Below are 72,089 nucleotides of genomic sequence, written 5' to 3' on the forward strand. Positions count from 1 at the left end.
ATAATCAGGTGCAAGGCAGAATATATACATAAAACTGGAACTGAAACAAGGAACAAGGATGTTTTCAAAGACTGGTAGGATCTCTAAAACATTTTTAAAGGAAATGTCATTGATAAAGCTAAATACTCAAAGGTTGTGTAATACAACAGATTAAGCATTGAGAAGAGTGAAATTATGCTGTTTTGAAAACTATGGCAGGTGAGATTTTCTGCCTAATTATATAAGAAGATTTCTCTAAAAATACACATTATTTCAATGACTTATTGGCTGTGAAATAAGTTAAGGGTATTTCAAATGGCTTGTCTGCAAAGAAAGGTGAAATGTAGGGAATCACAGAAAGTCGAGGGGAAAATAGGTCAATATATACATTGCTATATGGTGAACTAAACCTTAGGCCAGCAACAATGGAGAGGACCTGACCCTTAGAAACTTACAAGTAAGCTGGAATCTTCAAAAGTTCAAATCTTTATAAGTAAAATATTTATTAAAATGAATAACCAAGTGTTTTAATTGACATCAGAAGATCAAAACAATAAACCCTGAGAACATAGAAAAAAGATAAATAAAGATATGAGCAGAACTTAATACAACAGAAAACGTATAAAATTCAGGTGATTTAGTAAGTCCAAAGAATCTTCTTTGAAAAGATTGAAAAGACACACTTTGATTAAGGAAAACAAAAACATAAGTATAGAATATACAGAAAGAATCAGGACAATGTTATAGCAGAGAATATAAGAAATGCCAGTAAATTTGAACATTTCTGTAAAGTGGACCATTTCCTAGCTCCTAAAGTTTACCAAATCTGACACAAGAGGAAATCATTTAAGGTCATCATGTCTGCCCTTGGCATTGTCGGAACGCCCTGGCCTCAGGATGCAGCCTCTGTAGTCCATGGTAACCTGTGGAGAGGGGGCAGGGCTGAGGGTGGTTGGAACTCTGCCCTCAGTGAAGGAGTGGGTGTGGCCATCTCTGCTGTGACTGAACAAAGGGCAGGGGAGCAGGGTTCCCAGGGCAGGGCCCTCAGAGCACGGCAGGTCCAGTGGGGTGTCACATGCATTTAGGCCCAGGCCAAAGTGTGCCTTCTTTGTCTGCACAGCTGCCCAAACTCTCACCTTTCCACTCAGGCCGACCTCTTACTTGAAGTGTGTGTGGAACCTGTCCTCACAGTACACCTCGCTGAACAGCTAACCATAGGTCTGGGCATCGTAGCTTCCTGCCAGGTGACCGAAGTTCGCAGGAAGATGTGTCCCAGGGACACATGCAAAGAGGCTCCAGACCGGGCCACAGGCTGCCCACTGCCCCTGCCCCAGATCGGGGGCCGCCAATCAGCCCTGTCGGAATCCCCTTCCTTTAGAGGGAGTATTGGACCAACACTTGTAGAAAACGGTGTCCTCGTGGGCAACTCATTGGAGGGACACAAATAAATTTTGCCGAAATTCTCATGAAGCTTACGAGCGTTCACACCTAAGCGTCTTACAAGGTCAGCTGTTTAGCTAAACATGAGCTCATGATCTAAATTTACACAATAATGAAAAAATCAACTACGAGGGGAGACAATCAGTAAAGACTATCAATACCAGAATTAGATTCCCAAGGCCATCCATCAATTGTTGGAATAATCAGGTGCAAGGCAGAATATATACATAAAACTGGAACTGAAACAAGGAACAAGGATGTTTTCAAAGACTGGTAGGATCTCTAAAACATTTTTAAAGGACATGTCATTGATAAAGCTAAATACTCAAAGGTTGTGTAATACAACAGATTAAGCATTGAGAAGAGTGAAATTATGCTGTTTTGAAAACTATGGCAGGTGAGATTTTCTGCCTAATTATATAAGAAGATTTCTCTAAAATACACATTATTTCAATGACTTATTGGCTGTGAAATAAATTAAGGGTATTTCAAATGGCTTGTCTGCAAAGAAAGGTGAGATGTAGGGAATCACAGAAAGTCGAGGGGAAAATAGGTCAATATATACATTGCTATATGGTGAACTAAACCTTAGGCCAGCAACAATGGAGAGGACCTGACCCTTAGAAACTTACAAGTAAGCTGGAATCTTCAAAACTTCAAATCTTTATAAGTAAAATATTTATTAAAATGAATAACCAAGTGTTTTAATTGACATCAGAAGATCAAAACAATAAACCCTGAGAACATAGAAAAAAGATAAATAAAGATATGAGCAGAACTTAATACAACAGAAAACGTATAAAATTCAGGTGATTTAGTAAGTCCAAAGAATCTTCTTTGAAAAGATTGAAAAGACACACTTTGATTAAGGAAAACAAAAACATAAGTATAGAATATACAGAAAGAATCAGGACAATGTTATAGCAGAGATTATAAGAAATGCCAGTAAATTTGAACATTTCTGTAAAGTGGACCATTTCCTAGCTCCTAAAGTTTACCAAACCTGACACAAGAGGAAATCATTTAAGGTCATCATGTCTGCCCTTGGCATTGTCGGAACGCCCTGGCCTCAGGATGCAGCCTCTGTAGTCCATGGTAACCTGCGGAGAGGTGCCGGGGCTGAGGGTGGTTGGAACTCTGCCTTCACTGAAGGAGTGGGTGTGGCCATCTCTGCTGTGACTGAACAATGGGCAGGGGAGCAGGGGTCCCAGGGCAGGGCCCTCAGAGCACGGCAGGTCCAGTGGGGTGTCACAAGCATTTAGGCCCAGGCCAAAGGGCGCCTTCTTTGTCTGCACACCTGCCCAAACTCTCACCTTTCCACTCAGGCCGACCTCTTACTTGAAGTATGTGTGGAACCTGTCCTCACAGTACACCTCGCTGCACAGCTAACCATAGTTCTGGGCATCGTAGTTTCCTGCCAGGTGACCGAAGTTCGCAGTCAGATGTGTCCCAGGGACACATGCAAAGAGGCTCCAGCCCGGGCCACAGGCTGCCCACTGCCCCTGCCCCAGATCGGGGGCCGCCAATCAGCCCTGTCGGAGTCCCCTGCCTCTAGAGGGAGTGTTGGACCAACACTTGTAGAAAACGGTGTCCTCGTGGCAACTCATTGGAGGGACACAAATAAATTTTGCCGACTTTCTCCTGAAGCTTGCGAGCGTACACAACTAAGCGTCTTACAAGGTCAGCTGTTTAGCTAAACATGAGCTCATGATCTAAATTTACACAATAATGAAGAAATCAGCTATGAGGGGAGACAATCAGTAAAGACTATCAATACCAGAATTAGATTCCCAAGGCCATCCATCAATTGTTGGAATAATCAGGTGCAAGGCAGAATATATACATAAAACTGGAACTGAAACAAGGAACAAGGATGTTTTCAAAGACTGGTAGGATCTCTAAAACATTTTTAAAGGACATGTCATTGCTAAAGCTAAATACTCAAAGGTTGTGTAATACAACAGTTTAAGCATTGAGAAGAGTGAAATTATGCTGTTTTGAAAACTATGGCAGGTGAGATTTTCTGCCTAATTATATAAGAAGATTTCTCTAAAAATACACATTATTTCAATGACTTATTGGCTGTGAAATAAGTTAAGGGTATTTCAAATGGCTTGTCTGCAAAGAAAGGTGAGATGTAGGGAATCACAGAAAGTCGAGGGGAAAATAGGTCAATATATACATTTCTATATGGTGAACTAAACCTTAGGCCAGCAACAATGGAGAGGACCTGACCCTTAGAAACTTACAAGTAAGCTGGAATCTTCAAAAGTTCAAATCTTTATAAGTAAAATATTTATTAAAATGAATAACCAAGTGTTTTAATTGACATCAGAAGATCAAAACAATAAACCCTGAGAACATAGAAAAAAGATAAATAAAGATATGAGCAGAACTTAATACAACAGAAAACGTGTAAAATTAAGGTGATTTAGTAAGTCCAAAGAATCTTCTTTGAAAAGATTGAAAAGACACACTTTGATTAAGGAAAACAAAAACATAAGTAAAAATATACAGAAAGAATCAGGACAATGTTATAGCAGAGAATATAAGAAATGCCAGTAAATTTGAACATTTCTGTAAAGTGGACCATTTCCTAGCTCCTAAAGTTTACCAAACCTGACACAAGAGGAAATCATTTAAGGTCATCATGTCTGCCCTTGGCATTGTCGGAACGCCCTGGCCTCAGGATGCAGCCTCTGTAGTCCATGGTAACCTGCGGAGAGGGGGCGGGGCTGAGGGTGGTTGGAACTCTGCCCTCACTGAAGGAGTGGGTGTGGCCATCTCTGCTGTGACTGAACAAAGGGCAGGGGAGCAGGGGGCCCAGGGCAGGGCCCTCAGAGCACGGCAGGCCCAGTGGGGTGTCACAAGCATTTAGGCCCAGGCCAAAGGGCGCCTTCTTTGTCTGCTCAGCTGCCCAAACTCTCACCTACCCACTCAGGCCGACCTCTTACTTGAAGTGTGTGTGGAACCTGTCCTCACAGTACACCTCGCTGCACAGCTAACCATAGGTCTGGGCATCGTAGCTTCCTGCCAGGTGACCGAAGTTCGCAGGCAGATGTGTCCCAGGGACACATGCAAAGAGGCTCCAGCCCGGGCCACAGGCTGCCCACTGCCCCTGCCCCAGATCGGGGCCCGCCAATCAGCCCTGTCGGAGTCCCCTTCCTCTAGAGGGAGTATTGGACCAACACTTGTAGAAAACGGTGTCCTCGTGGGCAACTCATTGGAGGGACACAAATAAATCTTTGCCGACTTTCTGCTGAAGCTTACAAGCGTTCACACCTAAGCGTCTTACAAGGTCAGCTGTTTAGCTAAACATGAGCTCATGATCTAAATTTACACAATAATGAAGAAATCAGCTACGATGGGAGACAATCAGTAAAGACTATCAATACCAGAATTAGATTCCCAAGGCCATCCATCAATTGTTGGAATAATCAGGTGCAAGGCAGAATATATACATAAAACTGGACCTGAAACAAGGAACAAGGATGTTTTCAAAGACTGGTATGATCTATACATGTCATTGATAAAGCTAAATACTCAAAGGTTGTGTAATACAACAGATTAAGCATTGAGAAGAGTGAAATTATGCTCTTTTGAAAACTATGGCAGGTGAGATTTTCTGCCTAATTATATAAGAAGATTTCTCTAAAAATACACATTATTTCAATGACTTATTGGCTGTGAAATAAGTTAAGGGTATTTCAAATGGCTTGTCTGCAAAGAAAGGTGAGATGTAGGGAATCACAGAAAGTCGAGGGGAAAATAGGTCAATATATACATTGCTATATGTTGAACTAAACATTAGGCCAGCAACAATGGAGAGGACCTGACCCTTAGAAATTTACAAGTAAGCTGGAATCTTCAAAAGTTCAAATCTTTATAAGTAAAATATTTATTAAAATGAATAACCAAGTGTTTTAATTGACATCAGAAGATCAAAACAATAAACCCTGAGAACATAGAAAAAAGATAAATAAAGATATGAGTTGAACTTAATACAACAGAAAACGTATAAAATTCAGGTGATTTAGTAAGTCCAAAGAATCTTCTTTGAAAAGATTGAAAAGACACACTTTGACTAAGGAAAACAAAAACATAAGGAAAGAATATACAGAAAGAATCAGGACAATGTTATAGCAGAGAATATATGAAATGCCAGTAAATTTGAACATTTCTGTAAGTGGACCATTTCCTAGCTCCTAAAGATTACCAAACCTGACACAAGAGGAAATCATTTAAGGTCATCATGTCTGCCCTTGGCATTCTCGGAACGCCCTGGCCTCAGGATGCAGCCTCTGTAGTCCATGGTAACCTGCGGAGAGGGGACGGGGCTCAGGTTGCTTGAAACTCTGCCCTCACTGAAGGAGTGGGTGTGGCCATCTCTGCTGTGACTGAACAAAGGGCAGGGGAGCAGGGGGCCCAGGGCAGGGCCCTCAGAACACGGCAGGTCCAGTGGGCTGTCACAACCATTTAGGCCCAGGCCAAAGGGCGCCTTCTTTGTCTGCACAGATGCCCAAACTCTCACCTTTACACTCAGGCCGACCTCTTACTTGAAGTGTGTGTGGAACCTGTCCTCACAGTACACCTCGCTGCACAGCTAACCATAGGTCTGGGCATCGTAGCTTCCTGCCAGGTGACCGAAGTTCGCAGGCAGATGTATCCCAGGGACACATGCAAAGAGGCTCCAGCCCGGGCCACAGGCTGCTCACAGCCCCTGCCCCAGATCAGGGGCCGCCAATCAGCCCTGTCGGAGTCCCCTTCCTCTAGAGGGAGTATTGGACCAACACTTGTAGAAAACGGTGTCCTCGTGGGCAACTCATTGGAGGGACACAAATAAATTTTGTGGACTTTCTCCTGAAGCTTACTAGCGTACACACCTAATCGTCTTACAAGGTCAGCTGTTTAGCTAAACATGAGATCATGATCTAAATTTACACAATAATGAAAAAATCAGCTACGAGGGGAGACAATCATTAAAGACTATCAATACCAGAATTAGGTTCCCAAGGCCATCCATCAATTGTTGGAATAATCAGGTGCAAGGCAGAATATATACATAAAACTGGAACTAAAACAAGGAACAAGGATGTTTTCAAAGACTGGTAGGATCTCTAAAACATTTTTAAAGTACATGTCATTGATAAAGCTAAATACTCAAAGGTTGTGTAATACAACAGATTAAGCATTGAGAAGAGTGAAATTATGCTGTTTTGAAAACTATGGCAGGTGAGATTTTCTGCCTAATTATATAAGAAGATTTCTCTAAAAACTACACATTATTTCAATGACTTATTGGCTGTGAAATAAGTTAAGGGTATTTCAAATGGCTTGTCTGCAAAGAAAGGTGAGATGTAGGGAATCACAGAAAGTCGAGGGGAAAATAGGTCAATATATACATTGCTATATGGTGAACTAAACCTTAGGCCAGCAACAATGGAGAGGACCTGACCCTTAGAAACTTACAAGTAAGCTGGAATCTTCAAAAGTTCAAATCTTTATAAGTAAAATATTTATTAAAATGAATAACCAAGTGTTTTAATTGACATCAGAAGATCAAAACAATAAACCCTGAGAACATAGAAAAAAGATAAATAAAGATATGAGCAGAACTTAATACAACAGAAAACGTATAAAATTCAGGTGATTTAGTAAGTCCAAAGAATCTTCTTTGAAAAGATTGAAAAGACACACTTTGATTAAGGAAAACAAAAACATAAGGAAAGAATATACAGAAAGAATCAGGACAATGTTATAGCAGAGAATATATGAAATGCCAGTAAATTTGAACATTTCTGTAAGTGGACCATTTCCTAGCTCCTAAAGTTTACCAAACCTGACACAAGAGGAAATCATTTAAAGTCATCATGTCTGCCCTTGGCATTCTCGGAACACCCTGGCCTCAGGATGCAGCCTCTGTAGTCCATGGTAACCTTCGGAGAGGGGGCGGGGCTGAGGGTGGTTGGAACTCTGCCCTCACTGAAGGAGTGGGTGTGGCCATCTCTGCTGTGACTGAACAAAGGGCAGGGGAGCAGGGGGCCCAGGGCAGGGCCCTCAGAGCCCGGCAGGTCCAGTGGGGTGTCACAAGCATTTAGGCGCACGCCAAGGTGTGCCTTCTTTGTCTGCACAGCTGCCCAAACTCTCACCTTTCCACTCAGGCCGACCTCTTACTTGAAGTGTGTGTGGAACCTGTCCTCACAGTACACCTCACTGCACAGCTAACCATAGGTCTGGGCATCGTAGCTTCCTGCCAGGTGACCGAAGTTCGCAGGCAGATGTGTCCCAGGGACACATGCAAAGAGGCTCCAGCCCGGGCCACAGGCTGCCCACTGCCCCTGCCCCAGATCGGGGGCCGCCAATCAGCCCTGTCGGAGTCCCCTGCCTCTAGAGGGAGTATTGGACCAACACTTGTAGAAAACGGTTTCCTCGTGGGCAACTCATTGGAGGGACACAAATAAATTTTGCCGACTTTCTCCTGAAGCTTACGAGCGTACACACCTAAGCGTCTTACAAGGTCAGCTGTTTAGCTAAACATGAGCTCATGATCTAAATTTACACAATAATGAAAAAATCAGCTACGAGGGGAGACAATCAGTAAAGACTATCAATACCAGAATTAGATTCCCAAGGCCATCCATCAATTGTTGGAATAATCAGGTGCAAGGCAGAATATATACATAAAACTGGAACTGAACCAAGGAACAAGGATGTTTTCAAAGACTGGTAGGATCTCTAAAACATTTTTAAAGTACATGTCATTGATAAAGCTAAATACTCAAATGTTGTGTAATACAACAGATTAAGCATTGAGAAGAGTGAAATTATGCTGTCTTGAAAACTATGGCAGGTGAGATTTTCTGCCTATTTATATAAGAAGATTTCTCTAAAAATACACATTATTTCAATGACTTATTGGCTGTGAAATAAGTTAAGGGTATTTCAAATGGATTGTCTGCAAAGAAAGGTGAGATGTAGGGAATCACAGAAAGTCGAGGGGAAAATAGGTCAATATATACTTTGCTATATGGTGAACTAAACCTTAGGCCAGCAACAATGGAGAGGACCTGACCCTTAGAAACTTACAAGTAAGCTGGAATCTTCAAAAGTTCCAATCTTTATAAGTAAAATATTTATTAAAATGAATAACCAAGTGTTTTAATTGACATCAGAAGATCAAAACAATAAACCCTGAGAACATAGAAAAAAGATAAATAAAGATATGAGCAGAACTTAATACAACAGAAAACGTATAAAATTGAGGTGATTTAGTAAGTCCAAAGAATCTTCTTTGAAAAGATTGAAAAGACACACGTTGATTAAGGAAAACAAAAACATAAGTAAAGAATATACAGAAAGAATCAGGACAATGTTATAGCAGAGAATATATGAAATGCCAGTAAATTTGAACATTTCTGTAAAGTGGACCATTTCCTAGCTCCTAAAGTTTACCAAACCTGACAGAAGAGGAAATCATTTAAGGTCATCATGTCTGCCCTTGGCATTCTCGGAACGCCCTGGCCTAAGGATGCAGCCTCTGTAGTCCATGGTAACCTGCGGAGAGGGGGCGGAGCTGAGGGTGGTTGGAACACTGCCCTCACAGAAGGAGTGGGTGTGGCCATCTCTGCTGTGACTGAACAAAGGGCAGGGGAGCAGGGGGCCCAGGGCAGGGCCCTCAGAGCACGGCAGGTCCAGTGGGCTGTCACAAGCATTTAGGCCCAGGCCAAAGGGCGCCTTCTTTGTCTGCACAGCTGCCCAAACTCTCACCTTCCCACTCAGGCCGACATCTTACTTGAAGTGTGTGTGGAACCTGTCCTCACAGTACACTTCGCTGCACAGCTAACCATAGGTCTGGGCATCGTAGCTTCCTGCAAGGTGACCGAAGTTCGCAGGCAGATGTGTCCCAGGGACACATGCAAAGAGGCTCCTGCCCGGGCCACAGGCTGCCCACTGCCCCTGCCCCAGATCGGGGGCCGCCAAACAGCCGTGTCGGAGTCCCCTGCCTCTAGAGGGAGTATTGGACCAACACTTGTAGAAAACGGTGTCCTCGTGGGCAACTCATTGGAGGGACACAAATAAATCTTTGCCGTCTTTCTGCGGAAGCTTACGAGCGTTGACACCTAAGCATCTTACAAGGTCAGCTGTTTAGCTAAACATGAGCTCATGATATAAATTTACACAATAATGAAGAAATCAGCTATGAGGGGAGACAATCAGTAAAGACTATCAATACCAGAATTAGATTCCCAAGGCCATCCATCAATTGTTGGAATAATCAGGTGCAAGGCAGAATATATACATAAAACTGGAACTGAAACAAGGAACAAGGATGTTTTCAAAGACTGGTAGGATCTCTAAAACATTTTTAAAGTACATGTCATTGATAAAGCTAAATACTCAAAGGTTGTGTAATACAACAGATTAAGCATTGAGAAGAGTGAAATTATGCTGTTTTGAAAACTATGGCAGGTGAGATTTTCTGCCTAATTATATAAGAAGATTTCTCTAAAAATACACATTATTTCAATGACTTATTGGCTGTGAAATAAGTTAAGGGTATTTCAAATGGCTTGTCTGCAAAGAAAGGTGAGATGTAGGGAATCACAGAAAGTCGAGGGGAAAATAGGTCAATATATACATTGCTATATGGTGAACTAAACCTTAGGCCAGCAACAATGGAGAGGACCTGACCCTTAGAAACTTACAAGTAAGCTGGAATCTTCAAAAGTTCCAATCTTTATAAGTAAAATATTTATTAAAATGAATAACCAAGTGTTTTAATTGACATCAGAAGATCAAAACAATAAACCCTGAGAACATAGAAAAAAGATAAATAAAGATATGAGCAGAACTTAATACAACAGAAAACGTATAAAATTGAGGTGATTTAGTAAGTCCAAAGAATCTTCTTTGAAAAGATTGAAAAGACACACTTTGATTAAGGAAAACAAAAACATAAGTAAAGAATATACAGAAAGAATCAGGACAATGTTATAACAGAGAATATATGAAATGCCAGTAAATTTGAACATTTCTGTAAAGTGGACCATTTCCTAGCTCCTAAAGTTTACCAAACCTGACACAAGAGGAAATCATTTAAGGTCATCATGTCTGCCCTTGGTATTCTCGAAATGCCCTGGCCTCAGGATGCAGCCTCTGTAGTCCATGGTAACCTGTGGAGAGGGGGCGGGGCTGAGGGTGGTTGGAACTCTGCCCTCACTGAAGGAGTGGGTGTGGCCATCTCTGCTGTGACTGAACAAAGGGCAGGGGAGCATGGGGCCCAGGGCAGGGCCCTCAGAGCACGGCAGGTCCAGTGGGGTGTCACAAGCATTTAGGCCCAGGCCAAAGGGCGCCTTCTTTGTCTGCACAGCTGCCCAAACTCTCACCTTTCAACTCAGGCCGACCTCTTACTTGAAGTGTGTGTGGAACCTGTCCTCACAGTACACCTCGCTGCACAGCTAACCATAGGTCTGGGCATCGTAGCTTCCTGCCAGGAGACCGAAGTTCGCAGGCAGATGTGTCCCAGGGACACATGCAAAGAGGCTCCTGCCCGGGCCACAGGCTGCCCACTGCCCCTGCCCCAGATCGGGGGCCGCCAATCAGCCCTGTCGGAGTCCCCTGCCTCTAGAGGGAGTATTGGAACAACACTTGTAGAAAACGGTGTCCTCGCGGGCAACTCATTGGAGGGACACAAATAAATCTTTGCCGTCTTTCTGCAGAAGCTTACGAGCGTTCACACCTAAGCGTCTTACAAGGTCAGCTGTTTAGCTAAACATGAGCTCATGATCTAAATTTACACAATAATGAAGAAATCAGCTACGAGGGGAGACAATCAGTAAAGACTATCAATACCAGAATTAGATTCCCAAGGCCATCCAGCAATTGTTGGAATAATCAGGTGCAAGGCAGAATATATACATAAAACTGGAACTGAAACAAGGAACAAGGATGTTTTCAAAGACTGGTAGGATCTCTAAAACATTTTTAAAGTACATGTCATTGATAAAGCTAAATACTCAAAGGTTGTGTAATACAACAGATTAAGCATTGAGAAGAGTGAAATTATGCTGTTTTGAAAACTATGGCAGGTGAGATTTTCTGCCTAATTATATAAGAAGATTTCTCTAAAAATACACATTATTTCAATGACTTATTGGCTGTGAACTAAGTTAAGGGTATTTCAAATGGCTTGTCTGCAAAGAAAGGTGAGATGTAGGGAATCACAGAAAGTCGAGGGGAAAATAGGTCAATATATACATTGCTATATGGTGAACTAAACCTTAGGCCAGCAACCATGGAGAGGACCTGACCCTTAGAAACTTACAAGTAAGCTGGAATCTTCAAAAGTTCCAATCTTTATAAGTAAAATATTTATTAAAATGAATAACCAAGTGTTTTAATTGACATCAGAAGATCAAAACAATAAACCCTGAGAACATAGAAAAAAGATAAATAAAGATATGAGCAGAACTTAATACAACAGAAAACGTATAAAATTCAGGTGATTTAGTAAGTCCAAAGAATCTTCTTTGAAAAGATTGAAAAGACACACTTTGATTAAGGAAAACAAAAACATAAGTATAGAATATACAGAAAGAATCAGGACAATGTTATAGCAGAGAATATATGAAATGCCAGTAAATTTGAACATTTCTGTAAAGTGGACCGTTTCCTAGCTCCTAAAGTTTACCAAACCTGACACAAGAGGAAATCATTTAAGGTCATCATGTCTGCCCTTGGCATTCTCGGAACGCCCTGGCCTCAGGATGCAGCCTCTGTAGTCCATGGTAACCTGCGGAGAGGGGGCGGGGCTGAGGGTGGGTGGAACCCTGGCCTCACTGGAGGAGTGGGTGTGGCCATCTCTGCTCTGACTGAACAAAGGGCAGGGGAGCAGGGGGCCCAGGGCAGGGACCTCAGAGCACGGCAGGTCCAGTGGGGTGTCACAAGCATTTAGGCCCAGGCCAAAGGGCGCCTTCTTTGTCTGCACAGCTGCCCAAACTCTCACCTTTCCACTCAGGCCGACCTCTTACTTGAAGTGTGTGTGGAACCTGTCCTCACAGTACACCTCGCTGCACAGATAACCATAGGTCAGGGCATCGTAGCTTCCTGCCAGTTGACCGAAGTTCGCAGGCAGATGTGTCCCAGGGACACATGCAAAGAGGCTCCTGCCCGGGCCAAAGGCTGCCCACTGCCCTTGCCCCAGATCGGGGGCCGCCAATCAGCCCCGTCGGAGTCCCCTTCCTCTAGAGGGAGTACTGGACCAACACTTGTAGAAAACGGTGTCCTCGTGGGCAACTCATTGGAGGGACACAAATAAATCTTTGCCGTCTTTCTGTGGAAGCTTACGAGCGTTCACACCTAAGCGTCTTACAAGGTCAGCTGTTTAGCTAAACATGAGCTCATGATCTAAATTTACACAATAATGAAGAAATCAGCTACGAGGGGAGACAATCAGTAAAGACTATCAATACCAGAATTAGATTCCCAAGGCCATCCATCAATTGTTGGAATAATCAGGTGCAAGGCAGAATATATACATAAAACTGGAACTGAAACAAGGAACAAGGATGTTTTCAAAGACTGATAGGATGTCTAAAACATTTTTAAAGTACATGTCATTGATAAAGCTAAATACTCAAAGGTTTTGTAATACAACAGATTAAGCACTGAGAAGAGTGAAATTATGCTGTTTTGAAAACTATGGCAGGTGAGATTTTCTGCCTAATTATATAAGACGATTTCTCTAAAAATACACATTATTTCAATGACTTATTGGCTGTGAAATAATTTAAGGGTATTTCAAATGGCTTGTCTGCAAAGAAAGGTGAGATGTAGGGAATCACAGAAAGTCGAGGGGAAAATAGGTCAATATATACATTGCTATATGGTGAACTAAACTTTAGGCCAGCAACAATGGAGAGGACCTGACCCTTAGAAACTTACAAGTAAGCTGGAATCTTCAAAAGTTCAAATCTTTATAAGTAAAATATTTATTAAAATGAATAACCAAGTGTTTTAATTGACATCAGAAGATCAAAACAATATACCCTGAGAACATAGAAAAAAGATAAAGATATGAGCAGAACTTAATACAACAGAAAACGTATAAAATTGAGGTGATTTAGTAAGTCCAAAGAATCTTCTTTGAAAAGATTGAAAAGATACACTTTCATTAAGGAAAACAAAAACATAAGTATAGAATATACAGAAAGAATCAGGACAATGTTATAGCAGAGAATATATGAAATGCCAGTAAATTTGAACATTTCTGTAAAGTGGACCATTTCCTAGCTCCTAAAGTTTACCAAACCTGACACAAGAGGAAATCATTTAAGGTCATCATGTCTGCCCTTGGCATTCTCGGAACGCCCTGGCCTCAGGATGCAGCCTCTGTAGTCCATGGTAACCTGCGGAGAGGGGGTGGGGCTGAGGGTGGTTGGAACTCTGGCCTCACTGAAGGAGTGGGTGTGGCCATCTCTGCTGTGACTGAACAAAGGGCAGGGGAGCATGGGGCCCAGGGCAGGGCCCTCAGAGCACGGCAGGTCCAGTGGGCTGTCACAAGCATTTAGGCCCAGGCCAAAGGGCGCCTTCTTTGTCTGCACAGCTGCCCAAACTCTCACCTTTCCACTCAGGCCGACCTCTTACTTGAAGTGTGTGTGGAACCTGTCCTCATAGTACACCTCGCTGCACAGCTAACCATAGGTCTGGGCATCGTAGCTTCCTGCCAGGTGACCGAAGTTCACAGGCAGATGTGTCCCAGGGACACATGCAAAGAGGCTCCTGCCCGGGCCACAGGCTGCCCACTGCCCCTGCCCCAGATCGGGGGCCGCCAATCAGCCCTGTCGGAGTCCCCTTCCTGTAGAGGGATTATTGGACCAACACTTGTAGAAAACGGTGTCCTCGTGGGCAACTCATTGGAGGGACACAAATAAATCTTTGCCGTCTTTCTGCGGAAGCTTACGAGCGTACACACCTAAGCGTCTTACAAGGTCAGCTGTTTAGCTAAACATGAGCTCATGATCTAAATTTACACAATAATGAAAAAATCAGCTACGAGGGGAGACAATCAGTAAAGACTATCAATACCAGAATTAGATTCCCAAGGCCATCCATCAATTGTTGGAATAATCAGGTGCAAGGCAGAATATATACATAAAACTGGAACTGAAACAAGGAACAAGGATGTTTTCAAAGACTGGTAGGATCTCTAAAACATTTTTAAAGTACATGTCATTGATAAAGCTAAATACTCAAAGGTTGTGTAATACAACAGATTAAGCATTGAGAAGAGTGAAATTATGCTGTTTTGAAAACTATGGCAGGTGAGATTTTCTGCCTAATTATATAAGAAGATTTCTCTAAAAATACACATTATTTCAATGACTTATTGGCTGTGAAATAATTTAAGGGTATTTCAAATGGCTTGTCTGCAAAGAAAGGTGAGATGTAGGGAATCACAGAAAGTCGAGGGGAAAATAGGTCAATATATACATTGCTATATGGTGAACTAAACCTTAGGCCAGCAACAATGGAGAGGACCTGACCCTTAGAAACTTACAAGTAAGCTGGAATCTTCAAAAGTTCAAATCTTTATAAGTAAAATATTTATTAAAATGAATAACCAAGTGTTTTAATTGACATCAGAAGATCAAAACAATAAACCCTGAGAACATAGAAAAAAGATAAATAAAGATATGAGCAGAACTTAATACAACAGAAAACGTATAAAATTGAGGTGATTTAGTAAGTCCAAAGAATCTTCTTTGAAAAGATTGAAAAGACACACTTTGATTAAGGAAAACAAAAATATAAGTATAGAATATACAGAAAGAATCAGGACAATGTTATAGCAGAGAATATATGAAATGCCAGTAAATTTGAACATTTCTGTAAAGTGGACCATTTCCTAGCTCCTAAAGTTTACCAAACCTGACACAAGAGGAAATCATTTAAGGTCATCATGTCTGCCCTTGGCATTCTCGGAACGCCCTGGCCTCAGGATGCAGCCTCTGTAGTCCATGGTAACCTGTGGAGAGGGGGCGGGGCTGAGGGTGGGTGGAACTCTGGCCTCACTGGAGGAGTGGGTGTGGCCATCTCTGCTGTGACTGAACAAAGGGCAGGGGAGCAGGGCGCCCAGGGCAGGGCCCTCAGAGCACGGCAGGTCCAGTGGGCTGTCACAAGCATTTAGGCCCAGGCCAAAGGGCGCCTTCTTTGTCTGCACAGCTGCCCAAACTCTCACCTTCCCACTCAGGCCGACCTCTTACTTGAAGTGTGTGTGGAACCTGTCCTCACAGTACACCTCGCTGCACAGCTAACCATAGATCTGGGCATCGTAGCTTCCTGCCAGGTGACCAAAGTTCGCAGGCAGATGTGTCCCAGGGACACATGCAAAGAGGCTCCTGCCCGGGCCACAGGCTGCCCACTGCCCCTGCCCCAGATCGGGGGCCGCCAATCAGCCCTGTCGGAGTCCCCTTCCTCTAGAGGGAGTATTGGACCAACACTTGTAGAAAACGGTGTCCTCGTGGGCAACTCATTGGAGGGACACAAATAAATCTTTGCCGTCTTTCTGCGGAAGCTTACGAGCGTTCACACCTAAGCGTCTTACAAGGTCAGCTGTTTAGCTAAACATGAGCTCATGATGTAAATTTACACAATAATGAAGAAATCATCTACGAGGGGAGACAATCAGTAAAGACTATCAATACCAGAATTAGATTCCCAAGGCCATCCATCAATTGTTGGAATAATCAGGTGCAAGGCAGAATATATACATAAAACTGGAACTGAAACAAGGAACAAGGATGTTTTCAAAGACTGGTAGGATCTCTAAAACATTTTTAAAGTACATGTCATTGATAAAGCTAAATACTCAAAGGTTGTGTAATACAACAGATTAAGCATTGAGAAGAGTGAAATTATGCTGTTTTGAAAACTATGGCAGGGGAGATTTTCTGCCTAATTATATAAGAAGATTTCTCTAAAAATACACATTATTTCAATGACTTATTGGCTGTGAACTAAGTACGGGTATTTCAAATGGCTTGTCTGCAAAGAAAGGTGAGATGTAGGGAATCACAGAAAGTCGAGGGGAAAATAGGTCAATATATACATTGCTATATGGTGAACTAAACCTTAGGCCAGCAACAATGGAGAGGACCTGACCCTTAGAAACTTACAAGTAAGCTGGAATCTTCAAAAGTTCCAATCTTTATAAGTAAAATATTTATTAAAATGAATAACCAAGTGTTTTAATTGACATCAGAAGATCAAAACAATAAACCCTGAGAACATAGAAAAAAGATAAATAAAGATATGAGCAGAACTTAATACAACAGAAAACGTATAAAATTGAGGTGATTTAGTAAGTCCAAAGAATCTTCTTTGAAAAGATTGAAAAGACACACTTTGATTAAGGAAAACAAAAACATAAGTATAGAATATACAGAAAGAATCAGGACAATGTTATAGCAGAGAATATATGAAATGCCAGTAAATTTGAACATTTCTGTAAAGTGGACCGTTTCCTAGCTCCTAAAGTTTACCAAACCTGACACAAGAGGAAATCATTTAAGGTCATCATGTCTGCCCTTGGCATTCTCGGAACGCCCTGGCCTCAGGATTCAGCCTCTGTAGTCCATGGTAACCTGCGGAGAGGGGGCGGGGCTGAGGGTGGGTGGAACCCTGGCCTCACTGGAGGAGTGGGTGTGGCCATCTCTGCTCTGACTGAACAAAGGGCAGGGGAGCAGGGGGCCCAGGGCAGGAACCTCAGAGCACGGCAGGTCCAGTGGGGTGTCACAAGCATTTAGGCCCAGGCCAAAGGGCGCCTTCTTTGTCTGCACAGCTGCCCAAACTCTCACCTTTCCACTCAGGCCGACCTCTTACTTGAAGTGTGTGTGGAACCTGTCCTCACAGTACACCTCGCTGCACAGATAACCATAGGTCTGGGCATCGTAGCTTCCTGCCAGTTGACCGAAGTTCGCAGGCAGATGTGTCCCAGGGACACATGCAAAGAGGCTCCTGCCCGGGCCAAAGGCTGCCCACTGCCCTTGCCCCAGATCGGGGGCCGCCAATCAGCCCTGTCGGAGTCCCCTTCCTGTAGAGGGATTATTGGACCAACAATTGTAGAAAACGGTGTCCTCGTGGGCAACTCATTGGAGGGACACAAATAAATCTTTGCCGTCTTTCTGCGGAAGCTTACGAGCGTACACACCTAAGCGTCTTACAAGGTCAGCTGTTTAGCTAAACATGAGCTCATGATCTAAATTTACACAATAATGAAAAAATCAGCTACGAGGGGAGACAATCAGTAAAGACTATCAATACCAGAATTAGATTCCCAAGGCCATCCATCAATTGTTGGAATAATCAGGTGCAAGGCAGAATATATACATAAAACTGGAACTGAAACAAGGAACAAGGATGTTTTCAAAGACTGGTAGGATCTCTAAAACATTTTTAAAGTACATGTCATTGATAAAGCTAAATACTCAAAGGTTGTGTAATACAACAGATTAAGCATTGAGAAGAGTGAAATTATGCTGTTTTGAAAACTATGGCAGGTGAGATTTTCTGCCTATTTATATAAGAAGATTTCTCTAAAAATACACATTATTTCAATGACTTATTGGTTGTGAAATAAGTTAAGGGTATTTCAAATGGCTTGTCTGCAAAGAAAGGTGAGATGTAGGGAATCACAGAAGGTCGAGGGGAAAATAGGTCAATATATACATTGCTATATGGTGAACTAAACCTTAGGCCAGCAACAATGGAGAGGACCTGACCCTTCGAAACTTACAAGTAAGCTGGAATCTTCAAAAGTTCAAATCTTTATAAGTAAAATATTTATTAAAATGAATAACCAAGTGTTTTAATTGACATCAGAAGATCCAAACAATAAACCCTGAGAACATAGAAAAAAGATAAATAAAGATATGAGCAGAACTTAATACAACAGAAAACGTATAAAATTGAGGTGATTTAGTAACTCCAAAGAATCTTCTTTGAAAAGATTGAAAAGACACACTTTGATTAAGGAAAACAAAAATATAAGTATAGAATATACAGAAAGAATCAGGACAATGTTATAGCAGAGAATATATGAAATGCCAGTAAATTTGAACATTTCTGTAAAGTGGACCATTTCCTAGCTCCTAAAGTTTACCAAACCTGACACAAGAGGAAATCATTTAAGGTCATCATGTCTGCCCTTGGCATTCTCGGAACGCCCTGGCCTCAGGATGCACCCTCTGTAGTCCATGGTAACCTGCGGAGAGGGGGCGGGGCTGAGGGTGGGTGGAACTCTGGCCTCACTGGAGGAGTGGGTGTGGCCATCTCTGCTGTGACTGAACAAAGGGCAGGGGAGCAGGGCGCCCAGGGCAGGGCCCTCAGAGCACGGCAGGTCCAGTGGGCTGTCACAAGCATTTAGGCCCAGGCCAAAGGGCGCCTTCTTTGTCTGCACAGCTGCCCAAACTCTCACCTTCCCACTCAGGCCGACCTCTTACTTGAAGTGTGTGTGGAACCTGTCCTCACAGTACACCTCGCTGCACAGCTAACCATAGGTCTGGGCATCGTAGCTTCCTGCCAGGTGACCAAAGTTCGCAGGCAGATGTGTCCCAGGGACACATGCAAAGAGGCTCCTGCCCGGGCCACAGGCTGCCCACTGCCCCTGCCCCAGATCGGGGGCCGCCAATCAGCCCTGTCGGAGTCCCCTTCCTCTAGAGGGAGTATTGGACCAACACTTGTAGAAAACGGTGTCCTCGTGGGCAACTCATTGGAGGGACACAAATAAATCTTTGCCGTCTTTCTGCGGAAGCTTACGAGCGTTCACACCTAAGCGTCTTAGAAGGTCAGCTGTTTAGCTAAACATGAGCTCATGATGTAAATTTACACAATAATGAAGAAATCATCTACGAGGGGAGACAATCAGTAAAGACTATCAATACCAGAATTAGATTCCCAAGGCCATCCATCAATTGTTGGAATAATCAGGTGCAAGGCAGAATATATACATAAAACTGGAACTGAAACAAGGAACAAGGATGTTTTCAAAGACTGGTAGGATCTCTCAAACATTTTTAAAGTACATGTCATTGATAAAGCTAAATACTCAAAGGTTGTGTAATACAACAGATTAAGCATTGAGAAGAGTGAAATTATGCTGTTTTGAAAACTATGGCAGGTGAGATTTTCTGCCTAATTATATAAGAAGATTTCTCTAAAAATACACATTATTTCAATGACTTATTGGCTGTGAACTAAGTTAAGGGTATTTCAAATGGCTTGTCTGCAAAGAAAGGTGAGATGTAGGGAATCACAGAAAGTCGAGGGGAAAATAGGTCAATATATACATTGCTATATGGTGAACTAAACCTTAGGCCAGCAACCATGGAGAGGACCTGACCCTTAGAAACTTACAAGTAAGCTGGAATCTTCAAAAGTTCCAATATTTATAAGTAAAATATTTATTAAAATGAATAACCAAGTGTTTTAATTGACATCAGAAGATCAAAACAATAAACCCTGAGAACATAGAAAAAAGATAAATAAAGATATGAGCAGAACTTAATACAACAGAAAACGTATAAAATTGAGGTGATTTAGTAAGTCCAAAGAATCTTCTTTGAAAAGATTGAAAAGACACACTTTGATTAAGGAAAACAAAAACATAAGTATAGAATATACAGAAAGAATCAGGACAATGTTATAGCAGAGAATATATGAAATGCCAGTAAATTTGAACATTTCTGTAAAGTGGACCGTTTCCTAGCTCCTAAAGTTTACCAAACCTGACACAAGAGGAAATCATTTAAGGTCATCATGTCTGCCCTTGGCATTCTCGGAACGCCCTGGCCTCAGGATGCAGCCTCTGTAGTCCATGGTAACCTGCGGAGAGGGGGCGGGGCTGAGGGTGGGTGGAACCCTGGCCTCACTGGAGGAGTGGGTGTGGCCATCTCTGCTCTGACTGAACAAAGGGCAGGGGAGCAGGGGGCCCAGGGCAGGGACCTCAGAGCATGGCAGGTCCAGTGGGGTGTCACAAGCATTTAGGCCCAGGCCAAAGGGCGCCTTCTTTGTCTGCACAGCTGCCCAAACTCTCACCTTTCCACTCAGGCCGACCTCTTACTTGAAGTGTGTGTGGAACCTGTCCTCACAGTACACCTCGCTGCACAGATAACCATAGGTCAGGGCATCGTAGCTTCCTGCCAGTTGACCGAAGTTCGCAGGCAGATGTGTCCCAGGGACACATGCAAAGAGGCTCCTGCCCGGGCCAAAGGCTGCCCACTGCCCTTGCCCCAGATCGGGGGCCGCCAATCAGCCCCGTCGGAGTCCCCTTCCTCTAGAGGGAGTACTGGACCAACACTTGTAGAAAACGGTGTCCTCGTGGGCAACTCATTGGAGGGACACAAATAAATCTTTGCCGTCTTTCTGTGGAAGCTTACGAGCGTTCACACCTAAGCGTCTTACAAGGTCAGCTGTTTAGCTAAACATGAGCTCATGATCTAAATTTACACAATAATGAAGAAATCAGCTACGAGGGGAGACAATCAGTAAAGACTATCAATACCAGAATTAGATTCCCAAGGCCATCCATCAATTGTTGGAATAATCAGGTGCAAGGCAGAATATATACATAAAACTGGAACTGAAACAAGGAACAAGGATGTTTTCAAAGACTGGTAGGATGTCTAAAACATTTTTAAAGTACATGTCATTGATAAAGCTAAATACTCAAAGGTTTTGTAATACAACAGATTAAGCATTTAGAAGAGTGAAATTATGCTGTTTTGAAAACTATGGCAGGTGAGATTTTCTGCCTAATTATATAAGAAGATTTCTCTAAAAATACACATTATTTCAATGACTTATTGGCTGTGAAATAATTTAAGGGTATTTCAAATGGCTTGTCTGCAAAGAAAGGTGAGATGTAGGGAATCACAGAAAGTCGAGGGGAAAATAGGTCAATATATACATTGCTATATGGTGAACTAAACCTTGGGCCAGCAACAATGGAGAGGACCTGACCCTTAGAAACTTACAAGTAAGCTGGAATCTTCAAAAGTTCAAATCTTTATAAGTAAAATATTTATTAAAATGAATAACCAAGTGTTTTAATTGACATCAGAAGATCAAAACAATATACCCTGAGAACATAGAAAAAAGATAAAGATATGAGCAGAACTTAATACAACAGAAAACGTATAAAATTGAGGTGATTTAGTAAGTCCAAAGAATCTTCTTTGAAAAGATTGAAAAGACACACTTTGATTAAGGAAAACAAAAACATAAGTATAGAATATACAGAAAGAATCAGGACAATGTTATAGCAGAGAATATATGAAATGCCAGTAAATTTGAACATTTCTGTAAAGTGGACCATTTCCTAGCTCCTAAAGTTTACCAAACCTGACACAAGAGGAAATCATTTAAGGTCATCATGTCTGCCCTTGGCATTCTCGGAACGCCCTGGCCTCAGGATGCAGCCTCTGTAGTCCATGGTAACCTGCGGAGAGGGGGTGGGGCTGAGGGTGGTTGGAACTCTGGCCTCACTGAAGGAGTGGGTGTGGCCATCTCTGCTGTGACTGAACAAAGGGCAGGGGAGCATGGGTCCCAGGGCAGGGCCCTCAGAGCACGGCAGGTCCAGTGGGCTGTCACAAGCATTTAGGCCCAGGCCAAAGGGCGCCTTCTTTGTCTGCACAGCTGCCCAAACTCTCACCTTCCCACTCAGGCCGACCTCTTACTTGAAGTGTGTGTGGAACCTGTCCTCACAGTACACCTCGCTGCACAGCTAACCATAGGTCTGGGCATCGTAGCTTCCTGCCAGGTGACCGAAGTTCACAGGCAGATGTGTCCCAGGGACACATGCAAAGAGGCTCCTGCCCGGGCCACAGGCTGCCCACTGCCCCTGCCCCAGATCGGGGGCCGCCAATCAGCCCTGTCGGAGTCCCCTTCCTGTAGAGGGATTATTGGACCAACACTTGTAGAAAACGGTGTCCTCGTGGGCAACTCATTGGAGGGACACAAATAAATCTTTGCCGTCTTTCTGCGGAAGCTTACGAGCGTACACACCTAAGCGTCTTACAAGGTCAGCTGTTTAGCTAAACATGAGCTCATGATCTAAATTTACACAATAATGAAAAAATCAGCTACGAGGGGAGACAATCAGTAAAGACTATCAATACCAGAATTAGATTCCCAAGGCCATCCATCAATTGTTGGAATAATCAGGTGCAAGGCAGAATATATACATAAAACTGGAACTGAAACAAGGAACAAGGATGTTTTCAAAGACTGGTAGGATCTCTAAAACATTTTTAAAGTACATGTCATTGATAAAGCTAAATACTCAAAGGTTGTGTAATACAACAGATTAAGCATTGAGAAGAGTGAAATTATGCTGTTTTGAAAACTATGGCAGGTGAGATTTTCTGCCTAATTATATAAGAAGATTTCTCTAAAAATACACATTATTTCAATGACTTATTGGCTGTGAAATAAGTTAAGGGTATTTCAAATGGCTTGTCTGCAAAGAAAGGTGAGATGTAGGGAATCACAGAAAGTCGAGGGGAAAATAGGTCAAAATATACATTGCTATATGGTGAACTAAACCTTAGGCCAGCAACAATGGAGAGGACCTGACCCTTAGAAACTTACAAGTAAGCTGGAATCTTCAAAAGTTCAAATCTTTATAAGTAAAATATTTATTAAAATGAATAACCAAGTGTTTTAATTGACATCAGAAGATCAAAACAATAAACCCTGAGAACATAGAAAAAAGATAAATAAAGATATGAGCAGAACTTAATACAACAGAAAACGTATAAAATTGAGGTGATTTAGTAAGTCCAAAGAATCTTCTTTGAAAAGATTGAAAAGACACACTTTGATTAAGGAAAACAAAAACATAAGTATAGAATATACAGAAAGAATCAGGACAATGTTATAGCAAGGAATATATGAAATGCCAGTAAATTTGAACATTTCTGTAAATGGACCATTTCCTAGCTCCTAAAGTTTACCAAACCAGACACAAGAGGAAATCATTTAAGGTCATCATGTCTGCCCTTGGCATTGTCAGAACGCCCTGGCCTCAGGATGCAGCCTCTGTAGTCCATGGTAACCTGCGGAGAGGGGGCGGGGCTGAGGGTGGCTGGAACTCTGGCCTCACTGGAGGAGTGGGTGTGGCCATCTCTGCTGTGACTGAACAAAGGGCAGGGGAGCAGGGCGCCCAGGGCAGGGCCCTCAGAGCACGGCAGGTCCAGTGGGCTGTCACAAGCATTTAGGCCCAGGCCAAAGGGCGCCTTCTTTGTCTGCACAGCTGCCCAAACTCTCACCTTTCCACTCAGGACGACCTCTTACTTGAAGTGTGTGTGGAACCTGTCCTCACAGTACACCTCGATGCACAGCTAACCATAGGTCTGGGCATCATAGCTTCCTGCCAGGTGACCGAAGTTCGCAGGCAGATGTGTCCCAGGGACACATGCAAAGAGGCTCCTGCCCGGGCCACAGGCTGCCCACTGCCCCTGCCCCAGATCGGGGGCCGCCAATCAGCCCTTTCGGAGTCCCCTTCCTCTAGAGGGAGTATTGGACCAACACTTGTAGAAAACGGTGTCCTCGTGGGCAACTCATTGGAGGGACACAAATAAATCTTTGCCGTCTTTCTGCGGTAGCTTACGAGCGTTAACACCTAAGCATCTTACAAGGTCAGCTGTTTAGCTAAACATGAGCTCATGATATAAATTTACACAATAATGAAGAAATCAGCTATGAGGGGAGACAATCAGTAAAGACTATCAATACCAGAATTAGATTCCCAAGGCCATCCAACAATTGTTGGAATAATCAGGTGCAAGGCAGAATATATACATAAAACTGGAACTGAAACAAGGAACAAGGATGTTTTCAAAGACTGGTAGGATGTCTAAAACATTTTTAAAGTACATGTCATTGATAAAGCTAAATACTCAAAGGTTGTGTAATACAACAGATTAAGCATTGAGAAGAGTGAAATTATGCTGTTTTGAAAACTATGGCAGGTGAGATTTTCTGCCTAATTATATAAGAAGATTTCTCTAAAAATACACATTATTTCAATGACTTATTGGCTGTGAACTAAGTTAAGGGTATTTCAAATGGCTTGTCTGCAAAGAAAGGTGAGATGTAGGGAATCACAGAAAGTCGAGGGGAAAATAGGTCAATATATACATTGCTATATGGTGAACTAAACCTTAGGCCAGCAACAATGGAGAGGACCTGACCCTTAGAAACTTACAAGTAAGCTGGAATCTTCAAAAGTTCCAATCTTTATAAGTAAAATATTTATTAAAATGAATAACCAAGTGTTTTAATTGACATCAGAAGATCAAAACAATAAACCCTGAGAACATAGAAAAAAGATAAATAAAGATATGAGCAGAACTTAATACAACAGAAAACGTATAAAATTGAGGTGATTTAGTAAGTCCAAAGAATCTTCTTTGAAAAGATTGAAAAGACACACTTTGATTAAGGAAAACAAAAACATAAGTATAGAATACACAGAAAGAATCAGGACAATGTTATAGCAGAGAATATATGAAATGCCAGTAAATTTGAACATTTCTGTAAAGTGGACCATTTCCTAGCTCCTAAAGTTTACCAAACCTGACACAAGAGGAAATCATTTAAGGTCATCATGTCTGCCCTTGGCATTCTCGGAACGCCCTGGCCTCAGGATGCAGCCTCTGTAGTCCATGGTAACCTGCGGAGAGTGGGCGGGGCTGAGGGTGGGTGGAACTCTGGCCTCACTGGAGGAGTGGGTGTGGCCATCTCTGCTGTGACTGAACAAAGGGCAGGGGAGCAGGGGGCCCAGTGCAGGGCCCTCAGAGCACGGCAGGTCCAGTGGGCTGTCACAAGCATTTAGGCCCAGGCCAAAGGGCGCCTTCTTTGTCTGCACAGCTGCCCAAACTCTCACCTTTCCACTCAGGACGACCTCTTACTTGAAGTGTGTGTGGAACCTGTCCTCACAGTACACTTCGCTGCACAGCTAACCATAGGTCTGGGCATCGTAGCTTCCTGCCAGGTGACCGAAGTTCGCAGGCAGATGTGTCCCAGGGACACATGCAAAGAGGCTCCAGCCCGGGCCACAGGCTGCCCACTGCCCCTGCCCCAGATCGGGGGCCGCCAATCAGCCCTGTCGGAGTCCCCTTCCTCTAGAGGGAGTATTGGACCAACACTTGTAGAAAACGGTGTCCTCGTGGGCAACTCATTGGAGGGACACAAATAAATCTTTGCCGTCTTTCTGCGGAAGCTTACGAGCGTTCACACCTAAGCGTCTTACAAAGTCAGCTGTTTAGCTAAACATGAGCTCATGATCTAAATTTACACAATAATGAAGAAATCAGCTACGAGGGGAGACAATCAGTAAAGACTATCAATACCAGAATTAGATTCCCAAGGCCATCCAACAATTGTTGGAATAATCAGGTGCAAGGCAGAATATATACATAAAACTGGAACTGAAACAAGGAACAAGGATGTTTTCAAAGACTGGTAGGATGTCTAAAACATTTTTAAAGTACATGTCATTGATAAAGCTAAATACTCAAAGGTTGTGTAATACAACAGATTAAGCATTGAGAAGAGTGAAATTATGCTGTTTTGAAAACTATGGCAGGTGAGATTTTCTGCCTAATTATATAAGAAGATTTCTCTAAAAATACACATTATTTCAATGACTTATTGGCTGTGAACTAAGTTAAGGGTATTTCAAATGGCTTGTCTGCAAAGAAAGGTGAGATGTAGGGAATCACAGAAAGTCGAGGGGAAAATAGGTCAATATATACATTGCTATATGGTGAACTAAACCTTAGGCCAGCAACAATGGAGAGGACCTGACCCTTAGAAACTTACAAGTAAGCTGGAATCTTCAAAAGTTCCAATCTTTATAAGTAAAATATTTATTAAAATGAATAACCAAGTGTTTTAATTGACATCAGAAGATCAAAACAATAAACCCTGAGAACATAGAAAAAAGATAAATAAAGATATGAGCAGAACTTAATACAACAGAAAACGTATAAAATTGAGGTGATTTAGTAAGTCCAAAGAATCTTCTTTGAAAAGATTGAAAAGACACACTTTGATTAAGGAAAACAAAAACATAAGTATAGAATACACAGAAAGAATCAGGACAATGTTATAGCAGAGAATATATGAAATGCCAGTAAATTTGAACATTTCTGTAAAGTGGACCATTTCCTAGCTCCTAAAGTTTACCAAACCTGACACAAGAGGAAATCATTTAAGGTCATCATGTCTGCCCTTGGCATTCTCGGAACGCCCTGGCCTCAGGATGCAGCCTCTGTAGTCCATGGTAACCTGCGGAGAGTGGGCGGGGCTGAGGGTGGGTGGAACTCTGGCCTCACTGGAGGAGTGGGTGTGGCCATCTCTGCTGTGACTGAACAAAGGGCAGGGGAGCAGGGGGCCCAGTGCAGGGCCCTCAGAGCACGGCAGGTCCAGTGGGCTGTCACAAGCATTTTGGCCCAGGCCAAAGGGCGCCTTCTTTGTCTGCACAGCTGCCCAAACTCTCACCTTTCCACTCAGGCCGACCTCTTACTTGAAGTGTGTGTGGAACCTGTCCTCACAGTACACTTCGCTGCACAGCTAACCATAGGTCTGGGCATCGTAGCTTCCTGCCAGGTGACCGAAGTTCGCAGGCAGATGTGTCCCAGGGACACATGCAAAGAGGCTCCAGCCCGGGCCACAGGCTGCCCACTGCCCCTGCCCCAGATCGGGGGCCGCCAATCAGCCCTGTCGGAGTCCCCTTCCTCTAGAGGGAGTATTGGACCAACACTTGTAGAAAACGGTGTCCTCGTGGGCAACTCATTGGAGGGACACAAATAAATCTTTGCCGTCTTTCTGCGGAAGCTTACGAGCGTTCACACCTAAGCGTCTTACAAGGTCAGCTGTTTAGCTAAACATGAGCTCATGATCTAAATTTACACAATAATGAAGAAATCAGCTACGAGGGGAGACAATCAGTAAAGACTATCAATACCAGAATTAGATTCCCAAGGCCATCCAACAATTGTTGGAATAATCAGGTGCAAGGCAGAATATATACATAAAACTGGAACTGAAACAAGGAACAAGGATGTTTTCAAAGACTGGTAGGATGTCTAAAACATTTTTAAAGTACATGTCATTGATAAAGCTAAATACTCAAAGGTTGTGTAATACAACAGATTAAGCATTGAGAAGAGTGAAATTATGCTGTTTTGAAAACTATGGCAGGTGAGATTTTCTGCCTAATTATATAAGAAGATTTCTCTAAAAATACACATTATTTCAATGACTTATTGGCTGTGAACTAAGTTAAGGGTATTTCAAATGGCTTGTCTGCAAAGAAAGGTGAGATGTAGGGAATCACAGAAAGTCGAGGGGAAAATAGGTCAATATATACATTGCTATATGGTGAACTAAACCTTAGGCCAGCAACAATGGAGAGGACCTGACCCTTAGAAACTTACAAGTAAGCTGGAATCTTCAAAAGTTCAAATCTTTATAAGTAAAATATTTATTAAAATGAATAACCAAGTGTTTTAATTGACATCAGAAGATCAAAACAATAAACCCTGAGAACATAGAAAAAAGATAAATAAAAATATGAGCAGAACTTAATACAACAGAAAACGTATAAAATTGAGGTGATTTAGTAAGTCCAAAGAATCTTCTTTGAAAAGATTGAAAAGACACACTTTGATTAAGGAAAACAAAAATATAAGTATAGAATATACAGAAAGAATCAGGACAATGTTATAGCAGAGAATATATGAAATGCCAGTAGATTTGAACATTTCTGTAAAGTGGACCATTTCCTAGCTCCTAAAGTTTACCAAACCTGACACAAGAGGAAATCATTTAAGGTCATCATGTCTGCCCTTGGCATTCTCGGAACGCCCTGGCCTCAGGATGCAGCCTCTGTAGTCCATGGTAACCTGCGGAGAGGGGGCGGGGCTGAGGGTGGGTGGAACTCTGGCCTCACTGGAGGAGTGGGTGTGGCCATCTCTGCTGTGACTGAACAAAGGGCAGGGGAGCAGGGCGCCCAGGGCAGGGCCCTCAGAGCACGGCAGGTCCAGTGGGCTGTCACAAGCATTTAGGCCCAGGCCAAAGGGCGCCTTCTTTGTCTGCACAGCTGCCCAAACTCTCACCTTCCCACTCAGGCCGACCTCTTACTTGAAGTGTGTGTGGAACCTGTCCTCACAGTACACCTCGCTGCACAGCTAACCATAGGTCTGGGCATCGTAGCTTCCTGCCAGGTGACCAAAGTTCGCAGGCAGATGTGTCCCAGGGACACATGCAAAGAGGCTCCTGCCCGGGCCACAGGCTGCCCACTGCCCCTGCCCCAGATCGGGGGCCGCCAATCAGCCCTGTCGGAGTCCCCTTCCTCTAGAGGGAGTATTGGACCAACACTTGTAGAAAACGGTGTCCTCGTGGGCAACTCATTGGAGGGACACAAATAAATCTTTGCCGTCTTTCTGCGGAAGCTTACGAGCGTTCACACCTAAGCGTCTTAGAAGGTCAGCTGTTTAGCTAAACATGAGCTCATGATGTAAATTTACAAAATAATGAAGAAATCATCTACGAGGGGAGACAATCAGTAAAGACTATCAATACCAGAATTAGATTCCCAAGGCCATCCATCAATTGTTGGAATAATCAGGTGCAAGGCAGAATATATACATAAAACTGGAACTGAAACAAGGAACAAGGATGTTTTCAAAGACTGGTAGGATCTCTAAAACATTTTTAAAGTACATGTCATTGATAAAGCTAAATACTCAAAGGTTGTGTAATACAACAGATTAAGCATTGAGAAGAGTGAAATTATGCTGTTTTGAAAACTATGGCAGGTGAGATTTTCTGCCTAATTATATAAGAAGATTTCTCTAAAAATACACATTATTTCAATGACTTATTGGCTGTGAACTAAGTTAAGGGTATTTCAAATGGCTTGTCTGCAAAGAAAGGTGAGATGTAGGGAATCACAGAAAGTCGAGGGGAAAATAGGTCAATATATACATTGCTATATGGTGAACTAAACCTTAGGCCAGCAACCATGGAGAGGACCTGACCCTTAGAAACTTACAAGTAAGCTGGAATCTTCAAAAGTTCCAATCTTTATAAGTAAAATATTTATTAAAATGAATAACCAAGTGTTTTAATTGACATCAGAAGATCAAAACAATAAACCCTGAGAACATAGAAAAAAGATAAATAAAGATATGAGCAGAACTTAATACAACAGAAAACGTATAAAATTGAGGTGATTTAGTAGGTCCAAAGAATCTTCTTTGAAAAGATTGAAAAGACACACTTTGATTAAGGAAAACAAAAACATAAGTATAGAATATACAGAAAGAATCAGGACAATGTTATAGCAGAGAATATATGAAATGCCAGTAAATTTGAACATTTCTGTAAAGTGGACCGTTTCCTAGCTCCTAAAGTTTACCAAACCTGACACAAGAGGAAATCATTTAAGGTCATCATGTCTGCCCTTGGCATTCTCGGAACGCCGTGGCCTCAGGATGCAGCCTCTGTAGTCCATGGTAACCTGCGGAGAGGGGGCGGGGCTGAGGGTGGGTGGAACCCTGGCCTCACTGGAGGAGTGGGTGTGGCCATCTCTGCTCTGACTGAACAAAGGGCAGGGGAGCAGGGGGCCCAGGGCAGGGATCTCAGAGCACGGCAGGTCCAGTGGGGTGTCACAAGCATTTAGGCCCAGGCCAAAGGGCGCCTTCTTTGTCTGCACAGCTGCCCAAACTCTCACCTTTCCACTCAGGCCGACCTCTTACTTGAAGTGTGTGTGGAACCTGTCCTCACAGTACACCTCGCTGCACAGATAACCATAGGTCAGGGCATCGTAGCTTCCTGCCAGTTGACCGAAGTTCGCAGGCAGATGTGTCCCAGGGACACATGCAAAGAGGCTCCTGCCCGGGCCAAAGGCTGCCCACTGCCCTTGCCCCAGATCGGGGGCCGCCAATCAGCCCCGTCGGAGTCCCCTTCCTCTAGAGGGAGTACTGGACCAACACTTGTAGAAAACGGTGTCCTCGTGGGCAACTCATTGGAGGGACACAAATAAATCTTTGCCGTCTTTCTGTGGAAGCTTACGAGCGTTCACACCTAAGCGTCTTACAAGGTCAGCTGTTTAGCTAAACATGAGCTCATGATCTAAATTTACACAATAATGAAGAAATCAGCTACGAGGGGAGACAATCAGTAAAGACTATCAATACCAGAATTAGATTCCCAAGGCCATCCATCAATTGTTGGAATAATCAGGTGCAAGGCAGAATATATACATAAAACTGGAACTGAAACAAGGAACAAGGATGTTTTCAAAGACTGGTAGGATGTCTAAAACATTTTTAAAGTACATGTCATTGATAAAGCTAAATACTCAAAGGTTTTGTAATACAACAGATTAAGCACTGAGAAGAGTGAAATTATGCTGTTTTGAAAACTATGGCAGGTGAGATTTTCTGCCTAATTATATAAGAAGATTTCTCTAAAAATACACATTATTTCAATGACTTATTGGCTGTGAAATAATTTAAGGGTATTTCAAATGGCTTGTCTGCAAAGAAAGGTGAGATGTAGGGAATCACAGAAAGTCGAGGGGAAAATAGGTCAATATATACATTGCTATATGGTGAACTAAACCTTAGGCCAGCAACAATGGAGAGGACCTGACCCTTAGAAACTTACAAGTAAGCTGGAATCTTCAAAAGTTCAAATCTTTATAAGTAAAATATTTATTAAAATGAATAACCAAGTGTTTTAATTGACATCAGAAGATCAAAACAATATACCCTGAGAACATAGAAAAAAGATAAAGATATGAGCAGAACTTAATACAACAGAAAACGTATAAAATTGAGGTGATTTAGTAAGTCCAAAGAATCTTCTTTGAAAAGATTGAAAAGACACACTTTCATTAAGGAAAACAAAAACATAAGTATAGAATATACAGAAAGAATCAGGACAATGTTATAGCAGAGAATATATGAAATGCCAGTAAATTTGAACATTTCTGTAAAGTGGACCATTTCCTAGCTCCTAAAGTTTACCAAACCTGACACAAGAGGAAATCATTTAAGGTCATCATGTCTGCCCTTGGCATTCTCGGAACGCCCTGGCCTCAGGATGCAGCCTCTGTAGTCCATGGTAACCTGCGGAGAGGGGGTGGGGCTGAGGGTGGTTGGAACTCTGGCCTCACTGAAGGAGTGGGTGTGGCCATCTCTGCTGTGACTGAACAAAGGGCAGGGGAGCATGGGGCCCAGGGCAGGGCCCTCAGAGCACGGCAGGTCCAGTGGGCTGTCACAAGCATTTAGGCCAAGGCCAAAGGGCGGCTTCTTTGTCTGCACAGCTGCCCAAACTCTCACCTTTCCACTCAGGCCGACCTCTTACTTGAAGTGTGTGTGGAACCTGTCCTCACAGTACACCTCGCTGCACAGCTAACCATAGGTCTGGGCATCGTAGCTTCCTGCCAGGTGACCGAAGTTCACAGGCAGATGTGTCCCAGGGACACATGCAAAGAGGCTCCTGCCCGGGCCACAGGCTGCCCACTGCCCCTGCCCCAGATCGGGGGCCGCCAATCAGCCCTGTCGGACTCCCCTTCCTGTAGAGGGATTATTGGACCAACAATTGTAGAAAACGGTGTCCTCGTGGGCAACTCATTGGAGGGACACAAATAAATCTTTGCCGTCTTTCTGCGGAAGCTTACGAGCGTACACACCTAAGCGTCTTACAAGGTCAGCTGTTTAGCTAAACATGAGCTCATGATCTAAATTTACACAATAATGAAGAAATCAGCTACGAGGGGAGACAATCAGTAAAGACTATCAATACCAGAATTAGATTCCCAAGGCCATCCATCAATTGTTGGAATAATCAGGTGCAAGGCAGAATATATACATAAAACTGGAACTGAAACAAGGAACAAGGATGTTTTCAAAGACTGGTAGGATCTCTAAAACATTTTTAAAGTACATGTCATTGATAAAGCTAAATACTCAAAGGTTGTGTAATACAACAGATTAAGCATTGAGAAGAGTGAAATTATGCTGTTTTGAAAACTATGGCAGGTGAGATTTTCTGCCTAATTATATAAGAAGATTTCTCTAAAAATACACATTATTTCAATGACTTATTGGCTGTGAAATAAGTTAAGGGTATTTCAAATGGCTTGTCTGCAAAGAAAGGTGAGATGTAGGGAATCACAGAAAGTCGAGGGGAAAATAGGTCAATATATACATTGCTATATGGTGAACTAAACCTTAGGCCAGCAACAATGGAGAGGACCTGACCCTTAGAAACTTACAAGTAAGCTGGAATCTTCAAAAGTTCAAATCTTTATAAGTAAAATATTTATTAAAATGAATAACCAAGTGTTTTAATTGACATCAGAAGATCAAAACAATAAACCCTGAGAACATAGAAAAAAGATAAATAAAGATATGAGCAGAACTTAATACAACAGAAAACGTATAAAATTGAGGTGATTTAGTAAGTCCAAAGAATCTTCTTTGAAAAGATTGAAAAGACACACTTTGATTAAGGAAAACAAAAATATAAGTATAGAATATACAGAAAGAATCAGGACAATGTTATAGCAGAGAATATATGAAATGCCAGTAAATTTGAACATTTCTGTAAAGTGGACCATTTCCTAGCTCCTAAAGTTTACCAAACCTGACACAAGAGGAAATCATTTAAGGTCATCATGTCTGCCCTTGGCATTCTCGGAACGCCCTGGCCTCAGGATGCAGCCTCTGTAGTCCATGGTAACCTGCGGAGAGGGGGCGGGGCTGAGGGTGGGTGGAACTCTGGCCTCACTGGAGGAGTGGGTGTGGCCATCTCTGCTGTGACTGAACAAAGGGCAGGGGAGCAGGGCGCCCAGGGCAGGGCCCTCAGAGCACGGCAGGTCCAGTGGGCTGTCACAAGCATTTAGGCCCAGGCCAAAGGGCGCCTTCTTTGTCTGCACAGCTGCCCAAACTCTCACCTTCCCACTCAGGCCGACCTCTTACTTGAAGTGTGTGTGGAACCTGTCCTCACAGTACACCTCGCTGCACAGCTAACCATAGGTCTGGGCATCGTAGCTTCCTGCCAGGTGACCAAAGTTCGCAGGCAGATGTGTCCCAGGGACACATGCAAAGAGGCTCCTGCCCGGGCCACAGGCTGCCCACTGCCCCTTCCCCAGATCGGGGGCCGCCAATCAGCCCTGTCGGAGTCCCCTTCCTCTAGAGGGAGTATTGGACCAACACTTGTAGAAAACGGTGTCCTCGTGGGCAACTCATTGGAGGGACACAAATAAATCTTTGCCGTCTTTCTGCGGAAGCTTACGAGCGTTCACACCTAAGCGTCTTAGAAGGTCAGCTGTTTAGCTAAACATGAGCTCATGATGTAAATTTACACAATAATGAAGAAATCATCTACGAGGGGAGACAATCAGTAAAGACTATCAATACCAGAATTAGATTCCCAAGGCCATCCATCCATTGTTGGAATAATCAGGTGCAAGGCAGAATATATACATAAAACTGGAACTGAAACAAGGAACAAGGATGTTTTCAAAGACTGGTAGGATGTCTAAAACATTTTTAAAGTACATGTCATTGATAAAGCTAAATACTCAAAGGTTGTGTAATACAACATATTAAGCATTGAGAAGAGTGAAATTATGCTGTTTTGAAAACTATGGCAGGTGAGATTTTCTGCCTAATTATATAAGAAGATTTCTCTAAAAATACACATTATTTCAATGACTTATTGGCTGTGAAATAAGTTAAGGGTATTTCAAATGGCTTGTCTGCAAAGAAAGGTGAGATGTAGGGAATCACAGAAAGTCGAGGGGAAAATAGGTCAAAATATACATTGCTATATGGTGAACTAAACCTTAGGCCAGCAACAATGGAGAGGACCTGACCCTTAGAAACTTACAAGTAAGCTGGAATCTTCAAAAGTTCAAATCTTTATAAGTAAAATATTTATTAAAATGAATAACCAAGTGTTTTAATTGACATCAGAAGATCAAAACAATAAACCCTGAGAACATAGAAAAAAGATAAATAAAGATATGAGCAGAACTTAATACAACAGAAAACGTATAAAATTGAGGTGATTTAGTAAGTCCAAAGAATCTTCTTTGAAAAGATTGAAAAGACACACTTTGATTAAGGAAAACAAAAACATAAGTATAGAATACACAGAAAGAATCAGGACAATGTTATAGCAGAGAATATATGAAATGCCAGTAAATATGAACATTTCTGTAAAGTGGACCATTTCCTAGCTCCTAAAGTTTACCAAACCTGACACAAGAGGAAATCATTTAAGGTCATCATGTCTGCCCTTGGCATTCTCGGAACGCCCTGGCCTCAGGATGCAGCCTCTGTAGTCCATGGTAACCTGCGGAGAGTGGGCGGGGCTGAGGGTGGGTGGAACTCTGGCCTCACTGGAGGAGTGGGTGTGGCCATCTCTGCTGTGACTGAACAAAGGGCAGGGGAGCAGGGGGCCCAGTGCAGGGCCCTCAGAGCACGGCAGGTCCAGTGGGCTGTCACAAGCATTTAGGCCCAGGCCAAAGGGCGCCTTCTTTGTCTGCACAGCTGCCCAAACTCTCACCTTTCCACTCAGGCCGACCTCTTACTTGAAGTGTGTGTGGAACCTGTCCTCACAGTACACTTCGCTGCACAGCTAACCATAGGTCTGGGCATCGTAGCTTCCTGCCAGGTGACCGAAGTTCGCAGGCAGATGTGTCCCAGGGACACATGCAAAGAGGCTCCAGCCCGGGCCACAGGCTGCCCACTGCCCCTGCCCCAGATCGGGGGCCGCCAATCAGCCCTGTCGGAGTCCCCTTCCTCTAGAGGGAGTATTGGACCAACACTTGTAGAAAACGGTGTCCTCGTGGGCAACTCATTGGAGGGACACAAATAAATCTTTGCCGTCTTTCTGCGGAAGCTTACGAGCGTTCACACCTAAGCGTCTTACAAGGTCAGCTGTTTAGCTAAACATGAGCTCATGATCTAAATTTACACAATAATGAAGAAATCAGCTACGAGGGGAGACAATCAGTAAAGACTATCAATACCAGAATTAGATTCCCAAGGCCATCCAACAATTGTTGGAATAATCAGGTGCAAGGCAGAATATATACATAAAACTGGAACTGAAACAAGGAACAAGGATGTTTTCAAAGACTGGTAGGATGTCTAAAACATTTTTAAAGTACATGTCATTGATAAAGCTAAATACTCAATGGTTGTGTAATACAACAGATTAAGCATTGAGAAGAGTGAAATTATGCTGTTTTGAAAACTATGGCAGGTGAGATTTTCTGCCTAATTATATAAGAAGATTTCTCTAAAAATACACATTATTTCAATGACTTATTGGCTGTGAACTAAGTTAAGGGTATTTCAAATGGCTTGTCTGCAAAGAAAGGTGAGATGTAGGGAATCACAGAAAGTCGAGGGGAAAATAGGTCAATATATACATTGCTATATGGTGAACTAAACCTTAGGCCAGCAACAATGGAGAGGACCTGACCCTTAGAAACTTACAAGTAAGCTGGAATCTTCAAAAGTTCAAATCTTTATAAGTAAAATATTTATTAAAATGAATAACCAAGTGTTTTAATTGACATCAGAAGATCAAAACAATAAACCCTGAGAACATAGAAAAAAGATAAATAAAAATATGAGCAGAACTTAATACAACAGAAAACGTATAAAATTGAGGTGATTTAGTAAGTCCAAAGAATCTTCTTTGAAAAGATTGAAAAGACACACTTTGATTAAGGAAAACAAAAATATAAGTATAGAATATACAGAAAGAATCAGGACAATGTTATAGCAGAGAATATATGAAATGCCAGTAAATTTGAACATTTCTGTAAAGTGGACCATTTCCTAGCTCCTAAAGTTTACCAAACCTGACACAAGAGGAAATCATTTAAGGTCATCATGTCTGCCCTTGGCATTCTCGGAACGCCCTGGCCTCAGGATGCAGCCTCTGTAGTCCATGGTAACCTGCGGAGAGGGGGCGGGGCTGAGGGTGGGTGGAACTCTGGCCTCACTGGAGGAGTGGGTGTGGCCATCTCTGCTGTGACTGAACAAAGGGCAGGGGAGCAGGGCGCCCAGGGCAGGGCCCTCAGAGCACGGCAGGTCCAGTGGGCTGTCACAAGCATTTAGGCCCAGGCCAAAGGGCGCCTTCTTTGTCTGCACAGCTGCCCAAACTCTCACCTTCCCACTCAGGCCGACCTCTTACTTGAAGTGTGTGTGGAACCTGTCCTCACAGTACACCTCGCTGCACAGCTAACCATAGGTCTGGGCATCGTAGCTTCCTGCCAGGTGACCAAAGTTCGCAGGCAGATGTGTCCCAGGGACACATGCAAAGAGGCTCCTGCCCGGGCCACAGGCTGCCCACTGCCCCTGCCCCAGATCGGGGGCCGCCAATCAGCCCTGTCGGTGTCCCCTTCCTCTAGAGGGAGTATTGGACCAACACTTGTAGAAAACGGTGTCCTCGTGGGCAACTCATTGGAGGGACACAAATAAATCTTTGCCGTCTTTCTGCGGAAGCTTACGAGCGTTCACACCTAAGCGTCTTAGAAGGTCAGCTGTTTAGCTAAACATGAGCTCATGATGTAAATTTACACAATAATGAAGAAATCATCTACGAGGGGAGACAATCAGTAAAGACTATCAATACCAGAATTAGATTCCCAAGGCCATCCATCAATTGTTGGAATAATCAGGTGCAAGGCAGAATATATACATAAAACTGGAACTGAAACAAGGAACAAGGATGTTTTCAAAGACTGGTAGGATCTCTAAAACATTTTTAAAGTACATGTCATTGATAAAGCTAAATACTCAAAGGTTGTGTAATACAACAGATTAAGCATTGAGAAGAGTGAAATTATGCTGTTTTGAAAACTATGGCAGGTGAGATTTTCTGCCTAATTATATAAGAAGATTTCTCTAAAAATACACATTATTTCAATGACTTATTGGCTGTGAACTAAGTTAAGGGTATTTCAAATGGCTTGTCTGCAAAGAAAGGTGAGATGTAGGGAATCACAGAAAGTCGAGGGGAAAATAGGTCAATATATACATTGCTATATGGTGAACTAAACCTTAGGCCAGCAACCATGGAGAGGACCTGACCCTTAGAAACTTACAAGTAAGCTGGAATCTTCAAAAGTTCAAATCTTTATAAGTAAAATATTTATTAAAATGAATAACCAAGTGTTTTAATTGACATCAGAAGATCAAAACAATAAACCCTGAGAACATAGAAAAAAGATAAATAAAGATATGAGCAGAACTTAATACAACAGAAAACGTATAAAATTGAGGTGATTTAGTAAGTCCAAAGAATCTTCTTTGAAAAGATTGAAAAGACACACTTTGATTAAGGAAAACAAAAACATAAGTATAGAATATACAGAAAGAATCAGGACAATGTTATAGCAGAGAATATATGAAATGCCAGTAAATTTGAACATTTCTGTAAAGTGGACCGTTTCCTAGCTCCTAAAGTTTACCAAACCTGACACAAGAGGAAATCATTTAAGGTCATCATGTCTGCCCTTGGCATTCTCGGAACGCCGTGGCCTCAGGATGCAGCCTCTGTAGTCCATGGTAACCTGCGGAGAGGGGGCGGGGCTGAGGGTGGGTGGAACCCTGGCCTCACTGGAGGAGTGGGTGTGGCCATCTCTGCTCTGACTGAACAAAGGTCAGGGGAGCAGGGGGCCCAGGGCAGGGACCTCAGAGCACGGCAGGTCCAGTGGGGTGTCACAAGCATTTAGGCCCAGGCCAAAGGGCGCCTTCTTTGTCTGCACAGCTGCCCAAACTCTCACCTTTCCACTCAGGCCGACCTCTTACTTGAAGTGTGTGTGGAACCTGTCCTCACAGTACACCTCGCTGCACAGATAACCATAGGTCAGGGCATCGTAGCTTCCTGCCAGTTGACCGAAGTTCGCAGGCAGATGTGTCCCAGGGACACATGCAAAGAGGCTCCTGCCCGGGCCAAAGGCTGCCCACTGCCCTTGCCCCAGATCGGGGGCCGCCAATCAGCCCCGTCGGAGTCCCCTTCCTCTAGAGGGAGTACTGGACCAACACTTGTAGAAAACGGTGTCCTCGTGGGCAACTCATTGGAGGGACACAAATAAATCTTTGCCGTCTTTCTGTGGAAGCTTACGAGCGTTCACACCTAAGCGTCTTACAAGGTCAGCTGTTTAGCTAAACATGAGCTCATGATCTAAATTTACACAATAATGAAGAAATCAGCTACGAGGGGAGACAATCAGTAAAGACTATCAATACCAGAATTAGATTCCCAAGGCCATCCATCAATTGTTGGAATAATCAGGTGCAAGGCAGAATATATACATAAAACTGGAACTGAAACAAGGAACAAGGATGTTTTCAAAGACTGGTAGGATGTCTAAAACATTTTTAAAGTACATGTCATTGATAAAGCTAAATACTCAAAGGTTTTGTAATACAACAGATTAAGCACTGAGAAGAGTGAAATTATGCTGTTTTGAAAACTATGGCAGGTGAGATTTTCTGCCTAATTATATAAGAAGATTTCTCTAAAAATACACATTATTTCAATGACTTATTGGCTGTGAAATAATTTAAGGGTATTTCAAATGGCTTGTCTGCAAAGAAAGGTGAGATGTAGGGAATCACAGAAAGTCGAGGGGAAAATAGGTCAATATATACATTGCTATATGGTGAACTAAACCTTAGGCCAGCAACAATGGAGAGGACCTGACCCTTAGAAACTTACAAGTAAGCTGGAATCTTCAAAAGTTCCAATCTTTATAAGTAAAATATTTATTAAAATGAATAACCAAGTGTTTTAATTGACATCAGAAGATCAAAACAATATACCCTGAGAACATAGAAAAAAGATAAAGATATGAGCAGAACTTAATACAACAGAAAACGTATAAAATTGAGGTGATTTAGTAAGTCCAAAGAATCTTCTTTGAAAAGATTGAAAAGACACACTTTCATTAAGGAAAACAAAAACATAAGTATAGAATATACAGAAAGAATCAGGACAATGTTATAGCAGAGAATATATGAAATGCCAGTAAATTTGAACATTTCTGTAAAGTGGACCATTTCCTAGCTCCTAAAGTTTACCAAACCTGACACAAGAGGAAATCATTTAAGGTCATCATGTCTGCCCTTGGCATTCTCGGAACGCCCTGGCCTCAGGATGCAGCCTCTGTAGTCCATGGTAACCTGCGGAGAGGGGGTGGGGCTGAGGGTGGTTGGAACTCTGCCTTCACTGAAGGAGTGGGTGTGGCCATCTCTGCTGTGACTGAACAAAGGGCAGGGGAGCATGGGGCCCAGGGCAGGGCCCTCAGAGCACGGCAGGTCCAGTGGGCTGTCACAAGCATTTAGACCCAGGCCAAAGGGCGCCTTCTTTGTCTGCACAGCTGCCCAAACTCTCACCTTTCCACTCAGGCCGACCTCTTACTTGAAGTGTGTGTGGAACCTGTCCTCACAGTACACCTCGCTGCACAGCTAACCATAGGTCTGGGCATCGTAGCTTCCTGCCAGGTGACCGAAGTTCACAGGCAGATGTGTCCCAGGGACACATGCAAAGAGGCTCCTGCCCGGGCCACAGGCTGCCCACTGCCCCTGCCCCAGATCGGGGGCCGCCAATCAGCCCTGTCGGAGTCCCCTTCCTGTAGAGGGATTATTGGACCAACAATTGTAGAAAACGGTGTCCTCGTGGGCAACTCATTGGAGGGACACAAATAAATCTTTGCCGTCTTTCTGCGGAAGCTTACGAGCGTACACACCTAAGCGTCTTACAAGGTCAGCTGTTTAGCTAAACATGAGCTCATGATCTAAATTTACACAATAATGAAAAAATCAGCTACGAGGGGAGACAATCAGTAAAGACTATCAATACCAGAATTAGATTCCCAAGGCCATCCATCAATTGTTGGAATAATCAGGTGCAAGGCAGAATATATACATAAAACTGGAACTGAAACAAGGAACAAGGATGTTTTCAAAGACTGGTAGGATCTCTAAAACATTTTTAAAGTACATGTCATTGATAAAGCTAAATACTCAAAGGTTGTGTAATACAACAGATTAAGCATTGAGAAGAGTGAAATTATGCTGTTTTGAAAACTATGGCAGGTGAGATTTTCTGCCTAATTATATAAGAAGATTTCTCTAAAAATACACATTATTTCAATGACTTATTGGCTGTGAAATAAGTTAAGGGTATTTCAAATGGCTTGTCTGCAAAGAAAGGTGAGATGTAGGGAATCACAGAAAGTCGAGGGGAAAATAGGTCAATATATACATTGCTATATGGTGAACTAAACCTTAGGCCAGCAACAATGGAGAGGACCTGACCCTTAGAAACTTACAAGTAAGCTGGAATCTTCAAAAGTTCAAATCTTTATAAGTAAAATATTTATTAAAATGAATAACCAAGTGTTTTAATTGACATCAGAAGATCAAAACAATAAACCCTGAGAACATAGAAAAAAGATAAATAAAGATATGAGCAGAACTTAATACAACAGAAAACGTATAAAATTGAGGTGATTTAGTAAGTCCAAAGAATCTTCTTTGAAAAGATTGAAAAGACACACTTTGATTAAGGAAAACAAAAATATAAGTATAGAATATACAGAAAGAATCAGGACAATGTTATAGCAGAGAATATATGAAATGCCAGTAAATTTGAACATTTCTGTAAAGTGGACCATTTCCTAGCTCCTAAAGTTTACCAAACCTGACACAAGAGGAAATCATTTAAGGTCATCATGTCTGCCCTTGGCATTCTCGGAACGCCCTGGCCTCAGGATGCAGCCTCTGTAGTCCATGGTAACCTGCGGAGAGGGGGCGGGGCTGAGGGTGGGTGGAACTCTGGCCTCACTGGAGGAGTGGGTGTGGCCATCTCTGCTGTGACTGAACAAAGGGCAGGGGAGCAGGGCGCCCAGGGCAGGGCCCTCAGAGCACGGCAGGTCCAGTGGGCTGTCACAAGCATTTAGGCCCAGGCCAAAGGGCGCCTTCTTTGTCTGCACAGCTGCCCAAACTCTCACCTTCCCACTCAGGCCGACCTCTTACTTGAAGTGTGTGTGGAACCTGTCCTCACAGTACACCTCGCTGCACAGCTAACCATAGGTCTGGGCATCGTAGCTTCCAGCCAGGTGACCAAAGTTCGCAGGCAGATGTGTCCCAGGGACACATGCAAAGAGGCTCCTGCCCGGGCCACAGGCTGCCCACTGCCCCTTCCCCAGATCGGGGGCCGCCAATCAGCCCTGTCGGAGTCCCCTTCCTCTAGAGGGAGTATTGGACCAACACTTGTAGAAAACGGTGTCCTCGTGGGCAACTCATTGGAGGGACACAAATAAATCTTTGCCGTCTTTCTGCGGAAGCTTACGAGCGTTCACACCTAAGCGTCTTAGAAGGTCAGCTGTTTAGCTAAACATGAGCTCATGATGTAAATTTACACAATAATGAAGAAATCATCTACGAGGGGAGACAATCAGTAAAGACTATCAATACCAGAATTAGATTCCCAAGGCCATCCATCAATTGTTGGAATAATCAGGTGCAAGGCAGAATATATACATAAAACTGGAACTGAAACAAGGAACAAGGATGTTTTCAAAGACTGGTAGGATGTCTAAAACATTTTTAAAGTACATGTCATTGATAAAGCTAAATACTCAAAGGTTGTGTAATACAACAGATTAAGCATTTAGAAGAGTGAAATTATGCTGTTTTGAAAACTATGGCAGGTGAGATGTTCTGCCTAATTATATAAGAAGATTTCTCTAAAAATACACATTATTTCAATGACTTATTGGCTGTGAAATAAGTTAAGGGTATTTCAAATGGCTTGTCTGCAAAGAAAGGTGAGATGTAGGGAATCACAGAAAGTCGAGGGGAAAATAGGTCAAAATATACATTGCTATATGGTGAACTAAACCTTAGGCCAGCAACAATGGAGAGGACCTGACCCTTAGAAACTTACAAGTAAGCTGGAATCTTCAAAAGTTCAAATCTTTATAAGTAAAATATTTATTAAAATGAATAACCAAGTGTTTTAATTGACATCAGAAGATCAAAACAATAAACCCTGAGAACATAGAAAAAAGATAAATAAAGATATGAGCAGAACTTAATACAACAGAAAACGTATAAAATTGAGGTGATTTAGTAAGTCCAAAGAATCTTCTTTGAAAAGATTGAAAAGACACACTTTGATTAAGGAAAACAAAAACATAAGTATAGAATATACAGAAAGAATCAGGACAATGTTATAGCAGAGAATATATGAAATGCCAGTAAATTTGAACATTTCTGTAAAGTGGACCATTTCCTAGCTCCTAAAGTTTACCAAACCTGACACAAGAGGAAATCATTTAAGGTCATCATGTCTGCCCTTGGCATTGTCAGAACGCCCTGGCCTCAGGATGCAGTCTCTGTAGTCCATGGTAACCTGCGGAGAGGGGGCGGGGCTGAGGGTGGCTGGAACTCTGGCCTCACTGGAGGAGTGGGTGTGGCCATCTCTGCTGTGACTGAACAAAGGGCAGGGGAGCAGGGCGCCCAGTGCAGGGCCCTCAGAGCACGGCAGGTCCAGTGGGCTGTCACAAGCATTTAGGCCCAGGCCAAAGGGCGCCTTCTTTGTCTGCACAGCTGCCCAAACTCTCACCTTTCCACTCAGGACGACCTCTTACTTGAAGTGTGTGTGGAACCTGTCCTCACAGTACACCTCGATGCACAGCTAACCATAGGTCTGGGCATCGTAGCTTCCTGCCAGGTGACCGAAGTTCGCAGGCAGATGTGTCCCAGGGACACATGCAAAGAGGCTCCTGCCCGGGCCACAGGCTGCCCACTGCCCCTGCCCCAGATCGGGGGCCGCCAATCAGCCCTTTCGGAGTCCCCTTCCTCTAGAGGGAGTATTGGACCAACACTTGTAGAAAACGGTGTCCTCGTGGGCAACTCATTGGAGGGACACAAATAAATCTTTGCCGTCTTTCTGCGGAAGCTTACGAGCGTACACACCTAAGCATCTTACAAGGTCAGCTGTTTAGCTAAACATGAGCTCATGATATAAATTTACACAATAATGAAGAAATCAGCTATGAGGGGAGACAATCAGTAAAGACTATCAATACCAGAATTAGATTCCCAAGGCCATCCATCAATTGTTGGAATAATCAGGTGCAAGGCAGAATATATACATAAAACTGGAACTGAAACAAGGAACAAGGATGTTTTCAAAGACTGGTAGGATCTCTAAAACATTTTTAAAGTACATGTCATTGATAAAGCTAAATACTCAAAGGTTGTGTAATACAACAGATTAAGCATTGAGAAGAGTGAAATTATGCTGTTTTGAAAACTATGGCAGGTGAGATTTTCTGCCTAATTATATAAGAAGATTTCTCTAAAAATACACATTATTTCAATGACTTATTGGCTGTGAAATAAGTTAAGGGTATTTCAAATGGCTTGTCTGCAAAGAAAGGTGAGATGTAGGGAATCACAGAAAGTCGAGGGGAAAATAGGTCAATATATACATTGCTATATGGTGAACTAAACCTTAGGCCAGCAACAATGGAGAGGACCTGACCCTTAGAAACTTACAAGTAAGCTGGAATCTTCAAAAGTTCAAATCTTTATAAGTAAAATATTTATTAAAATGAATAACCAAGTGTTTTAATTGACATCAGAAGATCAAAACAATAAACCCTGAGAACATAGAAAAAAGATAAATAAAGATATGAGCAGAACTTAATACAACAGAAAACGTATAAAATTGAGGTGATTTAGTAAGTCCAAAGAATCTTCTTTGAAAAGATTGAAAAGACACACTTTGATTAAGGAAAACAAAAATATAAGTATAGAATATACAGAAAGAATCAGGACAATGTTATAGCAGAGAATATATGAAATGCCAGTAAATTTGAACATTTCTGTAAAGTGGACCATTTCCTAGCTCCTAAAGTTTACCAAACCTGACACAAGAGGAAATCATTTAAGGTCATCATGTCTGCCCTTGGCATTCTCGGAACGCCCTGGCCTCAGGATGCAGCCTCTGTAGTCCATGGTAACCTGCGGAGAGGGGGCGGGGCTGAGGGTGGGTGGAACTCTGGCCTCACTGGAGGAGTGGGTGTGGCCATCTCTGCTGTGACTGAACAAAGGGCAGGGGAGCAGGGCGCCCAGGGCAGGGCCCTCAGAGCACGGCAGGTCCAGTGGGCTGTCACAAGCATTTAGGCCCAGGCCAAAGGGCGCCTTCTTTGTCTGCACAGCTGCCCAAACTCTCACCTTCCCACTCAGGCCGACCTCTTACTTGAAGTGTGTGTGGAACCTGTCCTCACAGTACACCTCGCTGCACAGCTAACCATAGGTCTGGGCATCGTAGCTTCCTGCCAGGTGACCAAAGTTCGCAGGCAGATGTGTCCCAGGGACACATGCAAAGAGGCTCCTGCCCGGGCCACAGGCTGCCCACTGCCCCTTCCCCAGATCGGGGGCCGCCAATCAGCCCTGTCGGAGTCCCCTTCCTCTAGAGGGAGTATTGGACCAACACTTGTAGAAAACGGTGTCCTCGTGGGCAACTCATTGGAGGGACACAAATAAATCTTTGCCGTCTTTCTGCGGAAGCTTACGAGCGTTCACACCTAAGCGTCTTAGAAGGTCAGCTGTTTAGCTAAACATGAGCTCATGATGTAAATTTACACAATAATGAAGAAATCATCTACGAGGGGAGACAATCAGTAAAGACTATCAATACCAGAATTAGATTCCCAAGGCCATCCATCAATTGTTGGAATAATCAGGTGCAAGGCAGAATATATACATAAAACTGGAACTGAAACAAGGAACAAGGATGTTTTCAAAGACTGGTAGGATGTCTAAAACATTTTTAAAGTACATGTCATTGATAAAGCTAAATACTCAAAGGTTGTGTAATACAACAGATTAAGCATTGAGAAGAGTGAAATTATGCTGTTTTGAAAACTATGGCAGGTGAGATTTTCTGCCTAATTATATAAGAAGATTTCTCTAAAAATACACATTATTTCAATGACTTATTGGCTGTGAAATAAGTTAAGGGTATTTCAAATGGCTTGTCTGCAAAGAAAGGTGAGATGTAGGGAATCACAGAAAGTCGAGGGGAAAATAGGTCAAAATATACATTGCTATATGGTGAACTAAACCTTAGGCCAGCAACAATGGAGAGGACCTGACCCTTAGAAACTTACAAGTAAGCTGGAATCTTCAAAAGTTCAAATCTTTATAAGTAAAATATTTATTAAAATGAATAACCAAGTGTTTTAATTGACATCAGAAGATCAAAACAATAAACCCTGAGAACATAGAAAAAAGATAAATAAAGATATGAGCAGAACTTAATACAACAGAAAACGTATAAAATTGAGGTGATTTAGTAAGTCCAAAGAATCTTCTTTGAAAAGATTGAAAAGACACACTTTGATTAAGGAAAACAAAAACATAAGTATAGAATACACAGAAAGAATCAGGACAATGTTATAGCAGAGAATATATGAAATGCCAGTAAATTTGAACATTTCTGTAAAGTGGACCATTTCCTAGCTCCTAAAGTTTACCAAACCTGACACAAGAGGAAATCATTTAAGGTCATCATGTCTGCCCTTGGCATTGTCAGAACGCCCTGGCCTCAGGATGCAGCCTCTGTAGTCCATGGTAACCTGCGGAGAGGGGGCGGGGCTGAGGGTGGCTGGAACTCTGGCCTCACTGGAGGAGTGGGTGTGGCCATCTCTGCTGTGACTGAACAAAGGGCAGGGGAGCAGGGCGCCCAGGGCAGGGCCCTCAGAGCACGGCAGGTCCAGTGGGCTGTCACAAGCATTTAGGCCCAGGCCAAAGGGCGCCTTCTTTGTCTGCACAGCTGCCCAAACTCTCACCTTTCCACTCAGGACGACCTCTTACTTGAAGTGTGTGTGGAACCTGTCCTCACAGTACACCTCGATGCACAGCTAACCATAGGTCTGGGCATCATAGCTTCCTGCCAGGTGACCGAAGTTCGCAGGCAGATGTGTCCCAGGGACACATGCAAAGAGGCTCCTGCCCGGGCCACAGGCTGCCCACTGCCCCTGCCCCAGATCGGGGGCCGCCAATCAGCCCTTTCGGAGTCCCCTTCCTCTAGAGGGAGTATTGGACCAACACTTGTAGAAAACGGTGTCCTCGTGGGCAACTCATTGGAGGGACACAAATAAATCTTTGCCGTCTTTCTGCGGAAGCTTACGAGCGTTAACACCTAAGCATCTTACAAGGTCAGCTGTTTAGCTAAACATGAGCTCATGATATAAATTTACACAATAATGAAGAAATCAGCTATGAGGGGAGACAATCAGTAAAGACTATCAATACCAGAATTAGATTCCCAAGGCCATCCATCAATTGTTGGAATAATCAGGTGCAAGGCAGAATATATACATAAAACTGGAACTGAAACAAGGAACAAGGATGTTTTCAAAGACTGGTAGGATCTCTAAAACATTTTTAAAGTACATGTCATTGATAAAGCTAAATACTCAAAGGTTGTGTAATACAACAGATTAAGCATTGAGAAGAGTGAAATTATGCTGTTTTGAAAACTATGGCAGGTGAGATTTTCTGCCTAATTATATAAGACGATTTCTCTAAAAATACACATTATTTCAATGACTTATTGGCTGTGAACTAAGTTAAGGGTATTTCAAATGGCTTGTCTGCAAAGAAAGGTGAGATGTATGGAATCACAGAAAGTCGAGGGGAAAATAGGTCAATATATACATTGCTATATGGTGAACTAAACCTTAGGCCAGCAACAATGGAGAGGACCTGACCCTTAGAAACTTACAAGTAAGCTGGAATCTTCAAAAGTTCCAATCTTTATAAGTAAAATATTTATTAAAATGAATAACCAAGTGTTTTAATTGACATCAGAAGATCAAAACAATAAACCCTGAGAACATAGAAAAAAGATAAATAAAGATATGAGCAGAACTTAATACAACAGAAAACGTATAAAATTGAGGTGATTTAGTAAGTCCAAAGAATCTTCTTTGAAAAGATTGAAAAGACACACTTTGATTAAGGAAAACAAAAACATAAGTATAGAATACACAGAAAGAATCAGGACAATGTTATAGCAGAGAATATATGAAATGCCAGTAAATTTGAACATTTCTGTAAAGTGGACCATTTCCTAGCTCCTAAAGTTTACCAAACCTGACACAAGAGGAAATCATTTAAGGTCATCATGTCTGCCCTTGGCATTCTCGGAACGCCCTGGCCTCAGGATGCAGCCTCTGTAGTCCATGGTAACCTGCGGAGAGTGGGCGGGGCTGAGGGTGGGTGGAACTCTGGCCTCACTGGAGGAGTGGGTGTGGCCATCTCTGCTGTGACTGAACAAAGGGCAGGGGAGCAGGGGGCCCAGTGCAGGGCCCTCAGAGCACGGCAGGTCCAGTGGGCTGTCACAAGCATTTAGGCCCAGGCCAAAGGGCGCCTTCTTTGTCTGCACAGCTGCCCAAACTCTCACCTTTCCACTCAGGCCGACCTCTTACTTGAAGTGTGTGTGGAACCTGTCCTCACAGTACACTTCGCTGCACAGCTAACCATAGGTCTGGGCATCGTAGCTTCCTGCCAGGTGACCGAAGTTCGCAGGCAGATGTGTCCCAGGGACACATGCAAAGAGGCTCCAGCCCGGGCCACAGGCTGCCCACTGCCCCTGCCCCAGATCGGGGGCCGCCAATCAGCCCTGTCGGAGTCCCCTTCCTCTAGAGGGAGTATTGGACCAACACTTGTAGAAAACGGTGTCCTCGTGGGCAACTCATTGGAGGGACACAAATAAATCTTTGCCGTCTTTCTGCGGAAGCTTACGAGCGTTCACACCTAAGCGTCTTACAAGGTCAGCTGTTTAGCTAAACATGAGCTCATGATCTAAATTTACACAATAATGAAAAAATCAGCTACGAGGGGAGACAATCAGTAAAGACTATCAATACCAGAATTAGATTCCCAAGGCCATCCAACAATTGTTGGAATAATCAGGTGCAAGGCAGAATATATACATAAAACTGGAACTGAAACAAGGAACAAGGATGTTTTCAAAGACTGGTAGGATGTCTAAAACATTTTTAAAGTACATGTCATTGATAAAGCTAAATACTCAAAGGTTGTGTAATACAACAGATTAAGCATTGAGAAGAGTGAAATTATGCTGTTTTGAAAACTATGGCAGGTGAGATTTTCTGCCTAATTATATAAGAAGATTTCTCTAAAAATACACATTATTTCAATGACTTATTGGCTGTGAACTAAGTTAAGGGTATTTCAAATGGCTTGTCTGCAAAGAAAGGTGAGATGTAGGGAATCACAGAAAGTCGAGGGGAAAATAGGTCAATATATACATTGCTATATGGTGAACTAAACCTTAGGCCAGCAACAATGGAGAGGACCTGACCCTTAGAAACTTACAAGTAAGCTGGAATCTTCAAAAGTTCCAATCTTTATAAGTAAAATATTTATTAAAATGAATAACCAAGTGTTTTAATTGACATCAGAAGATCAAAACAATAAACCCTGAGAACATAGAAAAAAGATAAATAAAGATATGAGCAGAACTTAATACAACAGAAAACGTATAAAATTGAGGTGATTTAGTAAGTCCAAAGAATCTTCTTTGAAAAGATTGAAAAGACACACTTTGATTAAGGAAAACAAAAACATAAGTATAGAATACACAGAAAGAATCAGGACAATGTTATAGCAGAGAATATATGAAATGCCAGTAAATTTGAACATTTCTGTAAAGTGGACCATTTCCTAGCTCCTAAAGTTTACCAAACCTGACACAAGAGGAAATCATTTAAGGTCATCATGTCTGCCCTTGGCATTCTCGGAACGCCCTGGCCTCAGGATGCAGCCTCTGTAGTCCATGGTAACCTGCGGAGAGTGGGCGGGGCTGAGGGTGGGTGGAACTCTGGCCTCACTGGAGGAGTGGGTGTGGCCATCTCTGCTGTGACTGAACAAAGGGCAGGGGAGCAGGGGGCCCAGTGCAGGGCCCTCAGAGCAAGGCAGGTCCAGTGGGCTGTCACAAGCATTTAGGCCCAGGCCAAAGGGCGCCTTCTTTGTCTGCACAGCTGCCCAAACTCTCACCTTTCCACTCAGGCCGACCTCTTACTTGAAGTGTGTGTGGAACCTGTCCTCACAGTACACTTCGCTGCACAGCTTACCATAGGTCTGGGCATCGTAGCTTCCTGCCAGGTGACCGAAGTTCGCAGGCAGATGTGTCCCAGGGACACATGCAAAGAGGCTCCAGCCCGGGCCACAGGCTGCCCACTGCCCCTGCCCCAGATCGGGGGCCGCCAATCAGCCCTGTCGGAGTCCCCTTCCTCTAGAGGGAGTATTGGACCAACACTTGTAGAAAACGGTGTCCTCGTGGGCAACTCATTGGAGGGACACAAATAAATCTTTGCAGTCTTTCTGCGGAAGCTTACGAGCGTTCACACCTAAGCGTCTTACAAGGTCAGCTGTTTAGCTAAACATGAGCTCATGATCTAAATTTACACAATAATGAAGAAATCAGCTACGAGGGGAGACAATCAGTAAAGACTATCAATACCAGAATTAGATTCCCAAGGCCATCCAACAATTGTTGGAATAATCAGGTGCAAGGCAGAATATATACATAAAACTGGAACTGAAACAAGGAACAAGGATGTTTTCAAAGACTGGTAGGATGTCTAAAATATTTTTAAAGTACATGTCATTGATAAAGCTAAATACTCAAAGGTTGTGTAATACAACAGATTAAGCATTGAGAAGAGTGAAATTATGCTGTTTTGAAAACTATGGCAGGTGAGATTTTCTGCCTAATTATATAAGAAGATTTCTCTAAAAATACACATTATTTCAATGACTTATTGGCTGTGAACTAAGTTAAGGGTATTTCAAATGGCTTGTCTGCAAAGAAAGGTGAGATGTAGGGAATCACAGAAAGTCGAGGGGAAAATAGGTCAATATATACATTGCTATATGGTGAACTAAACCTTAGGCCAGCAACAATGGAGAGGACCTGACCCTTAGAAACTTACAAGTAAGCTGGAATCTTCAAAAGTTCAAATCTTTATAAGTAAAATATTTATTAAAATGAATAACCAAGTGTTTTAATTGACATCAGAAGATCAAAACAATAAACCCTGAGAACATAGAAAAAAGATAAATAAAGATATGAGCAGAACTTAATACAACAGAAAACGTATAAAATTCAGGTGATTTAGTAAGTCCAAAGAATCTTCTTTGAAAAGATTGAAAAGACACACTTTGATTAAGGAAAACAAAAATATAAGTATAGAATATACAGAAAGAATCAGGACAATGTTATAGCAGAGAATATATGAAATGCCAGTAAATTTGAACATTTCTGTAAAGTGGACCATTTCCTAGCTCCTAAAGTTTACCAAACCTGACACATGAGGAAATCATTTAAGGTCATCATGTCTGCCCTTGGCATTCTCGGAACGCCCTGGCCTCAGGATGCAGCCTCTGTAGTCCATGGTAACCTGCGGAGAGGGGGCGGGGCTGAGGGTGGGTGGAACTCTGGCCTCACTGGAGGAGTGGGTGTGGCCATCTCTGCTGTGACTGAACAAAGGGCAGGGGAGCAGGGCGCCCAGGGCAGGGCCCTCAGAGCACGGCAGGTCCAGTGGGCTGTCACAAGCATTTAGGCCCAGGCCAAAGGGCGCCTTCTTTGTCTGCACAGCTGCCCAAACTCTCACCTTCCCACTCAGGCCGACCTCTTACTTGAAGTGTGTGTGGAACCTGTCCTCACAGTACACCTCGCTGCACAGCTAACCATAGGTCTGGGCATCGTAGCTTCCTGCCAGGTGACCAAAGTTCGCAGGCAGATGTGTCCCAGGGACACATGCAAAGAGGCTCCTGCCCGGGCCACAGGCTGCCCACTGCCCCTGCCCCAGATCGGGGGCCGCCAATCAGCCCTGTCGGAGTCCCCTTCCTCTAGAGGGAGTATTGGACCAACACTTGTAGAAAACGGTGTCCTCGTGGGCAACTCATTGGAGGGACACAAATAAATCTTTGCCGTCTTCCTGCGGAAGCTTACGAGCGTTCACACCTAAGCGTCTTAGAAGGTCAGCTGTTTAGCTAAACATGAGCTCATGATGTAAATTTACACAATAATGAAGAAATCATCTACGAGGGGAGACAATCAGTAAAGACTATCAATACCAGAATTAGATTCCCAAGGCCATCCATCAATTGTTGGAATAATCAGGTGCAAGGCAGAATATATACATAAAACTGGAACTGAAACAAGGAACAAGGATGTTTTCAAAGACTGGTAGGATCTCTAAAACATTTTTAAAGTACATGTCATTGATAAAGCTAAATACTCAAAGGTTGTGTAATACAACAGATTAAGCATTGAGAAGAGTGAAATTATGCTGTTTTGAAAACTATGGCAGGTGAGATTTTCTGCCTAATTATATAAGAAGATTTCTCTAAAAATACACATTATTTCAATGACTTATTGGCTGTGAACTAAGTTAAGGGTATTTCAAATGGCTTGTCTGCAAAGAAAGGTGAGATGTAGGGAATCACAGAAAGTCGAGGGGAAAATAGGTCAATATATACATTGCTATATGGTGAACTAAACCTTAGGCCAGCAACAATGGAGAGGACCTGACCCTTAGAAACTTACAAGTAAGCTGGAATCTTCAAAAGTTCCAATCTTTATAAGTAAAATATTTATTAAAATGAATAACCAAGTGTTTTAATTGACATCAGAAGATCAAAACAATAAACCCTGAGAACATAGAAAAAAGATAAATAAAGATATGAGCAGAACTTAATACAACAGAAAACGTATAAAATTGAGGTGATTTAGTAAGTCCAAAGAATCTTCTTTGAAAAGATTGAAAAGACACACTTTGATTAAGGAAAACAAAAACATAAGTATAGAATATACAGAAAGAATCAGGACAATGTTATAGCAGAGAATATATGAAATGCCAGTAAATTTGAACATTTCTGTAAAGTGGACCGTTTCCTAGCTCCTAAAGTTTACCAAACCTGACACAAGAGGAAATCATTTAAGGTCATCATGTCTGCCCTTGGCATTCTCGGAACGCCCTGGCCTCAGGATGCAGCCTCTGTAGTCCATGGTAACCTGCGGAGAGGGGGCGGGGCTGAGGGTGGGTGGAACCCTGGCCTCACTGGAGGAGTGGGTGTGGCCATCTCTGCTCTGACTGAACAAAGGGCAGGGGAGCAGGGGGCCCAGGGCAGGGACCACAGAGCACGGCAGGTCCAGTGGGGTGTCACAAGCATTTAGGCCCAGGCCAAAGGGCGCCTTCTTTGTCTGCACAGCTGCCCAAACTCTCACCTTTCCACTCAGGCCGACCTCTTACTTGAAGTGTGTGTGGAACCTGTCCTCACAGTACACCTCGCTGCACAGATAACCATAGGTCAGGGCATCGTAGCTTCCTGCCAGTTGACCGAAGTTCGCAGGCAGATGTGTCCCAGGGACACATGCAAAGAGGCTCCTGCCCGGGCCAAAGGCTGCCCACTGCCCTTGCCCCAGATCGGGGGCCGCCAATCAGCCCCGTCGGAGTCCCCTTCCTCTAGAGGGAGTACTGGACCAACACTTGTAGAAAACGGTGTCCTCGTGGGCAACTCATTGGAGGGACACAAATAAATCTTTGCCGTCTTTCTGTGGAAGCTTACGAGCGTTCACACCTAAGCGTCTTACAAGGTCAGCTGTTTAGCTAAACATGAGCTCATGATCTAAATTTACACAATAATGAAGAAATCAGCTACGAGGGGAGACAATCAGTAAAGACTATCAATACCAGAATTAGATTCCCAAGGCCATCCATCAATTGTTGGAATAATCAGGTGCAAGGCAGAATATATACATAAAACTGGAACTGAAACAAGGAACAAGGATGTTTTCAAAGACTGGTAGGATGTCTAAAACATTTTTAAAGTACATGTCATTGATAAAGCTAAATACTCAAAGGTTTTGTAATACAACAGATTAAGCACTGAGAAGAGTGAAATTATGCTGTTTTGAAAACTATGGCAGGTGAGATTTTCTGCCTAATTATATAAGAAGATTTCTCTAAAAATACACATTATTTCAATGACTTATTGGCTGTGAACTAAGTTAAGGGTATTTCAAATGGCTTGTCTGCAAAGAAAGGTGAGATGTAGGGAATCACAGAAAGTCGAGGGGAAAATAGGTCAATATATACATTGCTATATGGTGAACTAAACCTTAGGCCAGCAACAATGGAGAGGACCTGACCCTTAGAAACTTACAAGTAAGCTGGAATCTTCAAAAGTTCAAATCTTTATAAGTAAAATATTTATTAAAATGAATAACCAAGTGTTTTAATTGACATCAGAAGATCAAAACAATAAACCCTGAGAACATAGAAAAAAGATAAATAAAGATATGAGCAGAACTTAATACAACAGAAAACGTATAAAATTGAGGTGATTTAGTAAGTCCAAAGAATCTTCTTTGAAAAGATTGAAAAGACACACTTTGATTAAGGAAAACAAAAACATAAGTATAGAATACACAGAAAGAATCAGGACAATGTTATAGCAGAGAATATATGAAATGCCAGTAAATTTGAACATTTCTGTAAAGTGGACCATTTCCTAGCTCCTAAAGTTTACCAAACCTGACACAAGAGGAAATCATTTAAGGTCATCATGTCTGCCCTTGGCATTGTCAGAACGCCCTGGCCTCAGGATGCAGCCTCTGTAGTCCATGGTAACCTGCGGAGAGGGGGCGGGGCTGAGGGTGGCTGGAACTCTGGCCTCACTGGAGGAGTGGGTGTGGCCATCTCTGCTGTGACTGAACAAAGGGCAGGGGAGCAGGGCGCCCAGGGCAGGGCCCTCAGAGCACGGCAGGTCCAGTGGGCTGTCACAAGCATTTAGGCCCAGGCCAAAGGGCGCCTTCTTTGTCTGCACAGCTGCCCAAACTCTCACCTTTCCACTCAGGACGACCTCTTACTTGAAGTGTGTGTGGAACCTGTCCTCACAGTACACCTCGATGCACAGCTAACCATAGGTCTGGGCATCATAGCTTCTTGCCAGGTGACCGAAGTTCGCAGGCAGATGTGTCCCAGGGACACATGCAAAGAGGCTTCTGCCCGGGCCACAGGCTGCCCACTGCCCCTGCCCCAGATCGGGGGCCGCCAATCAGCCCTTTCGGAGTCCCCTTCCTCTAGAGGGAGTATTGGACCAACACTTGTAGAAAACGGTGTCCTCGTGGGCAACTCATTGGAGGGACACAAATAAATCTTTGCCGTCTTTCTGCGGAAGCTTACGAGCGTTAACACCTAAGCATCTTACAAGGTCAGCTGTTTAGCTAAACATGAGCTCATGATATAAATTTACACAATAATGAAGAAATCAGCTATGAGGGGAGACAATCAGTAAAGACTATCAATACCAGAATTAGATTCCCAAGGCCATCCATCAATTGTTGGAATAATCAGGTGCAAGGCAGAATATATACATAAAACTGGAACTGAAACAAGGAACAAGGATGTTTTCAAAGACTGGTAGGATGTCTAAAACATTTTTAAAGTACATGTCATTGATAAAGCTAAATACTCAAAGGTTGTGTAATACAACATATTAAGCATTGAGAAGAGTGAAATTATGCTGTTTTGAAAACTATGGCAGGTGAGATTTTCTGCCTAATTATATAAGAAGATTTCTCTAAAAATACACATTATTTCAATGACTTATTGGCTGTGAACTAAGTTAAGGGTATTTCAAATGGCTTGTCTGCAAAGAAAGGTGAGATGTAGGGAATCACAGAAAGTCGAGGGGAAAATAGGTCAATATATACATTGCTATATGGTGAACTAAACCTTAGGCCAGCAACAATGGAGAGGACCTGACCCTTAGAAACTTACAAGTAAGCTGGAATCTTCAAAAGTTCAAATCTTTATAAGTAAAATATTTATTAAAATGAATAACCAAGTGTTTTAATTGACATCAGAAGATCAAAACAATAAACCCTGAGAACATAGAAAAAAGATAAATAAAGATATGAGCAGAACTTAATACAACAGAAAACGTATAAAATTGAGGTGATTTAGTAAGTCCAAAGAATCTTCTTTGAAAAGATTGAAAAGACACACTTTGATTAAGGAAAACAAAAACATAAGTATAGAATACACAGAAAGAATCAGGACAATGTTATAGCAGAGAATATATGAAATGCCAGTAAATTTGAACATTTCTGTAAAGTGGACCATTTCCTAGCTCCTAAAGTTTACCAAACCTGACACAAGAGGAAATCATTTAAGGTCATCATGTCTGCCCTTGGCATTCTCGGAACGCCCTGGCCTCAGGATGCAGCCTCTGTAGTCCATGGTAACCTGCGGAGAGTGGGCGGGGCTGAGGGTGGGTGGAACTCTGGCCTCACTGGAGGAGTGGGTGTGGCCATCTCTGCTGTGACTGAACAAAGGGCAGGGGAGCAGGGGGCCCAGTGCAGGGCCCTCAGAGCACGGCAGGTCCAGTGGGCTGTCACAAGCATTTAGGCCCAGGCCAAAGGGCGCCTTCTTTGTCTGCACAGCTGCCCAAACTCTCACCTTTCCACTCAGGCCGACCTCTTACTTGAAGTGTGTGTGGAACCTGTCCTCACAGTACACTTCGCTGCACAGCTAACCTTAGGTCTGGGCATCGTAGCTTCCTGCCAGGTGACCGAAGTTCGCAGGCAGATGTGTCCCAGGGACACATGCAAAGAGGCTCCAGCCCGGGCCACAGGCTGCCCACTGCCCCTGCCCCATATCGGGGGCCGCCAATCAGCCCTGTCGGAGTCCCCTTCCTCTAGAGGGAGTATTGGACCAACACTTGTAGAAAACGGTGTCCTCGTGGGCAACTCATTGGAGGGACACAAATAAATCTTTGCCGTCTTTCTGCGGAAGCTTACGAGCGTTCACACCTAAGCGTCTTACAAGGTCAGCTGTTTAGCTAAACATGAGCTCATGATCTAAATTTACACAATAATGAAGAAATCAGCTACGAGGGGAGACAATCAGTAAAGACTATCAATACCAGAATTAGATTCCCAAGGCCATCCAACAATTGTTGGAATAATCAGGTGCAAGGCAGAATATATACATAAAACTGGAACTGAAACAAGGAACAAGGATGTTTTCAAAGACTGGTAGGATGTCTAAAACATTTTTAAAGTACATGTCATTGATAAAGCTAAATACTCAAAGGTTGTGTAATACAACAGATTAAGCATTGAGAAGAGTGAAATTATGCTGTTTTGAAAACTATGGCAGGTGAGATTTTCTGCCTAATTATGTAAGAAGATTTCTCTAAAAATACACATTATTTCAATGACTTATTGGCTGTGAACTAAGTTAAGGGTATTTCAAATGGCTTGTCTGCAAAGAAAGGTGAGATGTAGGGAATCACAGAAAGTCGAGGGGAAAATAGGTCAATATATACATTGCTATATGGTGAACTAATCCTTAGGCCAGCAACCATGGAGAGGACCTGACCCTTAGAAACTTACAAGTAAGCTGGAATCTTCAAAAGTTCAAATCTTTATAAGTAAAATATTTATTAAAATGAATAACCAAGTGTTTTAATTGACATCAGAAGATCAAAACAATAAACCCTGAGAACATAGAGAAAAGATAAATAAAGATATGAGCAGAACTTAATACAACAGAAAACGTATAAAATTGAGGTGATTTAGTAAGTCCAAAGAATCTTCTTTGAAAAGATTGAAAAGACACACTTTGATTAAGGAAAACAAAAACATAAGTAAAGAATATACAGAAAGAATCAGGACAATGTTATAGCAGAGAATATAAGAAATGCCAGTAAATTTGAACATTTCTGTAAAGTGGACCATTTCCTAGCTCCTAAAGTTTACCAAACCTGACACAAGAGGAAATCATTTAAGGTCATCATGTCTGCCCATGGCATTCTCGGAACGCCCTGGCCTCAGGATGCAGCCTCTGTAGTCCATGGTAACCTGCGGAGAGGGGGCGGGGCTGAGGGTGGTTGGAACACTGCCCTCACTGAAGGAGTGGGTGTGGCCATCTCTGCTGTGACTGAAAAATGGGCAGGGGAGGAGGGGGCACAGGGCAGGGCCCTCTGAGCACGGCAGGTCCAGTGGGGTGTCACAAGCATTTAGGCCCAGGCCAAAGGGCGCCTTCTTTGTCTGCACAGCTGCCCAAACTCTCACCTTTCCACTCAGGCCGACCTCTTACTTGAAGTGTGTGTGGAACCTGTCCTCACAGTACACCTCGCTGCACAGCTAACCATAGGTCTGGGCATCGTAGCTTCCTGCCAGGTGACCGAAGTTCGCAGGCAGATGTGTCCCAGGGACACATGCAAAGACGCTCCAGCCCGGGCCACAGGCTGCCCACTGCCCCTGCCCCAGATCGGGGGCCGCCAATCAGCCCTGTCGGAGTCCCCTTCCTCTAGAGGGAGTATTGGACCAACACTTATAGAAAACGGTGTCCTCGTGGGCAACTCATTGGAGGGACACAAATAAATCTTTGCCGTCTTTCTGCGGAAGCTTACGAGCGTTCACACCTAAGCGTCTTACAAGGTCAGCTGTTTAGCTAAACATGAGCTCATGATCTAAATTTACACAATAATGAAGAAATCAGCTACGAGAGGAGACAATCAGTAAAGACTATCAATACCAGAATTAGATTCCCAAGGCCATCCATCAATTGTTGGAATAATCAGGTGCAAGGCAGAATATATACATAAAACTGGAACTGAAACAAGGAACAAGGATGTTTTCAAAGACTGGTATGATGTCTAAAACATTTTTAAAGTACATGTCATTGATAAAGCTAAATACTCAAAGGTTGTGTAATACAACAGATTAAGCATTTAGAAGAGTGAAATTATGCTGTTTTGAAAACTATGGCAGGTGAGATTTTCTGCCTAATTATATAAGAAGATTTCTCTAAAAATACACATTATTTCAATGACTTATTGGCTGTGAAATAAGTTAAGGGTATTTCAAATGGCTTGTCTGCAAAGAAAGGTGAGATGTAGGGAATCACAGAAAGTCGAGGGGAAAATAGGTCAAAATATACATTGCTATATGGTGAACTAAACCTTAGGCCAGCAACAATGGAGAGGACCTGACCCTTAGAAACTTACAAGTAAGCTGGAATCTTCAAAAGTTCAAATCTTTATAAGTAAAATATTTATTAAAATGAATAACCAAGTGTTTTAATTGACATCAGAAGATCAAAACAATAAACCCTGAGAACATAGAAAAAAGATAAATAAAGATATGAGCAGAACTTAATACAACAGAAAACGTATAAAATTGAGGTGATTTAGTAAGTCCAAAGAATCTTCTTTGAAAAGATTGAAAAGACACACTTTGATTAAGGAAAACAAAAACATAAGTATAGAATATACAGAAAGAATCAGGACAATGTTATAGCAGAGAATATAAGAAATGCCAGTAAATTTGAACATTTCTGTAAAGTGGACCATTTCCTAGCTCCTAAAGTTTACCAAACCTGACACAAGAGGAAATCATTTAAGGTCATCATGTCTGCCCTTGGCATTCTCGGAACGCCCTGGCCTCAGGATGCAGCCTCTGTAGTCCATGGTAACCTGCGGAGAGGGGGCGGGGCTGAGGGTGGTTGGAACTCTGGCCTCACTGGAGGAGTGGGTGTGGCCATCTCTGCTGTGACTGAACAAAGGGCAGGGGAGCAGGGGGCCCAGGGCAGGGCCCTAGAGCACGGCAGGTCCACTGGGGTGTCACAAGCATTTAGGCCCAGGCCAAAGGGCGCCTTCTTTGTCTGCACAGCTGCCCAAACTCTCACCTTTCCACTCAGGCCGACCTCTTACTTGAAGTGTGTGTGGAACCTGTCCTCACAGTACACCTCGCTGCACAGCTAACCATAGGTCTGGGCATCGTAGCTTCCTGCCAGGTGACCGAAGTTCGCAGGCAGATGTGTCCCAGGGACACATGCAAAGAGGCTCCTGCCCGTGCCACAGGATGCCCACTGCCCCTGCCCCAGATCGGGGGCCGCCAATCAGCCCTGTCGGAGTCCCCTTCATGTAGAGGGAGTATTGGACCAACACTTGTAGAAAACGGTGTCCTCGTGGGCAACTCATTGGAGGGACACAAATAAATCTTTGCCGTCTTTCTGCGGAAGCTTACGAGCGTTCACACCTAAGCGTCTTACAAGGTCAGCTGTTGAGCTAAACATGAGCTCATGATCTAAATTTACACAATAATGAAGAAATCAGCTACGAGGGGAGACAATCAGTAAAGACTATCAATACCAGAATTAGATTCCCAAGGCCATCCATCAATTGTTGGAATAATCAGGTGCAAGGCAGAATATATACATAAAACTGGAACTGAAACAAGGAACAAGGATGTTTTCAAAGACTGGTAGGATCTCTCAAACATTTTTAAAGTACATGTCATTGATAAAGCTAAATACTCAAAGGTTGTGTAATACAACAGATTAAGCATTGAGAAGAGTGAAATTATGCTGTTTTGAAAACTATGGCAGGTGAGATTTTCTGCCTAATTATATAAGAAGATTTCTCTAAAAATACACATTATTTCAATGACTTATTGGCTGTGAAATAAGTTAAGGGTATTTCAAATGGCTTGTCTGCAAAGAAAGGTGAGATGTAGGGAATCACAGAAAGTCGAGGGGAAAATAGGTCAATATATACATTGCTATATGGTGAACTAAACCTTAGGCCAGCAACAATGGAGAGGACCTGACCCTTAGAAACTTACAAGTAAGCTGGAATCTTCAAAAGTTCAAATCTTTATAAGTAAAATATTTATTAAAATGAATAACCAAGTGTTTTAATTGACATCAGAAGATCAAAACAATAAACCCTGAGAACATAGAAAAAAGATAAATAAAGATATGAGCAGAACTTAATACAACAGAAAACGTATAAAATTTAGGTGATTTAGTAAGTCCAAAGAATCTTCTTTGAAAAGATTGAAAAGACACACTTTGATTAAGGAAAACAAAAACATAAGTAAAGAATATACAGAAAGAATCAGGACAATGTTATAGCAGAGAATATATGAAATGCCAGTAAATTTGAACATTTCTGTAAAGTGGACCATTTCCTAGCTCCTAAAGTTTACCAAACCTGACACAAGGGGAAATCAGTTAAGGTCATCATGTCTGCCCTTGGCCTTCTCGGAACGCCCTGGCCTCAGGATGCAGCCTCTGTAGTCCATGGTAACCTGCGGAGAGGGGGCGGGGCTGAGGGTGGTTGGAACACTGGCCTCACTGGAGGAGTGGGTGTGGCCATCTCTGCTGTGACTGAACAAAGGGCAGGGGAGCAGGGGGCCCAGGGCAGGGCCCTCAGAGCACGGCAGGTCCAGTGGGCTGTCACAAGCATTTAGGCCCAGGACAAAGGGCGCCTTCTTTGTCTGCACAGCTGCCCAAACTCTCACCTTTCCACACAGGCCGACCTCTTACTTGAAGTGTGTGTGGAACCTGTCCTCACAGTACACCTCGATGCACAGCTAACCATAGGTCTGGGCATAATAGCTTCCTGCCAGGTGACCGAATTTCGCAGGCAGATGTGTCCCAGGGACACATGCAAAGAGGCTCCTGCCCGGGCCACAGGCTGCCCACTGCCCCTGCCCCAGATCGGGGGCCGCCAATCAGCCCTATCGGAGTACCCTTCCTCTAGAGGGAGTATTGGACCAACACTTGTAGAAAACGGTGTCCTCGTGGGCAACTCATTGGAGGGACACAAATAAATCTTTGCCGTCTTTCTGCGGAAGCTTACGAGCGTTCACACTTAAGCGTCTTACAAGGTCAGCTGTTTAGCTAAACATGAGCTCATGATCTAAATTTACACAATAATGAAGAAATCAGCTTCGAGGGGAGACAATCAGTAAAGACTATCAATACCAGAATTAGATTCCCAAGGCCATCCATCAATTGTTGGAATAATCAGGTGCAAGGCAGAATATATACATAAAACTGGAACTGAAACATGGAACAAGGATGTTTTCAAAGACTCGTAGGATCTCTCAAACATTTTTAAAGTACATGTCATTGATAAAGCTAAATACTCAAAGGTTGTGTAATACAACAGATTAAGCATTGAGAAGAGTGAAATTATGCTGTTTTGAAAACTATGGCAGGTGAGATTTTCTGCCTAATTATATAAGAAGATTTCTCTAAAAACTACACATTATTTCAATGACTTATTGGCTGTGAAATAAGTTAAGGGTATTTCAAATGGCTTGTCTGCAAAGAAAGGTGAGATGTAGGGAATCACAGAAAGTCGAGGGGAAAATAGGTCAAAATATACATTGCTATATGGTGAACTAAACCTTAGGCCAGCAACAATGGAGAGGACCTGACCCTTAGAAACTTACAAGTAAGCTGGAATCTTCAAAAGTTCAAATCTTTATAAGTAAAATATTTATTAAAATGAATAACCAAGTGTTTTAATTGACATCAGAAGATCAAAACAATAAACCCTGAGAACATAGAAAAAAGATAAATAAAGATATGAGCAGAACGTAATACAACAGAAAACGTATAAAATTCAGGTGATTTAGTAAGTCCAAAGAATCTTCTTTGAAAAGATTGAAAAGACACACTTTGATTAAGGAAAACAAAAACATAAGTATAGAATATACAGAAAGAATCAGGACAATGTTATAGCAGAGAATATATGAAATGCCCATAAATTTCAACATTTCTGTAAAGTGGACCATTTCCTAGCTCCTAAAGTTTACTAAACCTGACACAAGAGGAAATCATTTAAGGTCATCATGTCTGCCCTTGGCATTCTCGGAACGACCTGGCTTCAGGATGCAGCCTCTGTAGTCCATGGTAACCTGCGGAGAGGGGGCGGGGCTGAGGGTGGTTGGAACTCTGCCCTCACTGAAGGAGTTGGTGTGGCCATCTCTGCTGTGACTGAACAAAGGGCAGGGGACCAGGGGGCCCAGGGCAGGGCCCTCAGAGCACGGCAGGTCCAGTGGGGTGTCACAAGCATTTAGGCCCAGGCCAAAGGGCGCCTTCTTTGTCTGCACAGCTGCCCAAACTCTCACCTTTCCACTCAGGCCGACCTCTTACTTGAAGTGTGTGTGGAACCTGTCCTCACAGTACACCTCGCTGCACAGCTAACCATAGGTCTGGGCATCGTAGCTTCCTGCCAGGTGACCGAAGTTCGCAGGCAGATGTGTCCCAGGGACACATGCAAAGAGGCTCCTGCCCGGGCCACAGGCTGCCCACTGCCCCTGCCCCAGATCGGGGGCCGCCAATCAGCCCTGTCGGAGTCCCCTGCCTCTAGAGGGAGTATTGGACCAACACTTGTAGAAAACGGTGTCCTCGTGGGCAACTCATTGGAGGGACACAAATAAATCTTTGCCGTCTTTCTGCGGAAGCTTAAGAGCGTTCACACCTAAGCGTCTTACAAGGTCAGCTGTTTAGCTAAACATGAGCTCATGATCTAAATTTACACAATAATGAAGAAATCAGCTACGAGGGGAGACAATCAGTAAAGACTATCAATACCAGAATTAGATTCCCAAGGCCATCCATCAATTGTTGGAATAATCAGGTGCAAGGCAGAATATATACATAAAACTGGAACTGAAACAAGGAACAAGGATGTTTTCAAAGACTGGTAGGATCTCTCAAACATTTTTAAAGTACATGTCATTGATAAAGCTAAATACTCAAAGGTTGTGTAATACAACAGATTAAGCATTGAGAAGAGTGAAATTATGCTGTTTTGAAAACTATGGCTGGTGAGATTTTCTGCCTAATTATATAAGAAGATTTCTCTAAAAATACACATTATTTCAATGACTTATTGGCTGTGAACTAAGTTAAGGGTATTTCAAATGGCTTGTCTGCAAAGAAAGGTGAGATGTAGGGAATCACAGAAAGTCGAGGGGAAAATAGGTCAATATATACATTGCTATATGGTGAACTAAACCTTAGGCCAGCAACAATGGAGAGGACCTGACCCTTAGAAACTTACAAGTAAGCTGGAATCTTCAAAAGTTCAAAACTTTATGAGTAAAATATTTATTAAAATGAATAACCAAGTGTTTTAATTGACATCAGAAGATCAAAACAATAAACCCTAAGAACATAGAAAAAAGATAAATAAAGATATGAGCAGAACTTAATACAACAGAAAACGTATAAAATTCAGGTGATTTAGTAAGTCCAAAGAATCTTCTTTGAAAAGATTGAAAAGACATACTTTGATTAAGGAAAACAAAAACATAAGTATAGAATATACAGAAAGAATCAGGACAATGTTATAGCAGAGAATATATGAAATGCCAGTAAATTTGAACATTTCTGTAAAGTGGACCATTTCCTAGCTCCTAAAGTTTACCAAACCTGACACAAGAGGAAATCATTTAAGGTCATCATGTCTGCCCTTGGCCTTCTCGGAACGCCCTGGCCTCAGGATGCAGCCTCTGTAGTCCATGGTAACCTGCGGAGAGGGGGCGGGGCTGAGGGTGGTTGGAACACTGGCCTCACTGGAGGAGTGGGTGTGGCCATCTCTGCTGTGACTGAACAAAGGGCAGGGGAGCAGGGGGCCCAGGGCAGGGCCCTCAGAGCCCGGCAGGTCCAGTGGGCTGTCACAAGCATTTAGGCCCAGGCCAAAGGGCGCCTTCTTTGTCTGCACAGCTGCCCAAACTCTCACCTTTCCACTCAGGCCGACCTCTTACTTGAAGTGAGTGTGGAACCTGTCCTCACAGTACACCTCGCTGCACAGCTAACCATAGGTCTGGGCATCGTAGCTTCCTGCCAGATGACCGAAGTTCGCAGGCAGATGTGTCCCAGGGACACATGCAAAGAGGCTCCTGCCCGTGCCACAGGATGCCCACTGCCCCTGCCCCAGATCGGGGGCCGCCAATCAGCCCTGTCGGAGTCCCCTTCCTCTAGAGGGAGTATTGGACCAACACTTGTAGAAAACGGTGTCCTCGTGGGCAACTCATTGGAGGGACACAAATAAATCTTTGCCGTCTTTCTGCGGAAGCTTACGAGCGTTCACACCTAAGCGTCTTACAAGGTCAGCTGTTTAGCTAAACATGAGCTCATGATCTAAATTTACACAATAATGAAGAAATCAGCTACGAGGGGAGACAATCAGTAAAGACTATCAATACCAGAATTAGATTCCCAAGGCCATCCATCAATTGTTGGAATAATCAGGTGCAAGGCAGAATATATACATAAAACTGGAACTGAAACAAGGAACAAGGATGTTTTCAAAGACTGGTAGGATCTCTCAAACATTTTTAAAGTACATGTCATTGATAAAGCTAAATACTCAAAGGTTGTGTAATACAACAGATTAAGCATTGAGAAGAGTGAAATTATGCTGTTTTGAAAACTATGGCAGGTGAGATTTTCTGCCTAATTATATAAGAAGATTTCTCTAAAAATACACATTATTTCAATGACTTATTGGCTGTGAAATAAGTTAAGGGTATTTCAAATGGCTTGTCTGCAAAGAAAGGTGAGATGTAGGGAATCACAGAAAGTCGAGGGGAAAATAGGTCAATATATACATTGCTATATGGTGAACTAAACCTTAGGCCAGCAACAATGGAGAGGACCTGACCCTTAGAAACTTACAAGTAAGCTGGAATCTTCAAAAGTTCAAATCTTTATAAGTAAAATATTTATTAAAATGAATAACCAAGTGTTTTAATTGACATCAGAAGATCAAAACAATAAACCCTGAGAACATACAAAAAAGATAAATAAAGATATGAGCAGAACTTAATACAACAGAAAACGTATAAAATTCAGGTGATTTATTAGTCCAAAGAATCTTCTTTGAAAAGATTGAAAAGACACACTTTGATTAAGGAAAACAAAAACATAAGTAAAGAATATACAGAAAGAATCAGGACAATGTTATAGCAGAGAATATATGAAATGCCAGTAAATTTGAACATTTCTGTAAAGTGGACCATTTCCTAGCTCCTAAAGTTTACCAAACCTGACACAAGAGGAAATCAGTTAAGGTCATCATGCCTGCCCTTGGCCTTCTCGGAACGCCCTGGCCTCAGGATGCAGCCTCTGTAGTCCATGTTAACCTGCGAAGAGGGGGCGGGGCTGAGGGTGGTTGGAACTCTGGCCTCACTGGAGGAGTGGGTGTGGCCATCTCTGCTGTGACTGAACAAAGGGCAGGGGAGCATGGGGCCCAGGGCAGGGCCCTCAGAGCACGGCAGGTTCAGTGGGCTGTCACAAGCATTTAGGCCCAGGCCAAAGGGCGCCTTCTTTGTCTGCACAGCTGCCCAAACTCTCACCTTTCCACTCAGGCCGACCTCTTACTTGAAGTGTGTGTGGAACCTGTCCTCACAGTACACCTCGCTGCACAGCTAACCATAGGTCTGGGCATCGTAGCTTCCTGCCAGGTGACCGAAGTTCGCAGGCAGATGTGTCCCAGGGACACATGCAAAGAGGCTCCTGCCCGTGCCACAGGCTGCCCACTGCCCCTGCCCCAGATCGGGGGCCGCCAATCAGCCCTGTCGGAGTCCCCTACCTCTAGAGGGAGTATTGGACCAACACTTGTAGAAAACGGTGTCTTCGTGGGCAACTCATTGGAGGGACACAAATAAATCTTTGCCGTCTTTCTGCGGAAGCTTACGAGCGTTCACACCTAAGCGTCTTACAAGGTCAGCTGTTTAGCTAAACATGAGCTCATGATCTAAATTTACACAATAATGAAGAAATCAGCTTCGAGGGGAGACAATCAGTAAAGACTATCAATACCAGAATTAGATTCCCAAGGCCATCTATCAATTGTTGGAATAATCAGGTGCAAGGCAGAATATATACATAAAACTGGAACTGAAACAAGGAACAAGGATGTTTTCAAAGACTGGTAGGATCTCTAAAACATTTTTAAAGTACATGTCATTGATAAAGCTAAATACTCAAAGGTTGTGTAATACAACAGATTAAGCATTGAGAAGAGTGAAATTATGCTGTTTTGAAAACTATGGCAGGTGAGATTTTCTGCCTAATTATATAAGAAGATTTCTCTAAAAATACACATTATTTCAATGACTTATTGGCTGTGAAATAAGTTAAGGGTATTTCAAATGGCTTGTCTGCAAAGAAAGGTGAGATGTAGGGAATCACAGAAAGTCGAGGGGAAAATAGGTCAATATATACATTGCTATATGGTGAACTAAACCTTAGGCCAGCAACAATGGAGAGGACCTGACCCTTAGAATCTTACAAGTAAGCTGGAATCTTCAAAAGTTCAAATCTTTATAAGTAAAATATTTATTAAAATGAATAACCAAGTGTTTTAATTGACATCAGAAGATCAAAACAATAAACCCTGAGAACATAGAAAAAAGATAAATAAAGATATGAGCAGAACTTAATACAACAGAAAACGTATAAAATTGAGGTGATTTAGTAAGTCCAAAGAATCTTCTTTGAAAAGATTGAAAAGATACACTTTGATTAAGGAAAAGAAAAACATAAGTAAAGAATATACAGAAAGAATCAGGACAAAGTTATAGCAGAGAATATAAGAAATGCCAGTAAATTTGAACATTTATGTAAAGTGGACCATTTCCTAGCTCCTAAAGTTTACCAAACCTGACACAAGAGGAAATCATTTAAGGTCATCATGTCTGCCCTTGGCATTCTCGGAACGCCATGGCCTCAGGATGCAGCCTCTGTAGTCCATGGTAACCTGCGGAGAGGGGGCGTGGCTGAGGGTGGTTGGAACTCTGGCCTCACTGGAGGAGTGGGTGTGGCCATCTCTGCTGTGACTGAACAAAGGGCAGGGGAGCAGGGGGCCCAGGGCAGGGCCCTCAGAGCACGGCAGGTCCAGTGGGGTGTCACAAGCATTTAGGCCCAGGCCAAAGGGCGCCTTCTTTGTCTGCACAGCTGCCCAAACTCTCACCTTTCCACTCAGGCCGACCTCTTACTTGAAGTGTGTATGGAACCTGTCCTCACACTACACCTCGCTGCACAGCTAACCATAGGTCTGGGCATCGTAGCTTCCTGCCAGGTGACCGAAGTTCGCAGGCAAATGTGTCCCAGGGACACATGCAAAGAGGCTCCTGCCCGGGCCACAGGCTGCCCACTGCCCCTGCCCCAGATCGGGGGCCGCCAATCAGCCCTGTCGGAGTCCCCTACCTCTAGAGGGAGTATTGGACCAACACTTGTAGAAAACGGTGTCCTCGTGGGCAACTCATTGGAGGGACACAAATAAATCTTTGCCGTCTTTCTGCGGAAGCTTACGAGCGTTCACACCTAAGCGTCTTACAAGGTCAGCTGTTTAGCTAAACATGAGCTCATGATCTAAATTTACACAATAATGAAGAAATCAGCTACGAGGGGAGACAATCAGTAAAGACTATCAATACCAGAATTAGATTCCCAAGGCCATCCATCAATTGTTGGAATAATCAGGTGCAAGGCAGAATATATACATAAAACTGGAACTGAAACAAGGAACAAGGATGTTTTCAAAGACTCGTAGGATCTCTCAAACATTTTTAAAGTACATGTCATTGATAAAGCTAAATACTCAAAGGTTGTGTAATACAACAGATTAAGCAATGAGAAGAGTGAAATTATGCTGTTTTGAAAACTATGGCAGGTGAGATTTTCTGCCTAATTATATAAGAAGATTTCTCTAAAAACTACACATTATTTCAATGACTTATTGGCTGTGAAATAAGTTAAGGGTATTTCAAATGGCTTCTCTGCAAAGAAAGGTGAGATGTAGGGAATCACAGAAAGTCGAGGGGAAAATAGGTCAAAATATACATTGCTATATGGTGAACTAAACCTTAGGCCAGCAACAATGGAGAGGACCTGACCCTTAGAAACTTACAAGTAAGCTGGAATCTTCAAAAGTTCAAATCTTTATAAGTAAAATATTTATTAAAATGAATAACCAAGTGTTTTAATTGACATCAGAAGATCAAAACAATAAACCCTGAGAACATAGAAAAAAGATAAATAAAGATATGAGCAGAACTTAATACAACAGAAAACGTATAAAATTCAGGTGATTTAGTAAGTCCAAAGAATCTTCTTTGAAAAGATTGAAAAGACACACTTTGATTAAGGAAAACAAAAACATAAGTATAGAATATACAGAAAGAATCAGGACAATGTTATAGCAGAGAATATATGAAATGCCCGTAAATTTGAACATTTCTGTAAAGTGGACCATTTCCTAGCTCCTAAAGTTTACCAAACCTGACACAAGAGGAAATCATTTAAGGTCATCATGTCTGCCCTTGGCATTCTCGGAACACCCTGGCCTCAGGATGCAGCCTCTGTAGTCCATGGTAACCTGCGGAGAGGGGGCGGGGCTGAGGGTGGTTGGAACTCTGCCCTCACTGAAGGAGTGGGTGTGGCCATCTCTGCTGTGACTGAACAAAGGGCAGGGGAGCAGGGGGCCCACGGCAGGGCCCTCAGAGCACGGCAGGTCCAGTGGGGTGTCACAAGCATTTAGGCCCAGGCCAAAGGGCGCCTTCTTGTCTGCACAGCTGCCCAAACTCTCACCTTTCCACTCAGGCCGACCTCTTACTTGAAGTGTGTGTGGAACCTGCCCTCACAGTACACCTCGCTGCACAGCTAACCATAGGTCTGGGCATCGTAGCTTCCTGCCAGGTGACCGAAGTTCGCAGGCAGATGTGTCCCAGGGACACATGCAAAGAGGTTTCTGCCCCGGCCACAGGCTGACCACTGCCCCTGCCCGAGATCGGGGGCCGCCAATCAGCCCTGTCGGAGTCCCCTGCCTCTAGAGGGAGTATTGGACCAACACTTGTAGAAAACGGTGTCCTCGTGGGCAACTCATTGGAGGGACACAAATAAATCTTTGCCGACTTTCTGCTGAAGATTACGAGCGTTCACACCTAAGCGACTTACAAGGTCAGCTGTTTAGCTAAACATGAGCTCATGATCTAAATTTACTCAATAATGAAGAAATCAGCTACGAGGGGAGACAATCAGTAAAGACTATCAATACCAGAATTAGATTCCCAAGGCCATCCATCAATTGTTGGAATAATCAGGTGCAAGGCAGAATATACACGTAAAACTGGACCTGAAACAAGGAACAAGGATGTTTTCAAAGACTGGTAGGATCTCTAAAACATTTTTAAAGTACATGTCATTGATAAAGCTAAATACTCAAAGGTTGTGTAATACAACAGATTAAGCATTGAGAAGAGTGAAATTATGCTGTTTTGAAAACTATGGCAGGTGAGATTTTCTGCCTAATTATATAAGAAGATTTCTCTAAAAATACACATTATTTCAATGACTTATTGGCTGTGAAATAAGTTAAGGGTATTTCAAATGGCTTGTCTGCAAAGAAAGGTGAGATGTAGGGAATCACAGAAAGTCGAGGGGAAAATATGTCAATATATACATTGCGATATGGTGAACTAAACCTTAGGCCAGCAACAATGGAGAGGACCTGACCCTTAGAAACTTACAAGTAAGCTGGAATCTTCAAAAGTTCAAATCTTTATAAGTAAAATATTTATTAAAATTAATAACCAAGTGTTTTAATTGACATCAGAAGATCAAAACAATAAACCCTGAGAACATAGAAAAAAGATAAAGATATGAGCAGAACTTAATACAACAGAAAACGTATAAAATTGAGGTGATTTAGTAAGTCCAAAGAATCTTCTTTGAAAAGATTGAAAAGACACACTTTGATTAAGGAAAACAAAAACATAAGTATAGAATATACAGAAAGAATCAGGACAATGTTATAGCAGAGAATATATGAAATGCCAGTAAATTTGAACATTTCTGTAAAGTGGACCATTTCCTAGCTCCTAAAGTTTACCAAACCTGACACAAGAGGAAATCATTTAAAGTCATCATGTCTGCCCTTGGCATTTTCGAAACGCCCTGGCCTCAGGATGCAGCCTCTGTAGTCCATGGTAACCTGCGGAGAGGGGGCGGGGCTGAGGGTGGTTGGAACTCTGGCCTCACTGAAGGAGTGGCTGTGGCCATCTCTGCTGTGACTGAACAAAAGGCAGGGGAGCAGGCGGCCCAGGGCAGGGCCCTCAGAGCACGGCAGGTCCAGTGGGGTGTCACAAGCATTTAGGCCCAGGCCAAAGGGCGCCTTCTTTGTCTGCACAGCTGCCCAAACTCTCACCTTTCCACTCAGGCCGACCTCTTACTTGAAGTGTGTGTGGAACCTGCCCTCACAGTACACCTCGCTGCACAGCTAACCATAGGTCTGGGCATCGTAGCTTCCTGCCAGGTGACCGAAGTTCGCAGGCAGATGTGTCCCAGGGACACATGCAAAGAGGCTCCTGCCCGGGCCACAGGCTGCCCACTGCCCCTGCCCCAGATCTGCGTACGCCAATCAGCCCTGTCGGAGTCCCCTGCCTCTAGAGGGAGTATTGGACCAACACTTGTAGAAAACGGTGTCCTCCTGGGCAACTCATTGGAGGGACACAAATAAATCTTTGCCGACTTTCTGCTGAAGATTACGAGCGTTCACACCTAAGCGTCTTACAAGGTCAGCTGTTTAGCTAAACATGAGCTCATGATCTAAATTTACTCAATAATGAAAAAATAAGCTACGAGTGGAGACAATCAGTAAAGACTATGAATACCAGAATTAGATTCCCAAGGCCATCCATCAATTGTTGGAATAATCAGGTGCAAGGCAGAAAATATACATAAAACTGGAACTGAAACAAGGAACAAGGATGTTTTCAAAGACTGGTAGGTTCTCTAAAACATTTTTAAAGTACATGTCATTGATAAAGCTAAATACTCAAAGGTTGTGTAATACAACAGATTAAGCATTGAGAAGAGTGAAATTATGCTGTTTTGAAAACTATGGCAGATGAGATTTTCTGCCTAATTATATAAGAAGATTTCTCTAAAAAATACACATTATTTCAATGACTTATTGGCTGTGAAATAAGTTAGGGGTATTTCAAATGGCTTGTCTTCAAAGAAAGCTGAGATGTAGGGAATCACAGAAAGTCGAGGGGAAAAGAGGTCAATATATACATTGCTATATGTTGAAATAAACATTCGGTCAGCAACAATGGAGAGCACATTACACTTAGAAACTTACAAGTAAGCTGGAATCTTCAAAAGTTCAAATCTTTATAAGTAAAATATTTATTAAAATGAATAACCAAGTGCTTTAATTGACATCAGAAGATCAAAACAATAAACCTTGAGAACATAGAAAAAAGATAAATAAAGATATGAGCAGAACTTAATACAACAGAAAACGTATAAAATTGAGGTGATTTAGTAAGTCCAAAGAATCTTCTTTGAAAAGATTGAAAAGACACACTTTGATTAAGGAAAACAAAAACATAAGTAAAGAATATACAGGGGGCCTCCCTGGTGGCGCAGTGGTTGAGAGTCCGCCTGCCGATTCAGGGGATACGGGTTCGTGCCCCGGTCTGGGAGGATCCCATATGCCACGGAGCGGCTGTGCCCGTGAGCCATGGTCGCTGGGCCTGCGCATCCGGAGCCTGTGCTCCGCAACGGGGGAGGCCACAAAAGTGAGAGGCCCGCATACCGCAAA

Source organism: Mesoplodon mirus (genome assembly GCF_964341445.2).
Source record: "Mesoplodon mirus genome assembly, chromosome: 1".
In the NCBI taxonomy this organism is placed as follows: domain Eukaryota; kingdom Metazoa; phylum Chordata; class Mammalia; order Artiodactyla; family Ziphiidae; genus Mesoplodon; species Mesoplodon mirus.